The sequence below is a fragment of the Xenopus laevis genome, chromosome 9_10S, assembly GCF_017654675.1.
Source record: "Xenopus laevis strain J_2021 chromosome 9_10S, Xenopus_laevis_v10.1, whole genome shotgun sequence".
NCBI lineage: Eukaryota > Metazoa > Chordata > Amphibia > Anura > Pipidae > Xenopus > Xenopus laevis.
This window is the reverse complement of record NC_054388.1, coordinates 106,263,934-106,336,022: the sequence shown is the minus strand read 5'-3', so window position 1 is coordinate 106,336,022 and position 72,089 is coordinate 106,263,934.

Sequence of the window (72,089 nt, the reverse complement as noted above, 5' to 3'; positions counted from 1 at the left end):
ATGATGTCACTTTGGGTTTACAATGACAGCACTTCCTGATTCTTGATGTCAGCAGGTCCGGGTTGCGGATAAGGTACTTGCGGGTCAGGTAGCAGATCCAAGCGGGTAAGAATGCGGGTTGTGGGTCCGGGTTGCGGATTGCGGGTACGGGTCGGGTATGGGTTCCAAAAAATGGACCTGCGCAGGTATAGGGGGCACCGTGAGATCCTAATCAATGAGCGATGTCAACATATATTAGTAAAACAGGACAACTTCTGGATATTTTGGGGACCCTAACATGAATTTGGAGCCCAGTAACATCTAGTTACCCCACTGTTGCTGTTCATAATTGTGGATTATTTCCTGATGATGTTATGCCTTGAATCAGACAGGGTACGGTTTACATAGAAAAGCATTTTTCTCTATGTGCCCCATTATATTAAATGGGCAGGTGCCATCGGTAAAATTAAATAAGACATAAGTCTTCCAGGAAACTCTTTGCATTCTATCTGCAATTACAGATGCAAGAGAATTCTCCCTCTTCTCTCTAATTGTTTCTATTTAAAGGGAAACTAAAGTCTAAAATAGAATAATGCTATAAAAATGCTGTATTTTGAATACTAAATATAAACATGAACTTACTGCACCAGAAGCCTAATAAAACAAATGAGTTATGCTCTCAAAGTTGGCCCCAGGGGGCCACCATCTTGTAACTTTGTTTACAATCTTTGCAAGACCATGACCATGCACATGCCCAGTGTGATATGGTCTTCAATTGGGAGGTTAAGCTGCCTTAGGGAGTGTCATAAATGATCAAAACAGCACAATTAAATAATTTCTGCCTTAGTAGCTGATACAGCAAGACTGATTAATAATGAGAAGATACAGACTGCACTGGATCTGCGGATACATATCTCTACACAGTCTCCGACTGCTTTATAGGGAAACAAACAAAGCTGCTCGAGTTCTGGGAAGTAAGTTAGGGACTGTCTGAAGTTTTCTATCTGCAGCAGTCAGAGCAAGTAAACAAAGGGGGGATGTCACTGCATACACTCAGGTATTGGAGATAGATTTATTTTTCATTAAAGTGGACCTGTCACCAACACATAAAAAGCGGCATACTGAAAGTCCATGGCAAATTAAAGATGAAACTATTTTTTTTTCATTCAAACATCCATACCTGTTATAATGGTGTTTAAATATCTGAGCTGTCAATCAAATATCTGTCCCGCCTCTATGCTTAAGCTTCCATTGTATCTCAAGCCGGCCACAAGCTCCTGTTGTGTTATGACAAAAGGAAGCCGGCAGAAGGTGGGACTTAGCTGAAGAAGGGAGTGGTCTGCCCAGCCAAAAATACATCAGGCATAGAAGCCTTAGGAACAACACCCCAAATTTAAACAAGTATGGAAAGCTGTTGTAAAAGTATGCCAACGCTGGTATTTCTATAATTCAGCAGGAAAAGCTAAAGATATAATACACATTGCATGAATGGTTTGTTGGGGACCATATACACAGCAATTTTGGGCCACATCAGTCTATGTATAGGCAGCTTCATACTGAGCAGTTAATTACAGGGGAGATTTACTGGGAAGGTGAGTCTTACTAAATCTGCCGGATGTGGGTGGACATCACATACATAGAGCCCCATAACCTAATGTGCAGACAGACTGTAGAAACAGATGGGCCCATGTACCAAGAGGGCATTTCTTGCTTCTGCATGGTGCACCTATGGAAAAAGCCTGTGATGTAGCTAAATCTTTTATAATTATACTTGCACTGATCCTATTGATCATTTTCTTATGAGAGATGGCAATTTCCAAGTGCTGAGGTTCAGTGTTCTCTAACCCTCTGCCGTGGGGGGTAATTAGACTGGGTGCACAACCTTCTTTTTTCATTACCTACCAGCGGCAGGGGGTCAGCTGTCACTAAAGAGCCAATTAGCCGCCTGCTCATCCGCATGCACCTAACGCACCCCGCGCGGCCACATCTCATCAGTCATCGTAATTTATAGGAAAAACCTGCAGAGAGAACAGATTTAAATGAGCTCATTATCCACCTGTACAAATTAATTCGCTGTTTATGTTCTCATTGTTTATGGCAGTGTTGTCGCCATCATTAATCTTTTGCAGCTTATTACTTCCCCCCCCCCCGGTACTTGTTTAGGGGGATGTTTAGCAAGTGCTGAGTATCTGCATTGCAGCTAAGCCTGATATATTCTTAAAGGAGAAACAAACCCATTACCAAAAAAATCCCTACCCCCCACGTAGACCCCCCTCCCTCCTCCCCCCAGCCTAGCTGCCCCCTGGGGAAATGCCACTAACTTTTTACATAGCCCTCGGTGCAGATTCAGGCATCGGAGTTCATGGCAGCCATCTTCTGGATCTTCTTGTCTTCTTCCAGCGCTTCGGCAATTTCCGTCCAATTCAGCGCATGCGCAGTCAGGCCAGAACTAGGGGTAGGCAGAAGAGGCAGCTGCCTAGGGCGCAATGATTGGGGGGCAGCTACCTCTTCTGCCTACTCCCAAACCTGGCACTAGAATTGCCCCTGAGTATGGCCCTTCTGTATATGTGAAAGTTGTTGCCACTGACATGAGCGATGATGCTGCGCATGCAAGCGATGAAGCCGACCCGCGCATGTGCAAATGAGCGCTGATGCCTTGTATGTGCGCACAAGCACTGGTAACTCGCATGCGCCAATGTCGTGCTTGCATGTGTGTGGGGCTGCGATGGGGGCGAGCTGATTGGCTGGACTGCCTTGGGCGCCCGATCAGCCAGGCCCGCCTCTGTGCGCAGTTGTCGCAATCCAGTAAATTGCAGTAAAATCCAATTGCACATGCACTGCTTCGCCGGACTCCGTCTCAGTTTACCGATGACCCGGAAGATGACTGCGGTGAACTGCGATCCCTGAATCTGTGCTGAGGGGTAAGTAAAAAGTTAGGGGCAAGTAAAAAGTTAGGGGCATTTCCGCTGGGGGGGAGGAGGGAGGGGGGTCTACGTGGGGTGGGGGTAGGGTTTTTTTGGTAAAGGTTTTGTTTCTCCTGTAAATAGGGTTGCCACCCGGCCGGTATTTTACCGGCCTAGCCGGTAAAATACCTGCCAAGGCCGGGGGCGGTATTACAAATTTACCGGCAATGTAGCTGCCGGTAAATTTGTAATACAATCAAAAGGAGCCCTCGGCCTGCCCCCAATCCCCTGCAACTTACCTTTTTTTTGCCTCTTCTAGCGTCCGCGGGTCTCCATCGTGTGGCCCGCCCCCTTTGATGTCACTCCCCGCCCATTTGAGGCCCCGCCCCCCAGCAGCCGGTACATTTTTTTATAAAAGGTGGCAACCCTACCTGTAAAGGAGACATTTTGTGTAAAAAAACAGGAATGTTCCAGTGCATTAAACTTTTACATATAGAAGGAAAGTGCTTAAAAAAAGTAGTGTTTACTTTATTAAAAATATCTGTAAAAACCCTGCTAGTCCCGTCCTTCTATTCCACTTGCTACAGCCTCCTTTCCCAGGCTGTACAGGGGAGCCGGCGGCGGCTCTCAGCTCACTGCACTGTAGGACAGGAACCAATCAGCAACTAGCAGGACCTGATAGGGAACTGAAGCCTGTCTGTGCTTGTGTGACTGCAGGGCTGTGATTGGCTGTCCCCCTCCTACTGTGCTTCTGGCAGGGACGGTTAGGACACGCCCACAACTCATTTGAAACACAGACAGGGACCAGTGAACATCTATAGGGAGCTCCAATAAAGGGTACAGGTAATATTAATTTGTGAGACCAAAACCATATATTACTTATAATTGCCTACAAAATTAGGCTTTTCCCGTTTAGCCTATATGTCTCCTTTAACTTTATGTAGAGCGCCAGCATATTCTCCAGCTTTGTACTGACATTATGCATCATTCTTATCAGTCCCTGCTGCAGTGGAGCTTACAGTCTAAGGCCCCAAAACACACACACACAGACACACACACGTCAGTTTTATCCAGAGACATTACTTGCCTAAATGTTGTAGGAAACTGGAGTACCCAGTAATCACAGTTGCTGCAGCAGGGAAAAAAGTGTAGTAGTTGCACAAATTAATTTGAGTAAAATTTGCACTTGGTATAGTTGTGCTTGGCGCCGATATGTCCATCTTGCATCTTCTTACAAATTGCATGCATGTGCGCTCATTGCAACAATGAGGTGAGTTGAAAAACATCGTAGAGCAGGGTACTGGGGTAGTAAAAACAGCCGCTCCCGGTACCTTTAACGGAGAACTAAACCCTAAAAAATGAATGTGGCTAAAAATGCCTTATTTTATATAGTGAACTTATTGCACGAGGCTAAAGTTTGAGCTTGTCAATAGCAGCAATGATCCAGGACTTCACACTTGTCACAGGGGGTCACCATCTTGGAAAGTGTCTGTGACACTCACATGCTCAGTGGGCTCTGATTGGCTGTTGAGAAGCTAAGCTTAGGGCTCGTCACTAATTATCCAGCAGAAAATGAGCTTCCCTGGCTGTAATATAAGCTGATGCTACAGGTTTGCTGATTATTAAATTCTGATGCTAATTGCACTGGTTTCTGTGCTGCCATGTAGTAATTATCTGTATTAATTACTAATCAGCCTTATATTGTGACATTTCTATTCTATGTGTACTGTATATTGTGAGTGGCTCCCTAAGCTCAGTAAGTGACAGCAGCACAGAGCATGTGCAGTGAATCAGCAGAAAAGAAGATGGGGAGCTACTGGGGCATCTTTGGAGATACAGATCTTTACTGCTAAAGGGCTGTGGTTGCCTTGGGCTGGTACAGAAGCCCAATGCACAATGTACATAATTTCTAGCCTACTTCTTTAGTTAGGCTTTAGTTATCCTTTAAGAGTCAAATTTCTGGTTTGTAAACCAGAAATTTGGCTTTTCTAGGGCAAGAGAAGTCAATTGCACTCTCTGCACTAGCGATGCGCTTCTCCCGGATCCCTTGCAAGAAAGGTAAGTGCTGCCTGATCTGCCTCAGACGGCTCCTAACGAAGAATCGGCAATGCATGGAGGCTGCTGGGAGAAAAGGTAAGGACCCCAGTCATGCCCCTGAATGCCCCTATCCTGCCACCTGACCACCATGGGGGATTTGGTCCACCAGACTTACAGAAGGACCCAAACTAGTGGGAGACAGGCAGAAGAGGATATGACTAGTTCCCCCTTTGGTTGTGCCCAAGGCACACGAATCTTCTGACTTCCCCTAGTTCCATCCCGGGCTACTATCACTATGAACATGGAGGTATCTCCAGGGTAACCACAGTGGGCAGCTTCAATGGGAACAGCAGACTTGCACCTAAAGAATCTGTCATTAGGGATGGGCATAATTTGCCGCAGAAATGACGCCCATAGACTTGTATGCTGTTGTGTGTCAAAAAAATGATGCCTGACAAAAAGAAAAAATTTGTCACTCTTCAAAAATATTTGACACCCATAGACTTTAATGGGCGTCGGCGACATTTCACCGGCGGCTAATTTTTGGCGAAACTAAACAGGTCACATCCGCCCAAGCCTATCTGTCATTTTCACGCTGCATCAGCTACATCTCCCCCTCATGGCCCCAATTATGCTGGAATTATGGTGGGGTGAAAGGCCGGATTGTGGCTAAAAACCTTGGCAAATGGCATTGTACTTTGCACTCTTGCGTTGGTAAAAGACCCTTGAGGAAAACATAGAAATGTACAAAACTTACAATATGGATTAGAAGAGACCCAATAATAATGCAGTATTAAATAATTATAATAGTAGAAAAGTCTTTATTAGGACATTTGTTGCCTAACGCGTTTCTTGCCAAATGGGCACTTACTCATAGGCTGTTTTGAAAACATACAAACCCCTTGCACTTACTAACAACTGTAGGTGTTCAACGTGCAGCTAACAGCGGCTGCATACAGCAGATAAAGAGAAATGAGGCAAAGATGTAATTACTGCAATTTAGCAGCCAATCAGTTCAATGAAAGGCAAGTCGGTCCTGAAAGAAGGAGCCATGGCTAGTGGCTGTCTGAAAGGTGAGCAACCAGAAAATTGTTTCTTATTGGAAAAATGCATTTGATATAAAGGCACGTTTTTATTGGGTAATCATGCGTGGCTTCTTCCCGTTACCCAGTGGCCCTGACCTGTATGAGACGCAAGCTCTCCGTGTTGCAATGTGTGACACCTGCGTGTTATCTGTGTTCCCTCTCGGTCTCAGGGTCACAGAATGGGTACACAGGCGGCACTCTCTCTCTCTCTCTCTCTCTGGGCTCATATCTAGTGTTGAGTCACTTTGCTGTTGCGCTGTAGGCTGGAGACCAGGACCCTTATCTACAGGAGCAGAGCCTTCTTCAGGGGCCCGGCAGAGCACATTGTGTGTGGGAAAAGCTTGGCTGTTCACTGTTTGTTTATGGAGGGGGAATCTAAACAGAGGCCCAGTCTCTGGTCCAAAGTCAGAACTTTAAGTCTGTGCAGCCTTCAGCAGCCATGTTGTTGTAAGACTACAATTGACAATAAAAAGAAATGAAAGGTGATCCAGAATAACAATGTCAATATAATGTAAATATCTGTAGAGCAAACAACTGGCTGCTCCATAGTGCTGGATGGACAGAGACTGTACAGGCTTCTTGCATAGACTCGTTCAACCAACATTTGATTATATTCCTCATCTGTACTCTTTTAGTTGTTGGGCGATATTTCACTGTATTCAAAAGATCATGGCAACCAACCACAAACAGCGTGGAACCATCATGGGTTCATTCCTTAGTTGAACAATCTTTGCATCAAGAGAACCCTGAACCTCAGAGCTTACAGGCAGGGGCAGTCTGGGGCCCTGTGGTTGCAGAACCCATACTCCCCAAGTGCTGATTGGCAACTGGAGGCGGCCATTGGAGGCCCTGTGTCTAGGGCAGCACCGACCCATTGGCAACCTTTTCTGTGGCTGTTTGCTGCCCCTGCATGGCTACCAAGGAACTAATGAATGGTAGTCCTCTCCGTGTACTTATGGCAAAAGCATTTCTTTTAACTGGAAGGAAAGCAGCTCTGCTATGACTGCTTTTCTACTTCATACGTTAGCTCTGATGTCATAATCATGTCACATTTGTACATTCCATTATAATTTGTTATAGGTGAAATCGTAGTCAGTGCTGATCTCATATCTATATCAAATTCTCTACTGGAGAACATGCCCAAATATCCTGACATATAAATAAGCATAAGAACATCCACTTATAGTAGAATAACTCACCAAAGTAGAATAGTGGCCCAGGTGCTCCTGCCCCAGGCCCTCAGCTCAGGGGAGAGGACAATCCGTATACAATGTGAGAAAGGTTTAGGATAGAGTCAGCGGGTCGGGTACCTGCGGGTTACCCGTAAAAAAAGTGGGCACCCTGCGGAATGAAGGGAGGATTTTCAGGTGCGGGTATAGCCACGGGTCTGCGGGTCGCGGGTCTGGTTGTGAGTCTCATCTAAATTTCTTATCCTATGTAATATTGTCTATATTTTACTCCTTTTAAAGTTTTACAAAACTTGTTTCTGTCCCCGCCCCCTTTTGATGACGTCACTTCTGGTTTGTGGCACCATAATTTCTTGTTTGATGGTGGTCGGCAGGTTTCAGTTCGAGTTGCGGATAAGGCAGTTGCGGGTCTGGAAGCGGATCAAAGTGGATAAACATGCGGGTTGCGGGCAGCAGGTCAGGACTGGGTCTTAGAAATTGGTTCCGTGCAGGTGGGACATTCACTAAGATTTGTAGTTGCGATTCGCTGCACTTTGCCGCACTTCGCCAGGCGTATTTTCGCCAACACTCCGCAAATTCACTAAAATCCAAAGTTGCGCTCAGGGGTAGTGTAAGGTTGTGAAGTTGCGCTAGCGTTAATTCGCCAAGCAAAGCGATGTTACGCTAGCGATGGTTAATTTGCATACGGCGCCAAATTCAAGTTACAATGGAGGTATATGTAGCAGCACTACACAAGCCTGGGAAACCTTCAAAACAGCAAATAAAATTGTTATTTTGCCCTACACATGTGCCCACTGTATAGTTAAGTTGCCATGAGTCAGGAAATGTAGGGGGGAGCCCCAAAGATTTTTTCGATCTTTTTCAGCCTATCACCCATAATAAAGAAAAAAATGCAAGCGTTTTTTGGGACTTAGAAAAGATTTTAACTTTTTTTGAAGCAATCCCTATCTACTCTATTGTGCTTCGCCTGGTCTGAGGTGGCGAAGGAAGTCTGGCGTAAAAGGTAGCGTTCAGAACAATGCGAGCGTTAGTGAATTAGCGTAGTTACGTCCGTTGCTCAAATTCGCCAGGCATAAGGGTGCGAAGTAACACTAGCGAAGTTACGCCAGCATCCGTTAGTGAATCGGCGAAGTAACGAAAATGCCCAACGCTGGCGATTCACGCTAGCGTTAGGCGCTTCGGCGCTTAGTGAATTTGCCCCCAGGACTCTAGTTTAGGGCACTCTAGGAAGCCACATATATAGACCAAAAACTTTGGTTTAAAAAAGTAGAAAAAAATCTTTAAACAATCATCTCGAGCCTTATGTGTTTCGTGTCCCTAAGACACTTAATCATAGGCTTGGATTAAGTGTTTTAAAGACACGAAACACGTAAAGCTCGAGATAATTGTTTAAATAAAGATTTTTTTCTACTTTTTAAACCAACGTTTTTCAGGCTGATCTATATGTGGCTTCCTAGAGTGCACTGAACCTTTCTCACATTGTATCCACCTGTCCTGACAGCCTACAAAAAATGGGAATCTTCAGAAGTTATTGGGTGAAAACCAAGGATTATTGGTAAAAAAAATGTGCTTTATATTTTAATACATATTTCTTGAGCAAATAACTCCGGCTGTGGTTGGAAGTGGCAAATAGTGGCCCCCGCCGTCGGCACTGAGGGGCAGTTCAAAGGCAGGAGATGAGCAGTCGCCACTGAGATCATTTGGCATGGGAATGTTATTGAGCAAGGGGGGTCGGCAAGGCAGGGTCTCTGATTTATAATTCACACATTGCCTGCACACCGGCATTGAAGTCATTCCTGGAAATTAAGCCTCACAACACGGTGGGAAAAGAAGAGTTCAGTCTTAAGAAATATCATTTTTTTTCAGCAACACATCCTTAAAGGGGAAGCGTACTATCTCTTGCAATTGCATCCCTATTAGTAAGATTGAGTTTGTACTGTTCTACTCATCTCTTATGCCAAGCAGTATATCAGCTCCCATTCATTATGAAAGAGAGGGGAAACACTACTCATATACTGTATGTATACATATATATATATTGATCTGAATTGCTACTCAGATCATCGTCTAGTTATGCCGCTGGTTAGTGGTCCTTTAATGCAGAATTATTGCAAGAATGTGCTGTGTTTTATACGCAATGTTCTATCATATAAAGCGATTAAGCACATCCATTAATATAAGCATTCATTTTCTGCGCTTTGACAGAATGTAAGACACCTGACATTTCTTGTACAGCTTTAATTGGCTGAGTGGGTTCAATGTTCTCCTCGCTATTAAACCTACTTGATGCCCTGCTGTGACTGGCAGCCTTATAATATGAAGGGGCTATGGGTATCACAGCCGGGGCCTCTGCAATGCAAATGATAAAGAAAACCACACAAAAAACCCAGGAAAAAGTACTTTTATAAAGCAACTGAATAGATTTTAAGTTATGTGAAATAATGGAATTTTTATCTGTTCTGTAGAACCTTCTTGATTGCGAGAAAATAATGTTCCATCAACTAGTAGATTAGTGATGGGAAAATTAGCTGCCTGGTAGATCTAAGAACAACACTCAATAGTAACCCATGTCTCACTGAGACACATTCAGTTACATTGAGAACAGGGGCACATGACCAGGGGCAGCTGGGAAATTGACAAAATGTCTAGCCCCATGTTAGATTTCAAAATTGAATATAAAAAAAATTGTTTGTTCTTTTGAGAAATGGATTTCAGTGCAGAATTCTGCTGGAGCAGCACTATTAACTGATGCGTTTTGAAAAAAAACATGTTTTCCGATGACAGGATCCCTTTAAAATCAGGACCTCGCTGTATCGGTGCGTCCGAAACCGAAATGTTCACTGATTACATTCTACCCTGTGGAATTGTACCCCTGTCTGAAACCACGGAAGCGGATACACAAATGGGGAATTGCTAAGAAAGGGGTCTCACTGCTAGGAATAAGGGTTTTAAAACACACTTTATTTATTCAAACCTTAAAATACACACACGCTTGTTTAACATTTTAACATAACAGCCATGAATAAGGTGAGCGAGCATTTGTTTGCCTGAAAGTGGGTTGGATCAATGTCCCATCTATTAGAGTATTGAAATGGGAGTCAGAATTATTCAAACAGGCAATTAATATCATTCAATCAAAACCCACCATGTTTGCATAAGTTTATCATTCGGCATAATGAAATAAATCATTGAATAAAGTTAGCTGCCTACTAAAGTAACCACTAGGCACAACACAATCCATGGTTCCTCTCCTTATTATCACTAGACAAGTCTACCCCTAGATCCCACCTTGCCCAGATAACCACAGGGAAACAAGCAGTTGCAGGCAAATTATATCCTGCAAAAACGACACTTTTATCTCTAGAATTTAACTCGAGAAAGGTACAAACAGGGTTAATTCAGCCTTCTGTTTAATCACTGACTAGACTTTTATGCAAAAGCTAATTCAAGCCTGAATTCATTGCAACACAGCCCATTGCATGTAACAGTATAATCCAAGAGATAGCGGCAGCGCAAAACACACACTCATTTACAGAATGTGTTTTGCAATAAAAGACAACACACTGTACTTACACATGTTGCTGCTCCCAAATTATCACCAGCCTTGTGTTTGCTCTTTCCTTTAATTTTTAATTGCATTTAAATTCAAATCGTTGAATCGAGATAAAGCCCTTTGAAGGTGCCTGGCATATTGTATGGGAGCAGGCTGTGCAATCTGTATGCTAGGTCCATGCTCAGTCAAGCGGAGACCTTATTATTAGGTTGGTGTTGTTTATACGGCAATGTTGGCACAGTTTTGTCAGGTTCTTTATTCCATTATCTCACCACATATTGGGTTTTGTGTTCTGTGACTTTTGCCGTGGGACGGAGAACCTGTTCTGAGGGAGCGAGATTAGCTGCTGTACGGTAATGAATGTAGAGGACTGCCTTAATGTCACAGCTCGAAGGCCTGCAGGATTAAATAGGTCCATATTGTGTTTGAGTTATATTTCCAGAAAAGATGAATCCATTAGGCACCCTTATTTTCTCTAATTGCTTCCTAAAAGTTAACAAACGCTGCCCATAAAGATCCGCCCAATTGGCGAAGTTGCCAAACAGATCTTTCCAAGTCCACCCAGAGAGGACCAAATCAACGATCCTCACCCAGCCATCCCAATGGGATTTTCAAACCTGCCTGAAAATTGGACACATATATGACACAAATATGACACATCGGATGGCAAACTGTGATAAAAAGGATGGAATGTACAGATCGTGACTGAGGAATACAGTAAAAACAATCCATGTTGTCATATTGATATAGATTGATATAGCAGAATTCCATACAGTAACATTCAGAGGAACTTGGAGCAATCGCAAGAGACAATAAAGAAAGGGGAAACCATAAATTACTTCTAATCATTGACTATGATCAAGATTAGTACAAAGTACAGTAAATTATATTAGGGTATAACATAACTGCAGCTGTAAAATATTAGTCCCCGAAGAGTTCCATAGTTATTCTGAGTGCTGTTACACAGTCATGGAACTCCAAAGGGAATTCTAATATCCTCATATACTCAGAGTTCCCTGTATAACTCAGCCTGCAGCTTTGTGCCTTTATATGATCACAGAACAACCCCTCAGTAACTTCTAATATCCTTATAATTTACAGTAGGGGGTACATTATCCCTTATAATACATGAGTGATACTCAGAGTTCCCTGTATAACTCAGCCTGCAGCCTTGTGCCTTTATATGGTCACAGAACAACCCCTCAGTGACTTCTAATATCCTTATAATTTACAGTAGGGGGTACATTATCCCTTATAATACATGAGTGATACTCAAAGTTCCTTGTATAACTCAACCTGCAGCCTTGTGCCTTTATATGGTCACAGAACCCCTCAGTGACTTCTAATATCCTTATCATTTACAGTAGGGGGTACATTATCCCTTATAATACATGAGTGATACTCAGAGTTCCCTGTATAACTCAGCCTGCAGCCTTGTGCCATTATATGGTCACAGAACCCCTCAGTGACTTCTAATATCCTTATCATTTACAGTAGGGGGTACATTATCCCTTATAATACATGAGTGATACTCAGAGTTCCCTGCATAACTCAGCCTGCACCCTTGTGCCTTTATATGATCACAGAACCCCTCAGTAACTTCTAATATCCTTATCATTTACAGTAGGGGGTACATTATCCCTTATAATACATGAGTGATACTCAGAGTTTCCTGTATAACTCAGCCTGCAGCCTTGTGCCTTTATATGGTCACAGAACCCCTCAGTGACTTCTAATATCCTTATCATTTACAGTAGGGGGTACATTATCCCTTATAATACATGAATAATACTCAGAGTTCCCTGTATAACTCAGCCTGCAGCCTTGTGCCTTTATATGGTCACAGAACCCCTCAGTGACTTCTAATATCCTTATCATTTACAGTAGGGGTACATTATCCCTTATAATACATGAGTGATACCCAGAGTTCCCTGTATAACTCAGCCTGCAGCCTTGTGCCTTTATATGGTCACAGAACCCCTCGGTGACTTCTAATATCCTTATCATTTACAGTAGGGGGTACATTATCCCTTATAATACATGAATGATACTCAGAGTTCCCTGTATAACTCAGCCTGCAGCCTTGTGCCTTTATATGGTCACAGAACCCCTCGGTGACTTCTAATATCCTTATCATTTACAGTAGGGGGTACATTATCCCTTATAATACATGAATGATACTCAGAGTTCCCTGTATAACTCAGCCTGCAGCCTTGTGCCTTTATATGGTCACAGAACAACCCCTCAGTGACTTGTAATATCCTTATCATTTACAGTAGGGGGTACATTATCCCTTATAATACATGAGTGATACTCAGAGTTCCCTGTATAACTCAGCCTGCAGCCTTGTGCCTTTATATGGTCACAGAACCCCTCAGTGACTTCTAACATCCTTATCATTTACAGCTTTGCTTTTCCTGTTGTTGGCCCAGTCTACAATGTCCCACCATATCTTTCCTTGACTTGCAAACTGGTCTTTGGATCTCTTGTTACTTAGTATAATTGTAACATCTCTGGAGGTTGCAAGATGGGAGTACCAGGCTCACACTATCACTAGGCTGTTCGGGTCTCCGTACAATGGGTGTAGTCATTATTTTCTTGGTCATCCTACAGAGTCACTGGTAAGTAAGCAGAGTCCATATTAATGAGATATATAACCTGGAAAAATATTGACAGATATCTGACATAGAACAATGAACTTTTTATAGTAATTAATTAGTACCTTAATCTCTCAATATTACCCATGTTAAGCACAAAGTGAATACATAGTGGTGTATCCTTAGAGAACAAGCCTGGAGCCTGTAAGGGCTGACCGCTTGGGAACAGTTGACCATGATCAGCGTCAGTGACATCAAGGGACAGTGATGTTAGAATCTGTTCTCCAGTGCATGTATAGTCTCTAATAGATCAAACATTGCAAAGGTACAACAACCCAGAGTTGGAGTTCTTATTCTATGTAGTTTGCCATCGTTGATACTAAAGGTCAGAGTGAGTATCTTAGTGCTTGATGATGGTGTCCTTCATAATTAGAACTAGGGGTCATACTATCGGTTGCTAGACCTAAAGCAAAGTTTGCACTATTATATACATTACCCTCCTAGATCTTAACCTCTGCAATTTCTTTTTAGATGTGCATTTGTTGTCCTCCCTTTACACTTGCCCTGGAAGCAAAATAGTACTTTGCAGCAGAAGAGTAATTCGCTCACCATTGATGTCCCAGAAGGCAGCATTTGGTAAGGGGTCTTGCAATGGACCTAGCAACAGCTTTCCAGTGGTTCCTGCTAATATCAGACCCAATGCCCTTCTAATGCCCCAACTTCTACTGCTTTATCATTTGAACAAGAGAGAGTACAGTTGAAGACATGTCCAAGGGTGCTTATTAGTTCCTATCACAAGCAAATGTGCAGCAGCTTGTGATCTCCAAGCCATCAACATTTTGTAAGGGGTCTTTTATTGGCCAAGCAAGAGAGTTTCAGTAGTCTCTGCTAAGGCTAGGACCCTTAAATGTTTAGCATACCCTACTGCTGACTCCCATGTAGAAGAGAAGGTGCAACTGTAGGTATGTCCCATGAGGCTTATTTTCTGGAGCCATGTACAGCAGCTTGTGATCTCCCACGAATAAACATTTGATAAAGGGTCTTGCAATGGACAGTGTAATAGTATTTTGATGGTCTCAACTAAAACTTGTCCCACAGCTTTTGTGTATCGTGTGTACAAGAGGTGGTGCAGTTGTAGGCAAATCTACTGGAGTTTACCTTTTAGATCTGTATGTAGCGCCTTCCTTCCCCATAGATTAATGAAGGAATGGAGGAGGAAGGGAGGTGAAGGGAATGGTGAAGGGAGGAGAAGATTTGTGCCAAGTTCCTTAGTGAAGAAGCTCAAGTTACTTCTGATTTATGAATACTTTCTTCATGGAGCATCACCCTCCTTAATCACTTGTGATACACCATAAACTTGTATGGGTGATTGTTTTCACCCAAGCAGGCCAGTTACATAAGGACAGTACAGCCTTTGATATCAATGTGACCTCGCTGTTCTTAAATGCTTGAAAATGTTAAGGAATTTTTCTATATAATAAAACTGCAGATCTTTCAGAAATTCATGAATCCACTGAACTTCTCTGATCCTTCCCTGGCGGCATCTCATTATGTCATTAAAATTGTAATAACTTCATAGATAAAAATATTTAAAATTAAACACAGTGTTCAGACGCTTGAGGTGTCAGGGGTCAGGCGCAAGTACAGGAGTTATAAGGGCCATGAACATTATATAAACAGGGCATCTCGGAAACAGCTGTTCCATCTCTTTCTATGGGTTATACTGACATATGTCCAGAGGGATTGGGCCCCTGTTTGTGAAAGTAGGTAATTAGGTGAAATGTGAATTTAATTACAGTCAGGATAGAAACCTGTGCGTCGCTGTGCAGATGCTGTTTGCTTTCTCCTGATGCTGACATGTGTCACGCCTGTCCTGTGTTTACATTCCGACCCACACGGAAGTAGATTCTAGCACCTTGTGCCAGGCTTCCATTGAGACTTGGAGGTTTTCTGCCAAGGAGCTGATAAGGAACCAGCCTGGGGCAGTGAGCTAATAATTAGGGCTGTCCACTCATCCCCATCATAACTAGATGGCTATCTAGGCTGCACCAGTCCTAAATTAAAAAAATAGTATTTAAAGCTACCAAAAGCAGTTTATTGCCAATAGATTAGCCACAATAGTTCAAGCTATAAGACTATATTTATTCTGCAGAATGCTTCACCATACCTGAGTAAACCGCTTTAGAAGCTCTCTCTGTTTGTTTAGGATATCAGCTGCCATATTAGCTTGGTGTGACATCACTTCCTTCCCGAGTCTCTCCCTGCTCACTCATAGCTCTGGGCTCAGATTACAGGAGGGAGGGAGGGAAGGAGGGGGAGAGGAGCAAACTGAGCATGCTCAAGCCCTAGCCCTGGAGGTTTAAGCTGAAAACAGTAAGTCTGATACAGAAGCCCATGAGTACACAATAGAAGGAAAGAAATCCTGTGTTTATTTTGACAGAGGACTCAGAGACGCACTACTTTGAGGATTTACTGGTGTATTTATATAGACCTTTCTGATAAAGCTTACTTAATTTTAGCTTTTTTTCTCCTTTAATCCCAGGGTCAATCAGTGGCATGTACCCACCAAATGTACGCAGTCATACGTAGACTTATACCATATCTCACCAAAAAATTAGGCAGTATTTTAGGTAGGTCAGGAAATGTTTTAAATGTAAAAGGTTGGGAAGTAAACTATAAACATGGGGTCTTATTTTTTTTTTTTTTAAGATTAGGCAAAAATGCCCGTGAACAGTAGCCCATAGCAACCAATCAGTTTATAAATGAGCCCCGTAGACTCTTCCACATCCACAATGACTGTGGGCTTTGAGAGTGGGTCTGTCTCACCTATTGATGTAGATATTGCTAGGCCAAGATTTTTGGAAAGGCCACCAAGGCTCATGCCTAAGTCGGCAGGATTTTAGGGGGCGGCATGCTGCCCAACCACACCCACATTGGTTCAGAAACACTGGGGATGCGCAGGAAATACGATTGTTTTTTAAATTTCCAGTGCGACAATCCCCATTGATTCGATCCCGATGATGAACGTTTGCGCTTATAAAAGGGATGCTACAGGGCGGCAAACAGCAGCGGGCCTATGGGGAGTCCGTTATGTAAATCCGCCTCTGGATATTGCTGCTAGAGAAGGCACAAAATCCAAATGCTAAGGATGACACCGGTAGAGATGGGCCAACACTCATCAGTATAAAAGGTACCAAGTAGAACATGATGACATCACTAAATGTAACTTTATAGGGATTACATCTTATTCATGGCTTTTGTGTATTATAAAGATATCAGAGAAAACTCCTACGAAGACTTTTATTTATTGGGATGTTGGTTCAGCTTTTAGTATGTCCCTTATATTGTTATTATTTGTAGTGGGTCGGGTGATGGTCCCATGTGTGCCGAGGCCGTTCTCAGTAAACAGTGCAATAATTCTATGCTGTTAGCATCCTTTTTACTTGGAAATGGTGTACACACGCCTGCTTCCATTTCCCAGGACTCGTACCAGAGATGGTATCAATTTAGTGTGCCTTAATAATAACAGGGGATAATTGACCTCTGAGAGCCTACTTCCATTCTGGTTTCTCTTACATGGAAAATATGTCATATATACTGGCAAGGACTATTTGTATTTTTAGGAATAAGAGGGTTGAGAACATGCAGCTGCAGGATATTCGTACATGCACTATAAATCTGATATAGATACGGCAATCTGCGCTGCTCAATGTTTTTTTTGTAGGATGCAATGTCTAGAGCATGAGTTCCCAACCTTTTTTACCCATGAGCCACATTCAAATGTAAAAAGAGTTGGGGAGCAACGCAAGCATGAAAAAGTCCCTTGGGGTGCCAAATAAGGGCTGTGATTGGCTACTTGTTTGCCCCTAAATCACCTAGCAGCCTACAAGAGGCTCTAATTGGCACTATACTTCGTTTTTATGCAACCAAAACATGCTTCCAAGTCTGGCATTCAAAAATGACCACCTGCTTTGAGGACACAGAGAGCAACATCCAAGGGGTTGGAGAGCAAAATGTTACTCACACACAAGCTACTGGTTGGGGATCACTGGTCTAGAGCATGGGTTCCCATCTTATTGGACTGGCTCCCTAGCAGAGCCCAAAGCAGAGGAAAGGGGACCCCACCTGAAATTCAAACTGGGTCAGTTTATGGCTCTTTGCTTATTTAATGTTTTAATTATCCATGGACCTATAGGAGAGTGACAGTTACTGGCCATACTGTATATTTATACACTTGGCACGACTTAAGTGGGTCCCAACCAAATGCGGAACTGTAAAAAAGAGGCCTATATCTTAAAAGCCTAAAGACCTCTGATTTAGAAGTCTACAGAGGCCACGCTGCTTGTCTCAGTGGAGGTGTTTTGTATACAATACAGGTACAGGTATGGGATCCCGTGATCCGCAAACTCGTTATCCAAAAAGCTCCAAATTGTGAGAAGGTTGTCTCCCATACACTTCCTTTTATCTAAATAATCCAATTTTTTTTAAAGGATTTCCTTTTTCTCTGTAATAATAAAACAGTAACTTTTTCTCTGAAAAAAACTCAAATATCCGGAAGGCAAATAATATCTTCAAATTCGTCACTGGACCTCTCCCATTGACTTATACATGAACTCGACTAGTTTAAGGTGGCGAATAGTCAAATTCATATTATTCCCAGGGTATACATTTTATAAATCTTGAAATTAAAATTCGAATTGAGTTTGGATAATTCATAATTCGAATTTGAGAGTTTTGACCAAAAGAAATATGAAAATACGAATTTACTATTCGACCCTCAATGAATCTGCCCCATCATGCTTGACAAAGGGGCGTGACCCCGAAACGTTGCACTACTACATAATAAAATTGCAAGGGATTGCCCTGCTACTGCAACTCCTGTGTGCCGGTGAAATTCTTCTTACCCTTGTTGTGAGGCGGCCGATTCCTCTATCACTGGGCACCAGGATAAGAACCTTTGGGAGTGTGTGGTGTGCGGCTTCTCCAAAGTTTACTTGCCCTGCTTTAACCAAGCAAGAAAGAAAGGGCGCCTGGATAAAATCTTAGACTTGTCATCCAAAATGAGGTAGCTTTATTATTGGGTGAAATACTTAGTTAAAGGTGACATTTTGTGGTGTAAAAAATAAGAATGTACCAGTGCATTATACTCATTTAGATATAGAAGAATTCTGCTTAAAAAGTAGTGTTTTTCGGTCTGATTTATTGAATATTTCTGCAAAAACCCTAATAATCCCTCCCTTCTCTTCCACTTCCTGCTCCCTGAATTCCCAGGCTGTGCAGGGGAGCCGGCGGTCTCAGCTCACTGCACTGTAGGACAGGAACCAATCAGCAGCTAGCAGGACCTGATAGGGAACTGAAGCCTGTCTGTGCTTGTGTGACTGCAGGGCTGTGATTGGCTGTCCCCCTCTTACTAAGCTTCTGGTTAGGACAATTCCACCCCTCATTTGAAACACAGACAAGGACCAGAGAACATCTATAGGGAGCTCTAATAAAAGGGCTATTTTTAAAGATAATAATTTTTAGCACCATGTAAAAGTAACACCTTATATTACTTATAATTGCCTACAAAATTAGGGTTTTTTCATTTATCCTATATGTCTCCTTTAATAATCCATACAAGCAACGTAAACAGTTGTTAATATGTTTTTCGGTTGCTTTGTCGCCCCTCGTCCCATGCCGGATTAATAAATACATTCTCTGTAAGAGTGAAATTGTTACACTCGCCCTCCTTTTGCGGGAAGTTTTATATATAAGAGTTTATGTGGAGCCTGAGGCTTGCTAGGATGCCAGGAACACGCCATAGAAAGGGTCCCAAAAAAAAGCAAAGGGGGTGGAGCAGTAGAAGCATATATGCCTCGGTTATGTAAGTGGACATCAGTTTTGCCTTCTTCCAGATGTTTGTTGGCAAGTCTGTGGACCTTTATTTAGAGCCTAACTGCTCCCCAACATAATATAGTGAATAAAGTACCCCCTAGTATAAAATATAAGGATATTATAAGTCACGGAGGAGTTTCATCACCATACAGGTAATGGAACTCTGAGGTTTCTTCTAATATCCTTATATTTTACAACAAGGGGTACTTTATTTATTATAATAGACACGTTTTAGTGAGTCATGTGACAAAAATGACATCACTCCTCACCGTTCATAACTGATGACATCACTAGTCACCGTTTATAAGGATATCATTTACAAGATATTCATGGCTCTTGTGTATTATAAGCTGTTATGACCTTGTATGTGAATTGAATATGATAGGGACCGTAGATTTGTGCGTTCATTTGTGGTGCTAGACTGACTTTTCCGTGCCGACAGATTTAATAACACGGGTGCTAAACTGCATCAGTGCAGTTACCAACAGCAGCCAATCAGATCTCTGCTTTTGCAGTAGCCTGATCAAAAGTAATTGTTGATTGGGTACTATTCTCTTTTATGCCAACTTGGTGTATTGCTTGCTCCGAATCAAAGATAAACAGTTTTCTGTATTTTTCTGTTGCTCTGCTTATATCTCTATTTTTTCCCTTTATTGTGTTCTGTTTGCCTTCCCATCTAATAATCACGGTGTCTCTCAATGGAAATAGAGGCCAGTGTATGTGTTTATTCTCTGCCTCACTGATGATCAGGTATAACCGTAGCTATAAAGTACCTTGGCTTTGGAGGACATGGAGCAGATGGGTGGTGTGCTGGGTTAAGGAGAAGCAATACCTGCATATGCAAAGTGCCTTCAAGCAAAAGAACAAACACTGCAGCCTGTGACAAAGTGCAGCCCCAGAGCAGATAAAAGGCTGCCGAGGTGTGTTGTGTCTGCAGAATCCAGCGGGAGGTTCTGCACCCTCCTCTGCTTCAATGTTTTATGTCTGGCAGCCCTAGGGTAGGTGACAGAGGCCTTTCTTAAGGCCGCCATACACTGGGACGACGTGGCCAGGAGAGAGGATCGCTCCCCGATATGCCCACCTTCAGGAAGGCGATATCGGGCTGATCCGATTGTGGGCCCTAGGTCCCAACTATCTGATTACAACAAGATGTATACGGGTGGTCAGAACGAGGACCACATCAAAGAACAGATATTGATCAGGGAGGCCCATAGGAGGTTCCCTAAAACTGCCCAATAAGCTGCCGACTTAATCTCTCTGCAATTTATATCAGCCCGTGTATGGCCACATTTAGTCAGAATGAGTTGCTAAATTGTACAATTTTACATGTATCATGAGTGGCTAATATAAGGCTTTTCAGATATTACTACAGATCCCAGAATCCTTGGGGAGACATTGCTCATTTTCGTTTAGAGGGACTGGAGATCCAGGAGATACACCAGGTTACAATCATAATGAGCCCATGGCAGCCCACTGTTGTAGAGTCCTGCATGAAGGTACAGTATATGGCCTAATTACCATTGCTCTGCTATGAAGAGTCATGAAATTGCTGCCCTTGTATAGAGCACTAGCATCTCAGGCAATGATCTGTGTAGACTGCTCTCTGCACCTTGGCACAAGATTAGCACTGTCGGTAATTACACAGATTTAAGATGCCAATTTGACCCCTTTAGACCAGGTTTGCAGCTTATCTGGCCATGTATTGGGTCCAAAAATGGGCCTATGTAACCAATATCTACCAAAAATCAGGCAGATATTGATCGGGCAGGTTGTAAAAACACCATTGGGGCAAGGACTGCATTAGCTCATTAATGAGGTCCTCGCTCGTCAGCCTATATCCCCAGGTGTTTGGCCCTCAGATAGAACAATCTGATCAACCCAGTATCGGGAAAATATCAACTTGTTTAGTGAGGTCTTTCAATGTATGTCCACCTTAAGATATCCATATGCCCCCTTCCTTTTGCCCCACTGGCAAGCAAGGAATCGTTCCCTTGTATTGTCCAATTAGTGCAACACAGTGAACATAGACCATGCTTCATGTATAGTGAGCCACAACTCACTGCACCTTAAGGTGCAACCTCCGGAGTCAAGTTCAAAAACTTTGCACCTTGCTCAGGGCTTCTTAAAGCTTCTTAATGTTTCTATCTTGCAGTGACTGAGGATGCTGGGATACCCCCCAAAAGGAGGGGAGTGCACAACCTTGCATGGTGCATTTTCCATAATAAAAATGATAATAATAATAATAATATTTATTTGAAGGAGGAATGTTGATGTTGTGGTCCCTCTGATGTGGGTCTGTAGAGTTTTCAGCACAGGCCTGCATGGTGCATTTCCAATAAGTGTACTTATATAAAGTGAAATGTTCAGAACAGCCCTGCATGGTGTTTAGGTTTAAGTGTTCCTACAGAAAGAGGGGTTGCTGGTGGGAAGACCCTAAATGCACTAAACACAGGCTTTTACAGTACATTTTCCACAAGAAACTGAGTATATTGTATGAATTCCCGTGCAGGAGAAGAAGCAGGACTTCAGCACTATATTATATTGTGCCTTTGGTGTGAATGTAAAGGTCACGCTTTTCATCTTTGCCCCCTGGCATCATTTCCTTAGACTCTGGAATTTTGGCTTTTGCAATTCCTTTCCAGTAACAAACGTCAGTGTGTCCTTCTCATGTGTCCACAGTGACACCAACATCCGTCCTACCTGCTCCCTCCCCATTGCTCAAAAGCTGCTGGAAATCCTGACTTCTCAGCCAACCTGAATGGCCACCTGGAGACTTTCCAGAGCTGGGATTTTATAGGAATACAGGGGTGTGTATAAACATTACATGAACTTTACAACGGCAAAGCATTGCTCAAAACGAGCTGGAAAGATACACAAATATCCACCATGGCACAGACCTAAACAAAAACACCAGTGTACCCTTTCCGTTTCACTTTCCACTTGTTTGACAGCAGAAAAAGTGAATTTTTTATAGGGAGCTTGAGGAAGAAAATACACACTCACACCATAGACCCATTAATGCTTCATTTTGCAGACACCTTCCCATTCCCAGACTTTCCTACGTCAAGAACCAACTTGTGTTTGATCCTGGAGACAAACATTGGATAAATGCAAACACTGTTAGATTCTGTGCTTGGTCTGGCTTAGCTGACATCTCCCAAGTGAGCTGTGGTAGCTCAAGCTTCTCCTGTTGACATGGATAAAGAGTAGAGGGTTGTTCTCAGTGGGAATCATGCCACCATGTTTTCTTCCTGTCCAATGTTGGCAGGTGGGGAAGCGACTAGTGTGCAGAGAGAAGATATAGTGTATATGTTCATGGCTTAAGAATGTCATTGCTTCCGTTCCGTTTTCACTCACGGCATGACTTGTTTTCTTTGTTTATCTCAAAGTAACAAACCAGTTGCAGAATTCCACTCTCCAAAATGGCCCTTCTGTCAACATGATTCTAGGCACCTTTCTAATATACTTTTTGTATCCACAAGTGTCAGGGCCCCTGCCTGTCCAATATTTCATTCCCAAACCAAGGGGATTATTATGAAGTTGATGCTATAACAGCCCCTAACCTTTTGAGAAGGCTTTCACTGAATGGTGGTTTTCCGCCATTTTTGATTTGCTTCTATTTATACATAAGAACTTGGACACTGATGTGGGGGACCAGGCCTGTCTCCCAGTCATGATTCCAATTCATCCTATATTTGTTCATATGGGTTGATGTCAGGCCTCCAGGTTCTGTCACTGCAATCTTATCCAAAACCATTCTGTATGGACCTGGCTTTGTGCATGGGGACATCATTGGGCTGAAACCCCAAACTGTTGCCACAAAATAGGAAGCAATGCACGAACATGGAGAGTTTAACCCAATCCCAAGAAAACACTTGTTGCAATTGTGTCCAAACGGTGATTTATTTGAAGCCCAAACTATACATCACAAAGGGGCAACGTTTTGGACCCCTCCGGGTCCTTTATCAAGCCTATTGTGTCACATTCAGAAACCAAAATAGGGGTGAAAGGGGGTGGTGATTGTGGGCCCCTCCCCCTACAATTTAGGAAGCAAGGAATTATCAAGAATGTCTTTGTACAATGTTGTGTTTAGCTTCCCTTTCAGTGGAATCAAAGACCCCGGTCCAGCAGCTCTAGATCATTATTCCTCTTCCACCAGTCCTTACCACTGGCATTATACCTTTAGGCAAGTAGTGTTCTTCCAAACCCAATATTTTCCAGCAGACTTCAAGACGGTGAATTATCATTCCACCACAGTGAACTGCAGTCCAATGGTGGTGCCCTTCACACAACTCCAGCTGCCCTGGACATTGTACCTATTGGTGTTAGGTTTTTCAGATATTAAAGGAATTTTCCCACTTTGTACCATGTCCTTTTCCCACCCAGAATTAAGGAGAAGTATTATTCATAATAATTTATTCTGGCCATCCTTTTGCTTTGCTTTGGCTCTCCTCCAATTTTCAGCATTTGGCCCAGAGTACTGGGGATCAGGGGCGCTTCGCCAACGCCAATGAGGCGAGTTAAGGCTGTCGCATCAGATGGCAGTGCCTCATTGGGTACCAGGGGCTGCAATAATGCCGCTCCTGGTACTTTAAGAGCAGAAATTCGGCTCTTCTAGTGCAGAGAGCGCAGTTAGACTCTCTGCGCTAGCGTACTGGCCCTCTCTGCTGCCCTTATAGACCCCCCTGGACCCCTCCGGCGCAAAAAAGTAAGCGCACGGGTGGGGGGGCGGCAGCAATTGCTGCTGCCTCAGGTGGCGGAGGGGCCAGGATCACCCCTGCTGGGGATTGGTGCACAGGAAATTTTAAAAACTATTGTTGGTGGCCTGGTTTTACCTTGTGCACCCAACTGATGCATAGATTAACTGCTGGGCCCTATATTAAAGCATAATAACTATCAAAACCAGATGTCCACTCTTATTATTGTCTTTTGATTGGTTGACACTGGGGTATTTTATGTTGGCAAATAAAATAGTTTGTTTTTACTTTTCTTTTTCCCGTGGGGGTGGGATGGGGGGTCATTTTTTCTTAGATATTGTATTCCTGGTGGGTGCAGCCTGTTGCTCTCTGTAGACAATCAGCCAGCCAAGTACATTGCCTGCATATATAACATAGAGTTTTGGCTTTTGTATTTTGATTTGTTACTAGGACTGCATTAGACCAGTAAATGGCAACTGCTGGGCGGTTGCCCTGGTTACAGGGAACACATATTTATTTAAAAGAACAAGACTGAATAATACAGAATCTGATCAAACCAAGGAAGAGGGAGAAAGAGAAAACACAGTATTGCACGCAGGTCCAGTGCTACCATACTTTACTACTACTTGTAGTCATAATTTCCCATTGTGATCTACAGCCATAAAACCTTTGTTAGCATTCTGCTCCATGGAAAATATTACTTAAATATTGATTTATACCTTTGATATAAATGATTTATGTCTGATTTATGTCTGAGAAAAAGGAATGTTTAACAAACAACTATTTCTTATTTAACCTTAACATATATGCCTGAATGATATAATATCAGAATGAAAAGAATGAAATATGAGGGTGATTTAGACAAGCTGTTTGTTGACAGTGTCTTTAGATCTACTAAAGGTCTACTGGTAGATCCCGATGTAACTTTTGGGCACCCCTGCTTTAACCTCTTGAATTGCCAAGCACACTAATTTCTCAAGTATGTTGAATAGAAAAGAATTTTGTTTAAAGTAAACGCAGTTTAGGTGGAACCTTGTACAGCTGAGAGATGATTCACTTCTGTTGGTGCTGTGGGTCAGGGAGATGTGGTCTGAAGAACCCAGATTAGAGACCCTTTTGTTGGCCAATTCACCTGATCTTCATACCAAAGAAATAGACCTTCCTATAAGGACAAGATTAAATAGCTTTCTCCTGTGAGTACACGCTAATTCTGGATGACACGCAAGCTAGGAGGCTTCCAAGCGGAGACTCATGTTTCGCCTCCTGCCCAACAGCCTCATGAATACAGTGTTGCTGAAGGCAGGTAACACTGTATTCATGTATTCTCTGCAAGTCTCTGATACTGGGCAGGGTGCAAAGTACAAAACATGTTGCACTCTGTGCCCTGTGCGACCCCATGTAGATGAGCCCTCAGATCTTACAAAACCCTGGTTCTACTGCACTGTGTGACATTCTTCTTACAGCCTGTCTTTAGTTACAGTCCCTCATCCTCAAGCACTTCTTTATTGCTAGGCCCTAAAATTCAGTGTATGTGCTATGCAAGGAGAGGCAACTTTAATTCTTATCAGCAAGGTGCTATTTAGGGTAATGGAGAGTCTGTCGTCATAAGTGGCAACTATAACTCAGCCTGCGATGCAAATCGATGGCTTGCTTTCCATCTAATCGACCGGAAGAGAAACGCCAATCTCATTGAATAGTTATTTTCTATCAGTGCTCCATAATATCTTATTTAACCGTGAGTCACTGATCTGACTGCTGAACGTGAGGTGGCTGCTTTTGGCCACTCTGGCCTAGATTCACAGCTGCTTTTTAGGCCTCGTGCTGCAGAAGGCTATCTATGTCATGGCCAGATTTTAAGCTTTTTTCCTCTCCTCTTCCTCTTCCCATCTCACATTCCCCATATTGTTGTCATAATACTAACGTCTTGGTGTATTTGGTGGCACAGATACATGAGCAGGCGGCACCATGAGGCTTAAGGCTCACAGATATTATTTTGTTTATAACTTTGCTGACCTGCAGAGTATTATTAACTGTTGTGCTGTCCATGTATTGCCCTTTGCTGGACAAGAATGGTTTAATGTTCTCTTCTTGCTTATTAACTACTGCCATTCTCGCCATTAGTATTATTCTCTTATTGTCAAGAGAAGAGTAACAAAGGCTTGAAACATACATTGAAAGTGCTGTAACAAGCACGAGATTCAATTTTCACACATTCATGTGGTTTATAGATTCTATACTTGCATTTGTTTGGCCTCAGCAAACCGCCTTATCCCTTTCACTCTCATTGCTAAATTAGCCACAGGAATTCCAAGCAGCAGAATTTTGGATAAGCTTTTTTTGCATTGTCTTACATCTTAAATCCCTGCTATAAAGCAAATACGAATGTTCAAGGAATGGATTCCTTAATACAGGTAAAAAATGTGCCAATAACCATTGTGAAACTTTTTTTTTAAGACGTTCCCCGTTTTACACAATATGACATTGCTTTGGGGTTATAGGGAAGTCCGATAGCCGTATGCCTTTAAGTGCTTAAAGGAGAAGTCAAACCACTAGGGAGGTGCCAATATATTGTGCACCTCCCATTAAGTTAAATCGCTAAATTGGCCCTCTTGGTTAGTATGTGCCTTACCTAACAAAAGGCATGGGCCTGGGATACTTGCTAGAAGAGTTTCATGATTGGAAGCAAGATGGCGGCATTGCACTTTTCAAGAAAGTATTGCCCCCCCAGTGGTTCAACCTCTAACATATACAGTTTAAAAGAGAGAAGATACATGGAAGAATAGTGGCAGAGAATAATGTAGTCAATAGTCCCTGGAACCAGTGTTGGTAATTAGTGTAGTCATTATGTTTACACGTCACAAGAATTCAGTCTAATCGCTACAGTGGAACATATTATGAAGACTAGAGATCTTTTCAGATCTGCCGGCTTCGGTGGGGTTGGTCAGATCTGGTATATAACGGCCACTGCTAAGGTGCCTGTCTGTATAGCTCATTAATACGGTTGTTCCAGTTTCCACCAGGGCTTTCCAGCTCTGTGCTACCATTTAACCATGTTTAACGAGCTTGTTCTATGCTTCAATTATCCTTAAATGCTTCAGTGAAACCCCGAGGCACCATGTAAGCTTGTGTTTTGGTCAAGTGACAGTTCAGTTCACGGTATCCATTATTTGTGTTCCTGTTACAGAACTAAAGGCATATGCCAGCCAATCTCTGTCTTAATGTTCCTGTTAGTCAGCATACTGTGTTTGTGGTTGTTATGGAATATGGATTTATGCTAGTATGTCTTCTTGTATAGTAGAACATATCCTCCAGCTCACCAGGTCCTTTGGCCCACTTTATACAAGGGGATCATCCAATCAGAATCCTGATTGATCTGTGAGCTTCTTTCTTTGTTCTTGCAAACACCTAAACATGATTGATTCCTACCTCAGAATGTCTGGTTCCCATGTTAGTTGAGGGCAAGATAACTTTTCTGGTAGGGATGAACCTCGCTGGAGACTTCTTATTTATTTGTAATTAAGCCTTTAATAAGCTTGAATTTAAAAGTGCCTCAACTGACCATATTAAATGGACACCTAGTTAGCACCCAATGGCAGTTCTCTGGTTTTGTGCCTCCTACTATAACAGTTATTTTTCAAGTTGTTATGGATATTTTAAGAAAACTGCTAACGTGAAGACATTAGCTTTAAAAAGAGGCAGATTGAAAGACCTTAGTGATAGGAGCTAAATTAAGGAAATTGATCTACCATCACTTTTCTGATGTCCTCAGTCTCTGTAAACTTTGCTGTAGTCACCTGGATCCCAACAATTGTGCTGACGTTGCCCAGTGAGGGAGGGGAAACACCCAACCTACTTTTAGGTTTCTTTTGATAGGCTTGTTGTCCCAAAAAACGCTGGATCCATGGGGTTGGGCCAGCATACATATTGCCTAAAGGGGCCAGTCATAGGTCAAACTTCTAACTAGGCCCTCTCCCTGCTTATGAATTCCTTGTAATTCCCTACACTCTCTAGGAGTTCATCCAATCAACATGGGTGGTGAGTTGAGCTCAGGTTCTCATATTCCTTCTTAACCTTGGGCCCGGTTGAGAAAGGGTAGGTTGGGAAGTTCCTGCATCACAAGTTCCTACTACATCTAGGAGCTTTAATGTTTTAAGGGAGATTAAGTTTATTGCTTCCCTGCTACCTAAAACACTTGACAGACATTTTGACCCCTGTGCAACCAGAGAGGAAACAGTTAAGTTCTACTTCCAGATGTCCCTCTTATTATTACGTTTGGGTGGAAAGGTGCCATTTTAATGTGCTTTCTTTTCCTACATACATGAGTAATTTTATTAAAGGGTAACTCCAGCAACAGGGACACTTGTAGGTTGTGTATGTGTTTATATGTTGGGCGGCTGTACCATTTCTCACAAACATCAGCCTAGTCTGAGATCTCCATGCAATACTCAAAGCCCCCACGCTATTTCTAAATCCCAATTACGGGCCTGCAAAGCTCTAATACATGAATGAAACTGTAAACCTTTGGAATGAATACAGAATCATTATGAGCCGTTCAAAGCTTGCTCGTCCCTGACCTAAGCAATACCATCAAAAGTTGAGAAATAAAAAAAGATAATAATGCTGCTTCATCCCAGAAAAAACGGTAAATATTGCAGCTGAGAACAGTGAGTCATGGGCAGAATTTAGGTTTCTGTGTCAATGTCTGTTTCCAATTGTCGCCTATGTGAGAATAAAAAGTGCCATTGTCTGGGTAACATGTAACATGCCGTTGTCTCTCCTTCTAGGTCAGAGCTGAATGGAATGGTAGGGCTGTATATAACAAAGCCCGGGGGTGGCGATAGTTTGGGATCAGGCAAAAGATAGTTATTTCGGGCAGTGGCACATATATCGGAGCTGGCATGGGTAACCAGAGCAGGGCATTGTGTAGGCTGCTCTTATGGAGCGCTTGTTAGTGGAGCATTTGCATGAAACTGTGACCTTGCCTTTCTGTTAAGTACCAGTTTTACATAGATACGCCTTAGAATTAATATATGCTAAAACTCTGAAAGATATTAAACTATATATAATGTTTATATGAAGCCTGTAGCCAAGCGGGTATTGCACCATTACTGTGTACATAGACAATATATTGGACAAGAGTCCTGCATCCAGTCAGGTACCAGTGGAATACCCTGAAAGTGGTTGTTTTTTGATTGGGTACTAATCCCAGAGTGAGTGGAGAAAGCTTATGTGAAATCAGGTCAGTTCCCTCAAACCATTTTATTGGAGGACATTGTGTCCACCATGTTTAACTATGGGCAGCAGGTAGCAGACCAGATTGTGTGTAAAAAGGGCAGGTGATTAGGCTCATGCAGGTCTCTGTATTGAGAAACCAATGAAGCAGTTAGTATCCCATCTTGCAAATAAGTGTAACGCAGGCTAATTGGTCCAGTAGTTTGGCTACCATGGCTGGGTTAAGAGATTGTTGTGACTATGAGAATGTGTCACGGTGATGAAGATGTATTAATTGAGGTGATGCCTCACAAGAAGTTTCAACCATAAAATATTTAGTCAGCATGAGCATCAAGTGATAGCAGTTTGGAAGATGCTTGTAGATGTTCTCCTTGGGTTATCTCCTTGAGCAGGACCAGTTGCTAATGGCAAACCATTGGCAGCACTTGGGCTATTGTTTATAGTTGTTTGCCACTCCTCACTTGCTTTAATGCAGTTATCTCTTGCATACAGCCAAAACATTGCACTGGGATGGGGAGGAGGTAACAATAGAAGAAACACAACTGCCAGGTCATGTTTCCAGAACCCTAGGAACCCTCAAGAAATTATGAAGTGAGACGAAGTTTTAGAATTGCCTATAATAGCTGTTCATTTTAAGAAATTACATTTTGTACACTATGTAGACAGTGTCTGTCTAACATCTCATTCCTGAACTAAGTGTGTTAATATGAAATAGGCCCTGCTTTGCCCCTGTAAGAACCTCAACTCTTCTAGAAAGACTTTCCACTGGCCAAAAGGGATTCCCAATCCAAGTGGTTTAATATGAAATTGAGCCTGTCTTACACAATAGCATCTACTCTTCTAGAAAGACTTTCCTCTGGCCAAAAGTATGTGGACTCCTGCCTGTCCAACATCTCATTCCCAAAGTAAGTGGATTCATTTGAATTTGGTCCTGCCAGCCTTGACCCTATAACAACTTCTACTCTTCTAGAAAAACTTTTCTATCTGTCAACATCTTATTCTTGATCTAAGTGTATTAATATAAAGTCAGCCTTGCCTTGCCCCTGTAGCAACCTGTACTTTACTGGGTAGATGTTGCACTAGATATTTATAGGATTTGCTCCACGACAACATTAGTGAGGTCTGGCTCAGAGTCAGGGTTATAATTCTTCCTACAAGTGTTCGGTTTGGTTGAGGTAAGGGGCCTACTGAAGCAAGTCTTCCACTCTCAACTCAGCAAACCCATTCTGTATGGACTTGGCTTTGTGCATTAAGGCGTTATTGCGTTGAAACAGGAAAGATCCTTCCCAAATCTTTGCCACAGAGTGGGAAGCACAGAATTTTCATGAATGTCATTGTGTGGTGTAGTTGCACCTGTCGGCAATAATGGGTGTGTTTTGCATAGACTTTTTCAATAATTAGAAGGTATGTCTGGACTATTTTGGCTGTGAAACATGGCTGCCTTGTGTTCTATGGCTCAGCCATAACAAAGAGGAAGCAGCAGAGTTAATAGACTATGTGCCTTTCCACTTGTTGAACTTACACAATAAAACTTCCAACACAAAAACACACCGGGGACAATAAAATTCATAAAGCCTCCTAATTAGCCCTACGCTTGCAGTGTCTCGGCTGCAGAACAAGGTTACTTTGTCAGTTGATTATCAGCCCAGCAGTGCTGGATTTGTCTCTTCGCTTTGGAGGAGTCATCCTTCTCATTGTTCCATAAAGGTTTTTTTTTTACCCTCTTTTCTGCCTCTTTCTCATACACACAATAAACATCCCCCTCGCTGCGCCAGCTGAATACTCATCAAGCACTTTGGGTCTGTTGCTTTTCTTAATGTTTCGACCTGTCTCTCACAAGCGTCCTTAATCTGTTTTTCTGCCCTACTTTCTGACGTGGCTGTACCTCCACATATGTACATTATGGGCACGGCCAGTGGTACAGCAGCTGCCTCTGTCCATATAAATGTGGAATGCAAGAAACATGATTTTGTGAAGTTTCTCCACTTCAAAACTTGCCTGATTGACGCACAGAGTGTAATTGTAAATATTAGCAATATCATATTGCAGACCAGGGTTGTACCAAATCCCTGTTAAATAACAATGAATTCTAATTAAGTGTTATTAAACCTATTGGGTCCTCCACAATGCTACAGATTTGCTAGAAATATACCTAATAATAAGTATTTTTGAAACAACTGCCTATTCTGTAGTGCTGCATTATGTATTAATTTAAATAAAGAGGGAAGTGCTTGTTATGCTCTTGGTTATTACAGGTATGGGACCTGTTATCCAGAATGCTTGAGACCTGGGGGGTTTCAGATAATGGATCTTTCCGTAATTTGGATCTTCATGCCCTAACCTAAGTCAATGATCCCTAACCAGTAGCTCATGAGCAACATGTTGCTTCCCAACCCCTTGGATGTTGCTCCCAGTGGCCTCAAAGCAGGTGCTTATTTTTTAATTTCTGGCTTGGAGGCAAGTTTTTGTTGCATAAAAAACTGGTGTAGTGTCAACAGAGTCTCCAGTAGGCTGCCAGTCTACAGAGGGGCTACCAAATGGCCAATCACAGCCCTCATTTGGCACCCCAGGAACATTTTTCATGCTTGTGTTGCTCCCCAACTTTTTATACATCTGAATGTTGCTCACGGGCGAATTAGGTTGGGGACCTCTGCGCTAAGTCTACTAGAAAATCATATAAACATTAAATAAACCCAATAGGCTGGTTTTGCTTCCAATAAGGATTAATTATATCTTAGTTGGGATCAAGTTACTGTTTTGTTATTACAGAGAAAATGTATTTTTTGGATAAAATGGAGTCTAAGGGAGACAACCTTTCTGTAATTCGGAGCTTCCTAGAAAATGGGTTTCCGAATAATGGATCCTATACCTGTATTAAGGATGATCTTTACCCTTGTAACTGAGCCCACCCCATACCTTCATTATATTGTCATTGTCTCTGGTATCTGCACCCTAGTCTCTCCTGAACACACCCAGGCACACCCTTAATCCACCCTATTTCCCACCCACTCCAGTCCTATTCAGTACCACCAACTAATATGTAGATAGGGACAACTGAGCAATATGCTATACCTACTGGGTTGTTCATCACAATGGAGTATATCGTTCACTTAATATACAGTACAGCTTCAGTTGGAGTCATGATCCTTGAGCTACATCTCACTAATCAATCTCACTGTGGTTTTTTCCATAGGAGCAGATGGCTTGGTGTGTAATACAAGGTCATCTTGGGCCGGTTCATACAAATGTGTGTACATTGTACATTGCAAACAGTCAGGTAATGTGTCTTTCTGTGGATAAAAGCCTTAGATGGGTCCATGCTTCACTCACTGTCAAGCTAACATATAAGTAAATATATCCCTGAGCATGTAGGGCTGAACCATCCACTTAACAAAATAGGGTCATCCCTTATCCATATGACTCTAAACAAACATGGCTGGTTTCAGGTCACTATGAATGTGGTAGGGGTTTATATGGCAATGAAATGCTTGAGGATAGTACAATTACCTTAATCCTATCTTTACGGTGGTGAGTTTATAATTACTTTAAGGGTTTAACTGCCATGGATTACCCTACCACTCAGTTCAAGCAGCAACTTGGATGACTTATGAAACAGAGTGAAGATTACTTAGCAAGAGTGAATAAGACTTATCACTACTATGTGCAGTATATTGCTAAATATATATTGAATGCCTTCTTAGAGACTAAGGTCCAAATTCAATTCAGCAGAGGAACTCATGATTCACCTACATCCTGCAAAAAGTGCTTGGTTTGGAGCAAATCCAAAGCCAAATTCTGACTTAAAGTGTTGTTGACATGCAACTTCCAGCATCTTCTAATGGTATTTGGTAGATCAAAAGTGTATATATATATATATCGCCATCTTACTGCCGCACGCCATGTTGCCATCCCATATCTGCTTTCTCTCATTCATCGTAGCAACTGCTCTTCCATGGAACCCCACTATTTGTACCACCAGCAGCTTGGCTCCATTCAATTAAAAAATATTTATAATAATTTAGCTTGTATTCACCTAGTTTAGTAGAACAGTGGAAGCAGCCGTTGGCTTAATTGCTATAAACCTTACTAAATCAGGGCAAGCTTTGACCCTGTTGTTGCAATGCCACTTGATTTGGTGATGGAGGGGAATTAGGTGCAAAATAGGTCCCATAGGCTTTCCAACAGTCAGTTGCACCAAAAATCGCACATATTAAAATTACATGTATCAAGGGACGCTCTTCCGTCCCTGGGCTGTAGCAAGCAGTACCAGTCAGGAAGGGCAAGAAAGGCTTTGTTCGGTATTAGGGGATAAATTCGGGGGAGGAAAGGACTAGTAAAGACCTATGTAAAATATGTATTGCTTAAAAAATCCAGTGTACATTAAATATCTTCAAGAAGGACACGTGTGCTTCTATTCAGTTTATAATAAAGGAGGTTCTATCTTAAGATGTGGAATGGGGTTACAGTCTCCTCCTGAGGTGGTTGTACTGGCAGATACATTAGATACCTTTAAAGGAGAAACAAACCCTTAATAATAAAAACCCTACACCCCTACCCTACATAGACCCCACTCCCTTCTTAGGTGTTACCCCGGGCAAATGCCCCTAACTCTTTACTTACGCCTTCATGCAAATTCTGTCCAGCGGAGTTCACATGTGGCATCTTCTTCTCTTCTGTAATCTTTGGAATGAGGCCGGCGAAGGGGCGCATGTGTAGTTGGAGCAATTTTCTGTTTCATGACAACTGCGCATGCGCCGAAACTCACGAAAATCCCGAGGCGTCGCTCTAATTCTGAAGATTAGCGAAGCAACTGAACATGGAGCCCGTGAACTCCGTTGGACAGAATCTGCATGTAGGGGTAAGTAAAGATTTAGAGGCATTTGGGCCATTTGGGGCAACTAGGCTGGGGGGAGGAGGGAGGGTGGTCTATGTAGGGTAGGGAGGTAGGGTTTTTTTTTATTAAAGAGATACTGACACCTGAAATTAAACTTTTTTTTACATCTATTATAATATTGGCTTTGCAAGCTACTTCTAAATTTGCCATAAAGTATTTGCATGATGCTTTTACATTACCTGTCTGATCCCCCATGTTCCTGTATGAGGGGGCTGCCATAGTTGTGCAGCAGGAGTCCGTTAGCATTAGAAACTGTAACTAACAGGCTGAGATGGGACAGTCAGGTTGGCAAAGTCAGAGTGTCAGAGAGTCAGGCTTAGGAACTTCAACTAACAATTATATACAAAACCTCTCAGCAGAAAATGATCAACATGACTTATAGGTAACATTTAATGTACATTCATATGCTAAAATTCATTTTTTAGTGTCAGTATCACTTTAAGGGTTTGTTTCTCCTTTAAGAATGTCTTCAAGAAAACACAGGGTTACACTGTCAAAAACACTGGAGGGGGGACAATTTGTTACTGGCAATAAACACATTCAGCCATTTTGTACAGACGTGTTAGATCTGTGATATTTCCATAGACATCTCCATTATCATGCAAGACACAGTGGGGCTCATTTATAAACTTTGCACAGGGCAGATTGGTTTGCACAGTGAATATATTTGCCCTGCACATGGTTATATTTATAAAGCTGAATAAGAGTGTGCAAAAAGAACTGCAATTTTTTTTCCCGCTATGCGAATGTCTATAAGAGCTTCTTGAATATGTCAAAAATCGCAAATGGTGTTTGAATTAAACAAAAATATTCGCAAAACAGCAAATTGCGAATTTAAGTTACTGTAAATGCTATTTTCGCGCAAAACAACTTTGCACATTGGGCGCAAACAACCGTCTCACTTACGAGCCATTTGCGAAAATGTATTCACAATACATTGCAGAGCAGTGTAATATATTAGCGTTCAGGAAAAAGCACATGCAGTACAACCATTTGTATGCGTTACGCTAATTTTATCAATGACCCCCAGTAAGTGTTGAAGGATGACACCAGCATCAAAGTCAGGATTCCATTCTGATTCCTGACACTAGAACACCAAAGAACATTATAGGAGAGAGTGTCAGGCCCAAGGTCACTCCACTCTGCAAGCTGGATCTGAACCAGTTCAGTCCACTGTCCAACCAATTGCGCAGCTCTTGTTGTAAATAAATAACATTTTAACAACAGCTGAACTACTGAGTGACCTTTCCTCTCCTTTCCCGTCCTTTCATCCTTGTTGTGAATTACACGCTCTGTTTGTTGACTTTTTATTGTGCCCACATATAGTTGTTGGCGACGTATAAAAAATATATACATGCCGGGGAGGCGTCTATAAATAGTGCAACGCTTTATATTTGTTTTTCATGTGCAAAGGAACATTTTTCACTAACAGCCCTTATGTGGGTTGCTTGGTGTGTCACGCTCTCTTGGCACTAAGGGGTAGACTCTTCGTCAATGCATAGGCAAAAATACAACTCTGAGCATCCTCAGCTAAGCGATAGACTTGTCTAGCAACAACTAGATTGCCATACGTAATAAGGTGTTGTCCAAATGCTTCCCAATGCTCCAACCTGTGGCCTTAATCAGACCATGTCAATGTTAGTAGACCCTGTGTGGAGCAGATCATTTTTCGGCTTTCTGCTTCCATGCCAGTGGTAACAGTGCCAAGTAAAAACATAACTCTATGAGAGTTCAAGAGTACAAGATGGGCTTCAAATTGCTACCATAGGTGTTCTTATGTCGTCTTTGATGCTTACGCATCCTAGACGTTAGTGAAGTCAACCTCTGTTGTGTTGGTCAAAGCCATATGGATATGGCCAGTCTTCTATAAGACTATGCTAAAGGCCAGTTTGGGTGAGATAGGTGGAGAATGCTTTCCTAGGTACTTGCCAGTTTGCCCAGGTCATGTAAAGACTTTAGTAAGACTTTGAGTAACACTGGTATGCTGTCTTAAATATTCTGGAAACTACGGTGCAATACAACAGTGTTTTCAAAGACCTGTAACCTTGTTTTCCGCTAAAGTGGCCATGACAAAATTCTATACTGTGAGATTATGCAGAAGGACAATATGAGTAGAGAGAGCTTTCCCCTTTGCTTTGCTAAATACTTCTTGAAGCCTATTTTGAAGGTCATGTTGAGACTTAGGGCCACACTGTTTTTTTGCCCTTAATACTGTTTTCCTGAAACTATGACTGAAAGGTGGAGGCCACAGTGTTTTCAAAGATCAGTAACCTTGTTATCCGCTAAGGTAGTCGTGACAAAATTGTATGGTCAGGATACCATGAGACTATGCAGAAGGACAAATTGAGTAGAAAGATGGAGCTTTCCTCTTTGCTTTGCTAGATACTTCTTGAAGACTATTTTGAAGGTCATGTTGAGACTTACTGTAGGGTCACACTGCTTTGCTGCCCTTAATACTGTATTCCTGAAACTATGGCTGAAAGGTGGAGGCCACAGTGTTTCCAAAGATCAGTAACCTTGTTATCAGCTAAGGGAGCCATGACAAAATAATGATCCTTAAAGGGGAGCTTGAACCACAAAAGTTTCTGGTGTATGATCATAAGGAACACATAGGAGCCCTTTGACTGTCATACTTGTTCCAAACTTGCTTTTATGATGCTCTTACGTAGATTTCTTCTGCTACTGTGGATTCAGAGTACTATCTTAGCTTAATCGTCTTGTTCCCAGTACTTGGAACCATCACTATGCACATTATTTTCCCTACCATCATGCAAATAACAGCCGTAAGAGCCACCTTCTGTAGAGCAATGCAAATATATATATATGTGTGTGTGTGTATATACAGAAGAGATTTTGCTGGCGTCACCATGGTGAAAGGATTCCACGGGGAGAGAAGAATTTCGCACCTAAGAATTAAATACTGAGAGGTATAACAGAGACATGTCAGCCTTGGTATTGCACTTTAATAGCATTTATTTGAGATGCAGCGTAAATGGTGTATGAGAGAAGAGAACTGTGGCAGGTTAATAGAGGGACTATTATCTATGAGAAGATCTGACGCTCTCATTTACTCATTTACCAATTGCAAAGCTGTTCTGTTCTAGCTTCCTAAGATACATTAATGTTCTTCTGACAGTCGTTTGTGAACAAGTGAGACCTAACAGATATGCAGTACTATGGGAATGGGGTTGCTTTGTTCCAGTTACTATTGGAAACCATCGTCAGCCCGGGTCTGCTAGGGCCCTCCAGACACCCAGTTGCCCTGGGCCCACTCTCTAAAGCAATTAGATATAAAGGGTGCCAAATTATATAGGTTTCTCTATGGTCCCTCAGTTGAAATAAGGGTGTTCTGATGAGAATTGTCCTAGGTTTCATAACTTTCACTTAAATGCTAACTGCTGATTGGTTGTTGTGGGTTAGAGAACTAGAACAAGCTTTGGTGCATATTTAGAAAAGAATGCTAAAAAGCAATACTTAAGATTGTTATAAGGTAACAGAAAATCAGCCACAGTCTTGATGGGTCATTTTCAACTGCAAGTGTTTTCCATAATCATATCGTAATTGTGGGTGAGTTGGAAGCAATTGCGTCCATTGTATCTCAAGGGTTCCACCCTATCATTTGCTGGTCTATAGACTCTGGCATTTTAGGTACACGGAGACCCAAACAGCCTCCAATAAATGATGATTTTTTTGTGGTAACCTGTGGATTGTATATGGCACCATAAGTCTGTGGCACCCAGTCACTACAGAATGCCAGTTTGGGTCATATTTATCCGAACAGATTGGGATGGTGCTCAAGAACCAGCATTTGTGCAACAACTCATTTCCATTGTAGCCTGAGCACATTTGAGGTTGCAGTCCTAAATGCCCCCCCTTTTTTGTATCGGTGAACAAATGTGGTGGAGACTGATGCTTGTCAGCAATAGTGAACCCTGGGTCAAGTACAGGATATCATTGAGGTCTATCAGAGTAGTGTAAAAACAGCTCAGAGATTGCCCTAATCTAGTAACCAACAGCAACCAATAAAGACATTACTTTAAAACATCATCTGCTGACCGATTGCTAGGCAATGGCTTGGTGGAAAGTGCTGTTTTTTGTATAATAGATCCCATAGTGTACTGTTATATCACTGAGCTGTGATTCTCTTGAGACGAAGAATAAATAAGTTGGCACTGTCAGTTGGAGAACAAAGCATTCTGGTGCTTTTCATTCTTTCAGATCCGAGTTCTATAGTGCAGCTTTGCTCATAGGATTCCATCATTCCGTTACGCTCCCAGTCCATAAATATCCATGAAACTCCGGGAAATTGAAACATTTATCTAGTTACTAAAGCCGGTGTCATGGTTTGAGTAGCAAAGGGAGAGGGAGGGGGAATGAACCCGTTTTCAAATTTTATTACAAACACTGCCTGCTGGAACACTCATTAGCATTTCAACACAATAACGAGTATATTTAGGCAGTGACGATGTTACGGAATAAATATTAACAATCCAGAGAGGCTCGTAGGGTTGTCTATACTGGATTATATGGCTGGATGAGTTGTCGGAGAGGAAAGAAAATTAAACAAAACGTCTGATGATTGGGCCAACACCAACATTTGTTGCTTAGTCATACAGCCTAAGTCGTGAATTATTTTGGAAGGAGAATACATGCTCCATGGGTAGGGGGCGGTACTTTAAAAATGCAAGCATTTTAAACTACTCCTATCCATAAAACAATAAATATTGTCATTATTGTAAATAATGTTTGTATACACTGTAGAGAAAGGGTCTCCAAACTTTTTTACCCATGAACCACATTCAAATGAAAAAAAAAAAGTTGGTGAGCAACATAAGCATGCAAAAAGTTGCTAGGGGGTCCCAAATATGGGCTGTAATTCGCTATTGGTAGCCCCTATGGCGACTGGCAGCCTACAGGTGGCTCTGTATGGCAGTACATCTGGTTTAAATGCAACTAAAGCTTTCCTTCAAACCAGGAATTGGAAAAGAAGCACCTGCTTTCAGGCCACTGGGAGCAACATCCAAGGGGCTGGAGAGCAACATGTTGCTCACGAGCCACTGGTTGGGGATCACTGTTGTAGAGTATGACTAAGGGAAGTTATTTATAAAACACTTTTTCGCCTGTGGGACACAAAGCACTTTACAGAAGACAGGGCAGTCATTATGGGTGCACTAAGTATGTTGGGACACCAGGAGATACAGGTCACAAGGAGTTGCCACAGGGAATCGAACCAGGGTCTCTAGCATTAGAGCCAGTGTCAAAGGCTGACCACGTAATCTCAAGGCCGATTCAGTTCATATGGTTACTAAAATATAAGTGGGAGTTGGTACATTACTTGCTTTTATCAGTGTAAGTCACCATTTGACCACTAGAAAGAGCTGTTGAAGAGTTGGAGTGTGGTGCCTGCTGATGATGATCAACTGTCAGAAATGTTTCAACCTCAACCCAACCCTAACTCTATATTTTCCAACAAGCACCCAGTCGACGTAAAGTTTTCTTCTTCATTATGACTTTAGGGGGGCAATTGTTAGTGGGCTTTCCTACTTGAAGTCTAGTGACAGTCTCACAGAGTGAGGAGGCTGAGCATGCTTTGGGGTGAGGCTAGAGCTGAAGGTCAACCTTCTCCAAATGGATTCATTGGTTTCATATGTGTTCTCTTAATGTCAGTAGTACTGGTATGGGATCCGTTATCAGGAAACCCATTATCCAGAAAGTTCTGAATTACAAAAAGTTAATCTCCCATAGACTCCGTTTTATCCAAATTTTTAAAAATGATTTTCTCTTTCTCTGTAATAATAAAACAGTACCTTGTACGTAATCCAAACTAAGATGTAATTAATCCTTATTGGAAGCAAAACCAGCCTATTGGGTTTATTTAATATTTATATGATTTTCTAGTAGACTTAAGGTATGAAGATCCAAATTTCAGAAAAAAACGGGTCCTGAGCATTCTGGATAACAGGTCCCATACCTCTACTTACAATAAAAGCTGTACATTATAGCTCAAGGTAAAAGCAGTCTTGGCTTATTGTAATATTAATAATAGTATTCATTTAAGGGTAAGTTTAGGTAGTTTAGATGCTTCATTTATTAGACCTCTTTTAGAATCTATATTTTTGGTGGAGAATGCGATATTTTGGTTTTTTTTGTTCTTCAATTCTAGGAGACTATTTTGGGATTTTAAAGGAAAAGAATGTGACCAGCTTCCCATTTAACATCATGAGTATAGCAAAGGCGTATGGTGAAGTGACTCCACTTCTAATCAGAAGAAAGGAACAGTACTTTATTTGCTAGGATTTCCACCCAATCGAAACTCAAGCATAATAGTATCCCTAATATATTCTTTTATTTGAGTTTCAACTAATCAAGTAGACCCTGGCGATTTTGTCCATAGCTCAGTTTTCCTCTTCTTCTGCTAGAACTTCCCACGCACACATAGGGTCCAAATAAAAAATGCTTGAGCCTTCAGGTCCCAAAACCAGACAAGTGTTTCTAAACTCTCGTGTGGTTTTTACCTTCAAATATCACAGCTTCATGCCAAGAGGGTTGTTTTTTTCCTCAAGCAGGTTTTCCAAAAAATTAAAAGCTCTGCACCTAAAACCAGATGTGCTTACTTTTTGGTCACGGAAAAGAACCCTGCTTGGTAGTAAGCCAAGGTATTTGAAGGAAGAAACCATGCAAGAGCTTAGGAACACATAGTTGTTGGTTTGGGAAGCCTACTTGTATATGTAAAGAAACCCCTCTGCCTACTTAGGGGCACCCAAGTATACATGTATATGTAAACAAGCCCTTGTGCCTACTTAGGGCACCCAACCCTTTACCGGTCATGGGAATGGGTGTCCTATATTTTTCATTGTTCAGGTTGAGTCACAAAAACATTAAAGTACTTTACTTCAGTGGGAAAGGTTGCAGCAAAGGCCAAAAGTGAAAGTGACCAGTGGATTATCCTTTATTTAAGGTGCTTTAATAGTTCATGGTATTCTACATTTATCATTTTATTTAAAAAAAATGATTTTATAATAAATAGAATAGTACGTCTATGTTCAGAGATGTGCAGTCCTAGTCCATTGAGAGATCACCATGTCCTGATCTTAGGTAAATCAAGACTTTAGTATGTTGTTTTTTTACCTCTGAACTCCAGAGAATGACATTTTAATAGGCCAGCAGCTGTGTGAGCTCTATAATTGCACAAAGTACATTGACTAATTATTATACTCATTAGCTTATCATGGACTGATTTAATGTATATCTCCCATCTAGTTACAGTAGCAAAACAGCGGCTCTACCGGTGGAACATTAAGCCTATCGTGGATAGGCCTCTGTGCTATAAATTAGTTATTACTAAACAAACGCATCCCCCCCCAGCGTATGGAACGGTTATCCAATTAAAGTAATCAGCAGCCATGTAAATTTGTTCCCGCTTACATGAATAAATCAGGAGACCTGATTGGAAATATATTAAATGTACAATAACCGGGATTGGAGCTGATAAACAAAGGCCTGAGAGCGGTAACTGGTTTACTAGGTGAACACATTCTCTGGAGAAAATAAATGGTGCTTTCCAGGTTGAAACAATGCATAATCTGGCCCTGGCAGCTCAATTTGTGAGAATATTTCCTCCAGTCCATTTCAGGTTTTCAGTTATTCCCATAATCCCTCACTGCCTGCCCCAATAATTCCAATTACCACTCCATACAATGCCTGGCTTTTAAACTTGAGCCATTCAAGTTGGAGCACATGATTGATTTTTTAACCTATGGGTCAGGACCCAAACTGTTGTCCCCACTGTCTTTAAAAGGACATGAATGCAATGCAATAAATGCAGTACTGATATCAAGGTGGAATCAATTAATATGAGCCTAATTAAAATAAAATTGTTAAGAAACCCTGGCATAGGGTTTCTGTTCATATTTTAAGGTATTCCCAGAATTCCTCAACACACGCCCCTAGCCATATTGTGTCTGATGGACATCAGGGCTGCCATCAGAAATCACGGGGCCCCGTACAGCAAAAGTTTCTGGGCCCACCCCTGATCCCTCCCCCAAGCCCCACACCTGATCCCACCCACACCACAGTAAAATGTCCACACCAGCGCCGAAAACTGTAAACCCCTCACTCACAAGTTATAAAAAGCCATTGGTGGTCAGGGCCCCACCCTATAAATAAAAAATTGCGCCAGGGCCCCCCATAAATTTTTTTACAAAAACATTGGTGGTCAGTGCCCCCTGCAAGTTTAAAAAAACATTGGTGGCAGGGGCCTATAGAGTATTAAAATAACACATTGGTGGCCAGGGGTTTAAAAAAACAAAAAAAACACACATTGGTGTTTTTAGAACTGAACTTCAGGACTTCAACTTCAGCTATTTTCATGGTTTTGGGTCTTTTTGCTGCTTCGGGACTTCAACTTCAGCTATTTTCATGGTTTTCTGTCTTTTTGCCGCTTCAGGACTTCGGCTATTCGGCTTTTTCACGGTTCCGGACTTTGGAAGAGACCGCACAGCTTTAGCAATGTCAAGGGGGGCCCGGCTCTTTCAAAAAGTGCAGCACAGCCGGGCCCCCCTTAAGGCCCAGGCCCAGTACAGAAGTACCCCCTGTGCCCCTCTGATGGTGGCCCTGGTGGACATACATGGTTGAACAAGATATGGCACCCCAGAAGTTGCAGTAGAGCAACTACTAAAGAAAATATAGGCCTTGTATAATGTGAACAAGGGTTCAAGTAATTCCCCATATTGGCCAATAATGTAATAATAATAATGTGCCATGTAGTTGGAGAACATTCTTCTTCAGAGTCATTGGGAATTGATGGCACGTGCTTTGGTGACAGCAGCCATCTTGCCAAGCTTCATCACATGCCAATTCTCTTGTTTTCCAACCCTTTCACCTTGTATGATCCTGGTTGACTTTCTCACTGATCTAAATCGGGTCCATGGCATCCGCTTGGCTGCTGTCAATTCCAATCTGCTTCATCAGCAAGTTCAATAATGCAAGAGGTTATCTTACCACTGTTGTGTCTGAGCCAGTAAACAGACAGACCTATACCATCCATATTAACAAAGTTGGCTTTTGATGATATCTGTCCGGGTCGTCTGAGGACACTGAAGAGTCTCCAGCACCAAAAATACACTGGGTGATTTAGCATGGGTCAGAAATGTCATAATGTGGATTGTCATAACTGGTTGTTAAGGAGGACATACAATTATAATGTTTTGTTTTGCTACAGTCATTAAAATTTTAGTGTTTCATCATTTCACCCCACTTATGTCACTTATGTCTACGTGGTAGAGCTCTTCTGTGTCAGGGAGATCTACTCCTAGATACAATAGGACAGGGTATATGTTAACATTTGTGTAAGTATGAGCTTCAGGCTTGTAGATGTGGATCTACTCCCTCTCCCATCTTCATTAGCCTCTTTATTATTTGACGCTTTGATATGATCGGATTGCTGGACAAAGGAATGTTAGCAGTATTCTCAACATGGCATCAAGCTCACTTAATAAACCAGGGAATTCTATAGTTCCAGGTTCATTACAACGACTGTCAGTTTTGTTTAGGGCAGTGATCCCCAGGTATGGGACCTGTTATCCAGGTTTTCTGGATAAAGCATCTTTTCATAATGTTGATCTCCATACATTAAAGGAGAAGGAAACCCTTTTTAATAATATCCCTCTTACCCCCTACCCTACATAGACCCTCCTCCCTGCCCCCCCCAAACTCACAGGTGGCATCTTCTTCTCTTCGGTAATCTTCAGGTCTTCTTCTGGCACTTCAGCAATTTCCGTGGCTTTCAGCGCATGCGCATTTGTTCGGGAAGATTGTGGCAACTGCGCATGCACCGATACACCACCACCACTCTCTTCCTGAAGATTACAGAAGAGAAGAAGATGGCGCTGTGAACTCTGATGCCCTGAATCTGCAATGAGGGGTAAGGCATTGGAAGGAATTTACCCAGGGTAACACCTAGGCTGGGGGGGAGAAGGGAGGGGGGTCTATGTAGGGTAGGGGGGGGTAGGGGCTTTTAATAAAAAGGGTTTCCTTCTCCTTTAAATCTACTAAAATAACATTTACACATTAAATAAGCCCAATAGGCTGGTTTTGCCTCCAATAAGGATTAATTAAATCTTAGTGTGGATCAAGTACAAGCTACTGTTTTATTATTACACAGAAAAAAAAGTATTTGATTAAAATGGTGTCTATGGGAGGTGGCCTTCACGTAATTTTCTGGATAGCAGGTTTCAGGGTAATGGATCCTATACCTGTACTATTAAGGAAAAGTAATAAAGTAAAATTAAAAGAATCGTTATGTTTTGCCACAGTTCTGTTTTTGCTCAACTCCGAGTAGAAACTTTGTTTTTTTTTAATTTCCTCCAAATTATTTATTTTTCTGCAAAGTACAATAAAATCCCCATCAAACGGGACATTCACCAAACCCTCCAGCAGAGAAAGTGAGGAGAGACACGCTAGCAATTAGTCACACAGAGATTTAACATCTGCCGTAACCTGTCATTAGGAGCAGAGAACGTTCCCAAACTGTACCTTTCTGCACACAATTGTGCCCAATTTTCTCTGTTTGTTCGGTCAGAAAAAACATGTCCAATTCCAAGGTGCACAAACTGCTCTCGCTCAGGATCCCTCTGTTTGTGCAGCGAGTAATCTGTGTGTATAGAGAGGCACAGGCCATTCCCAAGGCAGATCATTTGCTAAATTGGATTTTAAAATAGTAGTAATTATCTTTTTTTAAATGCTGTTTATAGACACATTCTATGTTGCCCCAACTTTAAAGTGTCTTAAGCTAACATGAAGCCAATTAGTATATGAATCTGCTAGAATTTCAGTATAAAGAAGCCAGCTAAGGAGTTTATTAACAATCAGCAGCACAAGGGAACACTGTGTTTTCTGTGGCATATAAATTGTAAGTTATGCATTTTTATAATGGAGCAAAAAAAAAACCTAATCCACTTGTTCTTAGCATTTGGGACTCACTCACGGCAAAACCTTATGCAACATTTACATTGTTGACTTCAGGGGGATCAAAACAGGGGCAAGGGCCACGGGCTTCTTATATTGTGAAAAATATAGAACAAATTCACATCTTGGCTGTGCAGAAGTGTAGCATGGGGGATAGTAAACTATATGAAGGGACTGTGGCTGAGGGATAGCAGGTATAGTATTGAGAGATGGTGCCTATAGTAACAGTGAATAATAGTCTCTGGGAAGGGAGTGTGACTGTGGGATAGCAGGTATAGTAGGGAGAGATGGTGCCTATAGTAACAGTGGATAAAAGTCTCTGGGAAGGGAGTGTGACTGTGGGATAGCAGGTATAGTAGGGAGAGATGGTGTCTATAGTAACAGTGGGATAATAGTCTCTGGGAAGGGAGTGTGACTGTGGGATAGCAGGTATAGTAGAGAGAGATGGTGTCTATAGTAACAGTGGGATAATAGTCTCTGGGAAGGGAGTGTGACTGTGGGATAGCAGGTATAGTAGGGAGAGATGGTGTCTATAGTAACAGTGGGATAATAGTCTCTGGGAAGGGAGTGTGACTGTGGGATAGCAGGTATAGTAGGGAGAGATGGTGTCTATAGTAACAGTGGATAATAGTCTCTGGGAAGGGAGTGTGACTGTGGGATAGCAGGTATAGTAGGGAGAGATGGTGTCTATAGTAACAGTGGATAATAGTCTCTGGGAAGGGAGTGTGACTGTGGGATAGCAGGTATAGTAGGGAGAGATGGTGCCTATAGTAACAGTGGATAATAGTCTCTGGGAAGGGATGTGACTGTGGGATAGCAGGTATAGTATGGAGAGATGGTGTCTATAGTAACAGTGGATAATAGTCTCTGGGAAGGGAGTGTGACTGTGGGATAGCAGGTATAGTAGGGAGAGATGGTGCCTATAGTAACAGTGGGATAATAGTCTCTGGGAAGGGAGTGTGACTGTGAGATAGCAGGTATAGTAGGGAGAGATGGTTTCTATAATAGAAATGGGGTTATAGCATTGGGATGGTAGAGTAGGGTCAGATCTGGGATGGCATTTGTTGCAGTGAGATAATATCCCTAAGGGAATTTGTCTTTATTCCAGTGTTGTGTAACTTGCTATCTTTGCCTGCCAGCCATACCTACTTTATATCAATAATTTATACAAAATATGTCTTTGCTTTAAAACAAGAATGTAAAGAACAAAGACAGACTGAACTAAATTGAACCATGTAATTAAAAATTGGTCAGGACCCACTGAACAAGACTGAACTGTATAATTAAATAGGGGACCTGGAGGTCAAGAGCCACTAAACTTTTTTCACCCTTTCATGGTTCATTTTCTACCCAGTTATTAACTAAGGAAAGTAAGATATGTGTGTAATCGGTTCAGAGATATTCTGGTTAGAGTGCACCGAGAGAGACAAGAGAGAGCTTTACTGGCCCAATTCTCTGCATCTAGTTGCCAGGCTCAACAGCAGGGGACACAGGTTGGGATGCACTAAATCCACTATTTTGGGATTTCGCCAAATCCCTAAATGCTCTATGAAAGATCTGGCCCAATACTGAACAAATCGGAACCATTATTTGCAGTTGCAAATCAGGGGCAGAAGAGAAAAGAGATTTTTTTACTTTCATGGTTGTGTGACAAACAGTCACATCATTTAAAGGATTCAGATTTGTTTTGGCCAGGCATGAGGATTTGGCTGAATCCAATTCCTGCTGATAAAGTCTGAATCCTGACCAGGTACAGTCCCCTATCCTGGATTCAGTGCATCCCTACTAACAAGATCCAAGATGGGAAACTGCTGGGGACAACTTTGAAGGCACTGGACTATTACAGTCAATATAAAAAATACATAATTTTCGGCCTTATTCTTTTTACGGTTTACTTGCCCTTAAGATAAAATGTCAAACCTGTTATCTGTTATTGGTATAAAAACAGAATCCTGTGACCTGTGAGCAACAGCCGTGTGCCTGGAGCTCCTCGGGCATGCCATGAAAAGGGATGATATTTTCATAAATCAACCTGCAGGTAGCCTACAACAAAAGCCTCCTGTTCCCTTTAAACTTTTGTATAGTTGACCTTTCATTTTGGTTAGCATTGTCTTGTCAGGCTGATTGGTATAAGTTTATTCTACACAAAAGTGATCCTAGGGAGATGCCCTTCTAGTGCTTAGATCCCAGCGCAGCTTTCATGTGGTGTCATTACAAACCACACTGTTCCCCTCCTGATACGTCGGCTACTAATGATCTCAGGATAGAGCACAGAACCAACCTATAGTTGTCTCATTACGGGAGTCTAAATTACAGACTTGTTTCTTTCCCCTTCACTGTGAAATGCAAAGGATCCAAAAGCACAAGTCAGATGTCATCTTCTGCTGAGCTCCAGTTTGACCTGAGATGAGGCTGATGGAGGAGTTAGAAGAACAGGACATTTACCAATAAATAAATGCCTTAAGCCCTAAAAGTGTTCACCGTAGAAACATTACATTATGTGGTTTCTTCTACATTTTGTTGAAAGCCCAGGCAAGTGTTGCAGATGCCACAATGGGTTGGTAACTTATTGAACTGTGGTATTGGGTTGGATACTGGCTGTGGCATGTTCTGCATAGATAAAAGTCAGATTTAAACTCTGTGCAAAGTCCAGTTGTGTAGGTATATAGCGGCACCAATAAAATATTTATGGACCCATTATCCCTGTAGTTAATACACTATAGAGCAGCAGTCCTCAACCTTTTTTGGCCGGGGACCGGTGTAGAGCCAAGGTTTTTTTGCAAGGATGGGGGGGGGTTTGGGGTTGTCAGGAGGGGGTCGGGGGTTGGGAGATGTCAGTGTCCAATTCTAGTGGCACCATTAAAATATTTATGGACCCATTCTCCCTGTAAAAAGATTTAATACACTATAGAGCAGTGATCCCCAACCCTTTTTGGCCTAGGGACCGGTGTAGAACCAAGGATGGGGGGGGTTTTGGGATGGGGTCAGGAGGGGTCGGCGTCCAATTCTGGTGCGCCGGTGTCCAATTCAGCGTGCCACGTTAATTGGTCGATAGGCTCAGCGGCCCAGTTCAAGACTGTTTGCGGGCCCGGTTCTGGGCCATGGCCTGGCAGTTGGGGACCTCTGCTATAGAGCGTATCTTTTCTCTTAGGGACTGAGAAATTTTTCTCATCAGTTGACAGCACACTAAATCTGAATGTTTTTTTGCGCTGCCGTGATCTGTAGAGAACAACACAAACCGGGCCAACTGGACTTTCCACGAGGGGATGAGCAGCCAATCTAATTGAGGCACTTCTCTGTGTGCGGCTCAGTAAGATTGACAGTTCCGGTGATACCTCACTATATAAGCTCTTATTTGCAAGCACAAGGAACACCAGGCTAACAACAACACAGGGCAGTGAATTCAGCGATAGGCACAAAAACCATTATCCCTGTAAAAAGTTTTAATACACTATAGAGCGTATCTTTTCCCCTAGGGAATGCGAAATCTGAGTATCATGTTCTGCATAATATATATATATATATATGCTCTATACAGTATCTAGGTCATTGTGGCTTTCCAAGAGGTGCGTTGGTCTTAAAATATGCCACTACCAGGCCTGGACTGGGAGTCAAAATAGGCCCTGCCATTCCATACACAGAGGCCCAAACAGCCCCCTACCAGCCCACTATATGGTAACTTTCTATGGAACCATACAGCAGCCCCTCTGGCATTTTTCAGAAACCATAGATTGCCAGTCCGGGCCTGGCCACTACACTATCTGGACACCTACCTGTTCAACATCTCATTCTTAAATCAAGGAGATTATTATGAATATATCCCTCCCTTTGCTGCTTTTACAGCCTCTACTTGTCTGGTGGAAGATTGTTGGTGGGATTTGCTTGTATTCAGCCACAAGAGCATTAGTGAGAGTTGGGCACTGATGTTGAGGAACAGGCTTGACTTGCAGTAGGGATTCTAATTCATCCCATAGCAGAGTGATCCTTAACCAGTGGCTCATGAGCAACATGTTGCTCACCAACCCCATGACCTCAAAGCAAGTGCTTATTTTTGAGTTCCAGGCTTGGAGGCAAATTTTGGTTTCATAAAAACCAGGTGTATTCTCAAACAGAGACTCCTGTAGGCTGCCAGTCCACATAGTGGCTACCAAATAGCCAATCACAACCCTTATTTGGTACTCCAGGAGCTTTATTCATGCTTGTGTTGCTCCCCAACTCTTTTTACATTTAAATGTGGCTCCTGGTTACAAAACGTTGGGGACCCATGCCATAGCAGTTTAGTTGGGTTCAGGTTTGGTATCTGTGCAGGCCAGTCAAGTTGTCGTCTCAGCAAACCCAATCTGTTTGGACCTGGCTTTGTGCATGAGGACATTATTGTGTCTTGTAGCATTCCCCAAACTGTTTCTAGCACAGAATTGTCCAAAATGTAATTCTACCCTAAAGCCTTAAGGTTTGCTTTCCGATGATCCAGATGAGCCTTAACTATAATGAACAGCTCAAGACCATTATTCCTCTTCCACAAGTGTTCTCCTGGCACTGGCCAAACCGAGCCATTTGAGCTGGCAGATGGTGAAATGCCATTTATCACTGTAGAGGACCATTTATATTTCCAATGTGTTGGACCTTTACACCACACCAGCCAATGCTTGTACTGTAATTAAACATGTTGATTCTAGTTCAGTTCATCATGAACAGCTCAAGACCATTATTCCTTTTCCACCAGTGTTATCCTGCCATTGCCATGCCATTTATCACTGTAGAGGACCGTTTACACTTCCAATGTGTCGGACCTTTACACCACAACAGCCAAAACTTGGAATTAAACTTGTTGATTCTAGTTCTGATCATCTAGATACCTTTGGCCAAACAGTGTAGATTAATTGACTTCTGATAAAACGGACCCTTGTTTTTGGTTGTTTTTGACTTGACTGACCATTGATCAGTGGGTGAGCCCCATAGACAGACCATTGTACAGTTGCATCATATCAAATTTCTTACCTGCCATCAATGCTTATGGGAGGTTTTTTCTAGACATTCAGGGTCAATCCTCGCTCCTTCGCTCACTTTCTATAAATAAGCATTAGGCGGTTTTCAATTATAAATCGACTGTGTTAGAAAAAAAACAGGGTGTCATGCTTTAAGGCAAAGTAAAGTAGCCCCATATACATTTAGTTGGACTCCCTATTTATGCCCACTGCAAAGTCCTACTGTACCCGCTTGTACCAAATGTGATACAGGAGTGAGTAATGCGGCCCGTGTTTGGTTTCCCAGAAAGTATTATCCCCCGCGGCACTTGGAAAACAAATGCAAAAGTTGTTTTTATTTTGAGTCATAATGTTATTGTGTTTTAGGCAATATTACCGATAGTGGGTGAAATGGTCTCTGCTCTGCTTATAGAGCTAAAAATATGCCTCATATGCAGCATTGCCGGATTCCCTTACAAGGCACATCTAACAATATAATTGGCTTCAGGGCATGGATGGCTTTCATTTCGGATACAGAGACTCCAGGATGATAAATAATCTCATTAGTTTGTTCTTAGACTTTCTAGCGTCGTGAGCCCAAAATGTTAGTTCAGTTCGGATTTTGGAATTTATTTTTAGCCGAATGGCAAACCATTGTAAATCACCAGCTATCTATCATATACATATATATGTACTGTCAGGACTGCAAACTATTTTGGACAGCGCCACTCATCAGGGTCATAAGATCTCAGAAGCTTACAACCCTGCCTGTTATTGGCAGCTGCAGCCTCACTTTTACATATTATTAAAGGACCACTGTATACACTGTATGGACAAAAGTATGCGGACACCCCTTCTAATTAATGGAATTTATGCTATTTAAGGGTAATGGGACATGGTAAGATTTATTGTCTGCAGTTAAATCTGCACTACCATGGGCAAAAAATATCCCAAAAAAATGTATTAAAAAAATTCAAATTCAGATGAATACGATCGATCTGCAAACTCAAATCGAATTCGCATCTAATTCGATTTGAGTTTTTTCACAAAAAGAAACAAAACAAAACAAAAAACTTTTTCTTTTTCAAAAGTCCACCAAACGACTCCAAATTGATTGCTGGAGGTCCCCCATAAGCTAAAACACCAATTCGCCAGGTTTTAGATGGTCGAATAGTCGAATTTGAATTCTTAGAGGACATGATACTTTCTTAAAGTACATGATAAATTTCGAAATTCGAGTTTGATTGTTTTTTTAAACTCAAATCGAATTTGGACTATTCCCTAGTCGAATTAAACTAAAATAAACTCGAAATTCAAAAATTTGAATTTTCAATTCGATCCTTTATAAACCTGGCCCTTAATGTTATACTATGGAAAGCCTTTTTTGGGAGATTTGTCACCCGAGGTAGCACAGATTTAATTGTGGGCGACAAACCTACTGTCACCCTAAGCCACAGCCATCCTTGCCATTACAACATGTAATGCTTTCTTAAGACTTATGTGTTTCCTAATCTGGACAAGGCTCTTTCCTATTTTAGCACAATAAACCCCCCATACACAAAGCACGTGCATTACAGAATGGGTTTGCTGGGATGGGAAGAACTTGACTTGCCTGCAAGAAGCTTGACCATAACCCAACTGAATAACCGTTAGATGAATTGGAACCCCCAAATGTGAGCCAGACCTGATCCCCCTACATCAGTGACCAACCTCACTAATGCTATTGTGGCTGAATGAAAGCAAATCCCACCAACAATGTTCCATACCCTTGGTTTTGGAATGAGATGTTGGACAGGCAGGTCTCCATACTTTTGGTCATATGGTGTACCCGTATCTTTTAAGAGGAACCAGTACATGTGCCTGGTCTGCATAAACACTCTGACCTCAACCAAACTGAAGAAGTATTGGATTCTTTGGACACCAAGGTCTGCACAACATCTGAATGGAAGCAAATCCCACCAACAGTGTTCCACCATCTAGTGGTCTTCTCTCCCAGAAAAATTGAAGCTGTTAAGCAGCATCATTTTCAAATACATAGTCAGGCATGCTATTAGATGCAAGTCATTGTGACCATTAGAACATGTAGGATCTCACACCCTCAGAGCTGTCAGTCTATACAAAGTTCCTGTGCGGTTGCGGCAAACTGTCCGCCTTTGATCTTTGTTCTTCCTCATCAATAATAAGGCATTATATTGACTATACATTATAAAACTGGTACCATATTTATAAACTTTCCCTGCTCATTCCATCCTGGAAGACAATAATTTGCAGAAACCAATTTCCAATATATTTTATGGTTCTCCAGCCTATGACTAAAGTGTCAGTATCCCTTTAAGACAGCACATTGCTAACAGGCTATTTTAATCTTAAACACAATAGCACTGTAATATCTATATATTCTTGGAACTGTGTGTGTCTCTGTGATATGGAATGTGTTTAAGGCTGAAGGTTTAAGTAATTAGAGGCAAAGGGTGGAATGTGGTACCATGGTGCCACTGGCTGGCGCATCACTGCACTATGCAATATTTTTAGCCAATACAAAGTTTAGGAAACATTTCTCCCTGGTGGGGCTTAGTATAAATGAAGTACTGGATCCAAAAGCTAATAAATAAACTACATAGTTTGGCTTTGCCTGCTTATTTCTAGATACAAATCAATGCCCTAAGGAATTGCCAACAGGCTTAACTGCCCTGGGTCCCTCACATTAGATCCTTTAATGAAGTTGTAGGAAGGAAAAGTCGGAGACGGATGGTTTCACCAAGGTACAGTAGATAGTGACACCAATGTCAATGTTTTCTAAGCTCTGTTCAAGAATTATAGTTCAGTATGTCATATCTCACACCATAGGGCTGCACAAGTCTGTTTGGCCCCGGGCCCTACCATAAATAAAGATGAACCCTGATGACATGATGGACTTGGGTGGCTCTGTGTTTATAGCATTCACAGTAGGAACCTCACAACTGAAACAAACAAAGTGGCGTCCCATTTTGACCGTTCACCCCCATATCAGTCACTCACTGCTATGCAGGCCATAGTGCTCAAGAGTATGGTGCACAGAGCTCAAATGTTGTCATGCAACATGTATAACCTCTACTGACATTCATTAGGAATGTCAGATATGTGGCCCTTCAGCTCTCTTACCCAGTAGATCCATGCCTGTGTGTTTGACACTTCCATATAGACATCTTACTTTGGTGTGATGCCAGTTTGCATCCCTTCCCAGCAAATAATCACTCGCCCTAAATCTCCCCCTAACTGGCCTTCAGACTGGGCCCCTTAGCTCATAACAAGGTTACAGATATATAGAAACATTGAGGTTACAGTCACCCTGCTATAGTTCCAGGGGTACCCAGGGTGCAAATAAGCACTCACCCCAAATCTCCCCCTAACTGACCTTCAGGCTGGGCCCCCTTAGCTCATAACAAGGTTACAGATATATAGAAACATTGGGGTAACAGTCACCCTGCTATAGTTCCAGGGGTACCCAGGGCACAAATAATCACTCCCCCCATATCTCACCCTAACTGACCTTCAGACTGGGCCCGCTTAGTTCATAACAAGGTTACAGATATATAGAAACATTGGGGTAACAGTCACCCTGCTATAGTTCCAGGGGTACCCAGGGCACAAATAAGCACTTACCCCAAATCTCCCCCTAACTGAACTTCAGACTGGGCCCGCTTAGTTCATAACAAGGTTACAGATATATTGAAACATTGGGGTAACAGTCACCCTGCTATAGTTCCAGGGGTACCCAGGGCACAAATAAGCACTCGACCCAAATCTCCCCCTAACTGACCTTCAGACTGGGCCGCTTAGCTCATAACAAGGTTACAGATATATAGAAACATTGGGGTAACAGTCAACCTGCTATAGTTCCAGGGGTACCCAGGGTACAAATAAGCACTCACCCCAAATCTCCCCCTAACTGACCTTCAGGCTGGGCCCCCTTAGCTCATAACAAGGTTACAGATATATAGAAACATTGGGGTGTCACCCTGCTATAGTTCAGGGGTACCCAGGACACAAATAAGCACTCACCCCAAATCTCACCCTAACTGACCTTCAGACTGGGCCGCTTAGCTCATAACAAGGTTACAGATATACAGTATAGGAACATTGGGGTAACAGACACCCTTCTCTGCACCCAGCTTTTGGCCTATTTTCATGTGTTTCCGGCACTATTTGATGTGTATCTTACCCACTCAAGCTGAATGTATTCCATGGCGGATAACAGTGACAGTTGCAAGCAAGCAGGTTCTTTTTGTGAGTCTGTGTATGTGTAATGGCTTTGTGTTTGCAGTTAGCACGTCGTAGTGAGATTTCACACCATGATATGACTGGCACAGCCAACTCAAATCTAGAGGTAAACACAATGGTGGCAGGGGGGTAAAACCATTGCGCAGGACCTTATGTGCGTAATTAGTCTGCTCATTGCTCGCCTGCACGCAGTTGTGCCGATGAACAAAGCAAGTACAATAATATCACTGGTACACTCTCCATATGGTCTTCCTTCCCGCTCTCATTCTGCGGCATTGAAAGTAAAGGTGTTTTCTGTAAGCTACATGCCAGTCAGCTGAGGCTTCTGGGAGCTGTAGGGATGCTGAGCCTTCCAGCATGAAGCCTATATGACAATATTACTTCCTCATATTGAGGCCACTATATGAATATAAAATTCTATAATATAATTATACAGTTGTGTTCAGAACAGTCCTAACCTGATCAATCCCTGTTTTTGGTAGAAATTATATTTCTACGTGGCAAATAATTTACTAGTAGGTGTAGTAGAGTCATAGAAACCAACAGACCCAACTGTCATGACATTCTGTGTCATTGAATCATTCATTGTGGCTTGTTCCAAATAATAATATCAGTGGGGAGTTCAAATAGCGAGCTCATTCATTCAGTGAAATAACAGGTGTCAATTCCACCCCTTATTTAGATTTTAAAAAAAATTTGTTTGTACATAACGAAAGAAAACCACCAAGACACACTTAACTTTAAAGTCTTTATTAAGAAATAACTTACCGATACTCCGCTAGTTATTATAAGGACTCTGAGCTTTATTCACTTTTTAAACACACTGCTATTATTTTGAACACAACTGTATTTCTGCTGGGTACCTAATATTTCTGATGTGTTCCTGGGATAGCCTTGCCTAAATAATAATCTCACAGGCTGGTTGACCACAATCTCCTTATTACTGCCCATAGTCCTATGTGTTATAATCCTGTCTTTTCAAGGGACAGATTTTTTTCAGCATACAGTAGGTATTCCCCTGTGTTAAAATTGTGCAGAATAATTGGAGGGTAAATCTCCTCACGAACCTGTCAGAGTAGGCGGAAGCACAAGGAACAACTTGGGCAGCTCTGACAGAGTAATAGATGTTGATCAAAATGCAAAATTGGATTTACTTTCAGTAAGGTATTCCTTGCTAGGCTGGAGTCGTAACAGGGGTGCAGTTGTTAGCATTGCTGCCTCACAGTTCTGGGGGATTGATTTGGGACAAAGGAGTTTGTGGATTTCTAGGTTTTTTTTTTTCTCCCAAAAACCCCCTGAGCCATATATTTAAACCGGCAAGATCATCTGGACTCTTTGGTATCCGTCTGATTGGATACTGTACACGGAAGAACATATATGGTGTAGAGCAGAGTCCTGCAACGGATTGGATACCCACGGGTTATCCGCAAAAAAGCGGGTATGAGGGAAGGCTTTTCAGGTGCGGGTATATATGCGGGTCTGAGGGGTCGCGGGTCTGTAGGACGTGGGTCGGGTTGCGGGTCTCTTCTTGCTGCAGCTCTCTCCCTAAAGCTTTCCCTCCACTCCTCTCCCCCTCCCATCTGAATTCCGGCACAGCTCTCTTACATCACATGGCGCACTTCTGTCAATCTCAACTATCGGCCACGTTTGATAAGGCCACTTCCGGGTTTGCAGCAACATCACTTGTGATTTGATGGTGGCCGCTGGGTTGTGGGTTGGGTTGCGAATAATGCAGTTGCGGGTCCAGTTCCGGTAGTGGCTCAAAGTCGGTAAATATGCGGGTCGCGGTTTGGGTTGCGGGTTTGGGTCTTAGAAATTGGTTCCGCGCAGGACTCTAGTTTAGAGTCTTTTGTCTGGTTACTACCAGCAAAGTGGCCAGGATGTGGGAGTAAAAATTCTGATGTCATGACCATGTGGGTGGCCGTGGGTACTAATGATGCGCACCTAACCCTAACCCGCCCTCCCTCAACCCACACCCGACTTTTATTCCTTTTATAGACCTGCGCCGGCCCGCCAATGAAGTTACAAAAGGACCGGGACGAGCAGACGTGCGTCTATAAAATCGTAAGCCGGAAGTTTAAGACGGCCCTAACCCGCCCGACCCACGGGTCCCGCGGGTATAGGGTCGGCCTGCATATCACTAGTTGGTACCCCCCAGAGGGAGCGGGGTAGGTGACAAGCAACTCAATTTCATGGTATTGAAGAAAAACAGTGGGCCCGGCAAGCCAACCTATTGGCAACTTCACTTGCTGTTTCATGGACCCAGCAGTGATGTTATTTAAGGTTCTCTATATCCGCCCACCGCTTCAAGTCTCTACAGACAGGAAGTGACATCAAGTCTGGGGGGTAGTTCAGATACAGAGAACCATAAATGGTGTCACTACAGTGCCCATTGCCACTGTCAATACGGGGTTACATTTGTTTCATTGTGTTGGCATTGTGGGTTAAAAAAACATGGCTCCCTGCACCTTATTTCCTTGTGTTCAGAGGCGTTTTAGTACAGCCCTGTTTCCAAAAAAGTTGGATAAAGTAGCTGAGAAGAGAATGGGATGATCTGCAAATTACTTAAAGGGGTGGTTGACCTTGAAGTTACGGTACTTTTTTACAATTTTATAGAATGGCCAATGCTAAGAAACTTTTCAATTGGCTTTATTTTTTTCTCCTCTGGTTCTGGATTTGATGCCAGCAAAAAAAAGTTGGGGTGGGATTTGGGGTGACACCACTCTGTGATACATGGTGCCGGGGATCAGATTTGGTTGCAGAATCTGGAGACATCTTTGTACTCAAGGAACAAGGTCAAAAGCCAGTATTGGATGGGCCATGAACTTTGGATCCTCAGGCCGACAGTCAGTCAAACAGACAGTTTGTTGCTGAACTCACAATCGCAAGTTACAACTCTACCATGCAATGTAGAACCCATATATAAACCTGATCCGCAAGCACCTCTCGTGGCCGTCTCTTGTGCCCAAACTCATTTAAGATGAACATTCCCCTTAAGCCACCATTTGTGTTGCCGGCGTCCAATTCAATATGAGCTGTTTCCCTGTAACCAATAACTTTACTCACTTTCAGTCTCTGATATGTTGTCTTTGTACTATTTGCAATTAAGTATGAAGTTGAAATTATTTGCAGATCGTCCCATTCTATTTTTATTTACACTTTACACAGTAGCCCAACTATTATTTTCTTGGCAGTGGGGGTTGTACTGAAAGCCTTTAGGCTCTACACCACACAAGATGGCGGCACCAACACGGAGCCATGTGACATGTGCTTATTTATGGAGGCTTGGCTGTACTTAGCACTGTGCATATCAGGATATAATCAAAGTTCTGTTTTTAGTTGCACGAATCATTTGCATGTGTCCGGGGGGGGGTGTTTCTGTTGGTATCAGGGATTCTCATTGCTCAGGTTGCAGCAGTCTATAAAGAGACGGCGCGACTTCACTCACATGCCCCTCCGCTCCCCACAAAGACTCCATTCCCAGCTTGTTATAATGCTCTCAGGAGCTCTTTCTGCTCTTCCATTAGAAGGGAGACTAAATTACTCCTCTTTCTCCTTCTCTCTCTCTCTCTCTCTCTCTGAAGGTGCCACAGTTCTATCCGAGTTGAAAATGGCTTTACAAATGGCCAATACTCTGTAATGTCCCATCTGCAGTTTCTGTATTGTGTTCTATGTGTAATCACAGCCTCCACCTGAGAGTAATGACTGGTCTATTCTCATCCTCTCTTTCTCTTGCTTCTGTCACACACAGGAACCCCAGTCCCGCCGGCCTCATCCTCTCAGCTGTGGCGGCTCTGTGTTACAAGGTGGCCATTTTGTATGAGGAGTAAGTCATACTTTTCATACAAAATGTGTTAGGACATTTGATTTTAACCTATGGAATAAAGATCGAAATTTTTATCCAACCTGGTGTGTCGCAGGAGTGCGTGTCTATTCTTCCTTTTCCATACTTTGCCTTGAACTCATTCATTATATGATTGTATTTCTTCCCTGTATATATATATATATATATATAATATATATATATATATATATATATATATATATATATTTATATATAATGCAATAGGGTTATGACATGTCCTGTCCTTGACATTGCAGCCCTTAAACATCACCACCTCAATGTCACAGAGCCCCCCTCAACATCACTGCCCCACTTGTCTGTTTTTTTTTTGTTTTGCCAGCAACATAGGTGGCAGCCCTAACTGTAGGTAACTCCAGCGTTGGACTGGGCAACCCAGGATCCCCCGGGCCTGCAGCCTCAGGGCCCCACACCAAACCCCGAGCCCCCCAGCCACAAAGTCCTCAGTCTCTGCACTCCCCCCATGCGTGTACCTCTTTCCAGTGCGCGTCATGGAGAGAGGTAAGGAGAGGGAGTTACAGGGAGTGGATCTGGGCTTGAAGGCCCAAAAGAGCAGGGGCCCACTGGGTTTTTTTCCTGGTGTCCCATTGGCCCAGTCCAACCCTGGGTAAAGCTTTTGCACTGGTGGTTGGCCAATACCAGAACATAGTCATAGACATGTTAACAGACATGGGAAGGCTGCAGAGCTTATAGCAGCAGGATTCCTGGGGCAACATCTGGATTGGGACTGGGAGGGAGATTCAAATTCTCCTGGGAAGGGGAATGGTGGGGGGAAAGACCCTAGTCTCCAGTAGCTCAGGAGCAACATGTTACTCACCAACCCCTTGGATGTTGCTCTCAGTGGCCTCAAATCAGGTGCTGTTTTTTAATTCCTAACTTGGAGGCAAGTTTTAATTGCATAAAAACTAGGTTTACTGCCAAGTAGAGTCTCTTGTGGACCCCAGTCCATATAGAGGCTACCAAATCACAAATCACAGCCAGAGGCGGGCCAGGTGCCAGCTCGCCCCCTCCCTTCCCCCCGTCACACGCGCATGCGCAGTAACGGCGCTGGTGCGCATGCGCAGTAATGACGCTCGCACATGCGCAGTAACGCTGCTCCTGTGCATGCGCAGTATCGTTTGGGGCGCATTGCATACGATAAGTTCCAGGTGAGTCCGGTCTAAGGGTAGGCAGAAGAGGTAGCTGCCCAGCGGCCCCTAATCGTTGCGCCCTAGGCAGCTGCTTCTTCTGCCTACCCCTAGTTCCGGCCCTGATCACAGCCCTTATTTGGCACCACCAGAGACTTTTTTCATGCTTATGTTGCTCCCCAACTCTTTTTACATTTGAATGTGGCTCACTGGTAAAAAAAAATGTACGGGACCCCTGCTCTAATCCTATTCTGTTCTTCTCTGTGTGGCATGAGGGGTTAAACCAGACCAAACAATATCGGAACATCCAGGAGTGCATGTGAAATTGGCGACTTTAAGACGTTCCACCTCACGTGCGACTAAGTGCAGCTCTGGTGCCGACGGACACAAGAAATGGCCTCGCCGTTTGCACAAAATGAAGTCAGCAATTTCCATTAGGCAGTTAGAAAATTCTGAGGCCAAAGTGTGTTCCAGAATGGCACGTCAAGTTCAGTACTGGGCATGTGGCACAGACGCTGGACTACGAGGTGACAGGGTAATGAGACTAATAGGCGCTGCACCTGCACCCCAAAAAGAGTCTGGAGCTGAACCTCTCCTTATTTGCCCCCTGCTTGTTGTTCCCTTTACATCCAGGCCGGCACATCAATAATGTGTGTTTGTAAATAGTGCCAGGGAGGGCAGCGACATATTGGCAGTAATTGCTCAGCATTTCAGTCACCTCAGTTCCTCTCAGCTCTTACCGATCAGGCCATTTAGCCTTGAGAGAACCTCTTTATACGTGACTTCATCCATTTATTTAAGTTAGAGACTAACTATGAGAACTGTAGCAACACAGTGGGGAAGTGCAGTGAGACGTACATATGAAATGATGTGGAGATATATAGGGACCTGCTGTCATTCTGATGCGTTTAACCACTTCACAGCACAAATGGTTGCAGAAGTGTTAATTCCGCTTTCTCATTAGACATCAAGGGGGTTAAAGGAAAACGAAACCCTAAAAATGAATATGACTAGAAATGGCATATTTTATATAGTGAACTTATTGCACGAGGCTAAAGTGTCAGCTTGTCAATAGCAGCAATGATCCAGGACTTCAAACTTGTCACAGGGGGTCACCATCTTGGAAAGTGTCTGTGACACTCACATGCTCAGTGGGCTCTGATTGGCTGTTGAGAAGCTAAGCTTAGGGCTCGTCACTAATTATCCAGCAGAAAATGAGCTTCCCTGGCTGTAATATAAGCTGATGCTACAGGTTTGCTGATTATTCAATTCTGATGCTAATTGCACTGGTTTCTGTGCTGCCATGTAGTAATTATCTGTATTAATTACTAATCAGCCTTATATTGTGACATTTCTATTCTATGTGTACTGTATATTGTGAGTGGCTCCCTAAGCTCAGTAAGTGACAGCAGCACAGAGCATGTGCAGTGAATCAGCAGAAAAGAAGATGGGGAGCTACTGGGGCATCTTTGGAGACACAGATCATTACTGCTAAAGGGCTGTGGTTGCCTTGGGCTCATACAGAAGCACAAAACATAATGTACAGCATTTCTAGCTACTAGTTCTCCTTTAAATGTCAGTTGAATGCAGTGTGTCTGTAGTAAGGACCTGGATACAAACTGGAAGCCTGTGTCTATCAGCCAAGCTCAGGCTGTTCTGCCTTTCATTTCTCATGGAGACTTTCCGGGCTAATTAAGCTAATGTTCCCCGAGCAGCACATTGTGTCAGCTAATTACACGGCACGCTCTTCTAATGAGCAGCGGAACAGCGGCAGTGTCTAATTATCCAGGGCACCTTGGCTGTTCTGAGGCAGCGCCTAATGCTTCTTTCTTTTATTGCTCGGCCATCAGAACATGGAAATTGCAAGGTTCTATCCTCCCATAGAGCTCCAGCCGAATATACCGGCACAATTGCACAATGTTCTTATGTTGGAATGAGATTTGAGGTTTTGTAAAACTTCCTCTATATGGTGGTCATCACTGTCCAATCCTCTAGTCTATCCAAATGACAGATAGCATAGAATTGCCCATTCATACATGGATTGCCCCATCCTGACATACACGTGATGGCCAAAATCACCCTGACTGTCCAACTAAATACAATTATTCTTTACTCCACTGTTGTGAATTACCAGCTTCTCCAATAGAATCCAGAAGAAGACAAATAAATGCCCGCCACTGGGGCACCCACCAATTTAGCCACATAGGGACAACGTACATTTCTTGTGTATCCCCTGACACAGCTGGGGAGGTGGAAGGTGTGCTGGAGGTTAGAAACCCTTGGGTGGGGGACAGGTTTGTTCCTTGAATAATAAAAGGACGGTGATATTAATACAAGGATATTGACATTTGAAATTCTGGAGGAAAATAGTTTTCCCTTCTGGGTTATTTGGGAGACCCATACTGAGAAACTGTGTTCTTCTTCCTCTGAATTATGTGAAGTTAAAGGTGAATGTGATAGACGTGCCTTGCTATGATACTATGTTCCATTCTTCTGTCTCTACCACTTTGTCAAAACCCGTTATTTGTATTTCCATCAGATGCATGTAATACCTACTTTTAGACTGTAAGATCTTTTGGGCCAGGCCCTCTTTAGCTTTTGTGTTGGTTACTGGCGTTTGTTGGGTGTTTTCCCTTATGCATGTTACAGGGCTGGAAAAAGGGATAAGCATTAGGCACGTGCCTAGGAAACAATGGAGGGGGGTGCGCCATGCACAAACCTTTTCCTTCGCCTACTCCCAGGGGTGGTATTCCGCCGAGAGCGTCCAGAGGCCAGTGTCCTCTGGCGCCCCCTCCCTCCTTTAGGATTGCGCGCATGTGCATCCATTTTCTACAGGAGCGCTAAGTGCCAAACGCTTAGCACTCCAGAATCAGGCAAAATCATCGGTGCGGCTGGACGGCATGTCACCCCTTAATTTATGCCACCCTAGACCCAGGCCTTTGTGGCCTCTCCCCAAATCCGGGCCTGTTTACTCCTTCTCTGAGCCCTCAACCCCTCACTGCCGCTTATCGGATATCACTGACCCCCACCATGTCAGTACTCCGCATGTGCATATACGTGAACGCTCAAAGGGGTGCCTGACCGGCTAGCCCCTGCACTGGTATATCGTATTAGGGATGTACAAAATCCCGAATTCGGTTCAGGATTTGCCCAAACCTGATCCCTTTTTAGCTAGATTTGCCGGAATCGAAGTGTGCGGCCAAATTCTAACCCTATATGCCTCAATTTTGGTGCACGTTTCGCATGCATATCTCCTTTTTCTGTCTGTGGGACTAAAATTTCTGACGCCGAAAAGGTTTGGGATTGGGTTCAGTATTCGGGTGATTCTGTTCCCTAGGATTCGGGGGTTCGGACAAACTAGATCTACCATCATATAAAAAGCATCACAGACATCAACGCGTTTTGATCTTCTGGAGTCATCAGAATGAGATGCACAGATATATGCTGTGGATTTAACCTCTTTGTATTTTTTGATTAGCACCCAGTGCCTTGATATTTGGGTGTTGGTATCCGTTCCCTTATATAATGTGTGTGTATATATATATATATACTGTATATATATACAGTATCAGTAATGTACCCGATATGCATTTACTGTATCCTTTACAGCTGATTTCCCTGTATTGCCCCAGAACACCCCATCCCAGAATGTGCGTCGCTGTCCTATAAATTCCAGCAAGTGGGTTGTGCGGGCAGCCTGGGGTTGTCACTGATCGCTGCTGCCTGCAGGTGAGGCTTGTCGCTGTTTGTGTTTATCACGATGCATTCCCATAAAAATTGCCTTGTTTTGAATGTGTACCTGGAACTGTTTACTGTAAGCAATGGGACTGGATGCAAGTGGGGAGAAAAGGCAAGAGCTGAGCACGATATATTAAAGAAAGACTGCCTTGTTCTCCCAGGATTGGGAAAGGCAAGAACTCGTGCAGACACAACTACACCTCAATAGCAATCCAGCTCAGGGCATAATAGAGCTGCTACATAACCTGGTGTTATACAGTATTACACTGCCGTACAACATGCATTTCTTTAACCTGCATCTCAAAATGTGCCTTGATTGGGTCGGTACTAACAATCAGTAGGAGCCTTACAGTTAGTTCTTGTGTATTAGGTCGGTAGTTACTCGCCTAACATAAAAGGTCAAATGTAGTTAGAAGAGTGAAAGTGAGCTGGACATGCCCCATGGGAAACAGTGAAGCCTATCCATGGCAGCAGCAAGAAAGCAGCCAACAAATCATTAAATATAACATTTTTATCTGCGGTTACAGGTGCAAAGAACATTGATAACAGTGATAAGGAAGTCATTCGGGAAGAGTGAGAAATTGAGACTGAGAGAATAAAGGCATTGGGAAACGGGTCAATGGAATAAAGACAATCCTCAAGTTATGGCAGATATGTGGACCTTGGACCGGAGATAACATAAGAGGTACTGTTTTCGGGAAGTGAGGATGAGGAATTATGTAACGTAGAAAGCATTGTTTTTTGTGTGATGCTTCCTGGTTTGTGGGTATGTGTTCTTAGCTGTGATGATGAAATTCATTCCCCTTCCCAGAAACATTGCAATGTATCTACAAAAATCGCTGCTTCTGTGTTGCTCAGCAGATAAAAAGGGCATCTATCCCCCAAAAATTGTTCCCTTACCAGAGTAGCTGACGCATTCTACAATCCAATCTTCTTGTAGTTATTGGGGTGTTGGACCCATGGCCTCTCAGAAAGAAATACTGTAGCTAATCTTTGCAAGGTTCATACTCACCTCATCATGAGTCAACCCAGAGGTGATGAACTGTACTTCCTTCTCACTTCCCATCCAACCAATTTCTTAGGTCCTTTTACTAAAGAGCAGTGTAACCATTCCAAATCCCTCTACAAGTTAATTGAAAGGCAACAAGACCCCCAGCAGCTCATCTGCCAAATTAACTTCACAAGGCAAAAAAAACAAATCACCTTTGTGACCCCTTAAAGACTACATTTGGATTCATAGAGGACCTCCAACCTGTCCTGTCTTATAAATAAAAACTTTTCCTGTGCTGGTTGGGAAATTCATTTCTTAAGCTCGGCATACACGTAAACGTCTGCTTGTTTGATGAAGTCACCAAAGACAGGGTCGTTCTTCAGTTTGTCTAGCCATGGTGGGTCAAACCATGCTTATTCAGTCTTTGGCTCATAAGCCTATGATTCAGTCTTTGACTCATAAGCCTATGATGAGATCCAAATGGGGGCTATACAGACCCTCCATATGAGGACCACATCACTGGGCCAATGCTGATGATGCCCAATGGGTTTTTCTAATATGCCCAAAAGATATCTGACCAATATCTGTCCTGATATCGGTCAGAAAGGCCATCTGTTTGGGACCATTCATGGGTCATTAAGCTACCAGCTCAGTTTCAAGATGTTTTCCTACAGTAAGAAGACTGTGCTAATTAAAATGTAAAGACCTATAGAATATCAAATGAATCATGTGCATTTTAATTGAGTGTGCTTAGAGTGTGTTCAATTAATCAAGTTTTGTTTGAATGCATTACACACAGAGAAAGGAAGGCACCAAAAAATATCTACTTCCAGTGTAGGTTAAACAACCCAAAACCTGCAAAAACTGCACTCAGCCAGTGTGGTTTCCATTTAGATTGTGTCTTCAGTCAGGTACTGGCCTCAGCCCCCCATACACAAACACTGGCATCCAATCCATAAAATCAGCAAGAATGCATAAGGTTCAAAGGAAGACAAAACATGACAGTGTCTTGCTATTGACCCCTGGTTATTGAAGCAGGAGTCAGTTTGTATAGAGCAGCATCAATATGTGATATCTTCTAAATCACTTCAAAAGACAAACCAAAGGGACCCAGAAGACCTGGAATGTACCATGTTGGTGCAAATTTCTTAGAGCCTGAATGAGGTCAGAGCATGGAGAGAACATGCAGGACAAGGGTAATGAAGTAGCATTCATCCATACAAGAAGAATGACAGAATTCCTTTGCAAATTCCAAAACAGGAGCAATGGAGTCATTTGTGGAACGGCTGTAACCATAAATATATATATATACAACTATACAACATAACTGGGCATGTAACTTAACACTGCCTTTGATTGACCTACATGCTTTGGAGTCACCCAGATATTTCAATTTAATGTTAAAAACCGGGGTTGTCAGAGGAACCAAATAACTCCTGTTGGGTTTTATACAGTATATAGTGTCACCTAGGCCATCCTTAAAGGTGGGTCTACCAAAAACATTTTTAGAGTCTTCAAAAAAAAGTCCAGGATAATAAGCAGGAACAGTGATTAACCTACGTTTTATAGGCAAGACCAAAAATATGCTATAAGTAGAGAAGACATTTTAAAGAAATTGGTTATGTTGGAAATATTAGATGCTTGGTTTTAAGATGAGGGGTCCTTGACCAGTGGTTCCAGGACTTTGGGACAGGTCCCCCTGGTCAGTCCTGTACTAGAGGCAATGAGGCCTCAGCCATAAAGCCAGATAAGGTGAGATCTGAGTATCATGCCTATAATCCTTGGTGTTCTAGGTACACCAGAAATCGTGGTCGGGCAACATTTAGGTTGTGACTTGAGGTCTGTCTTGGATATTTTCAGGACCATTACGCAAATGTTTTTTCTGCATCCAAGATTGTAGGTTACTGGCATATCACTCCAGATTCAATTCAGTCAGAAAAGGGTTTATCACCCAGGTCAAAAGTCATGGACAAGATTCGATTAGAGGTTCAAATTAATTCAGAAAAACTTATCACATGTGAAAACTCTATTGCCGTCTATGGGATAAAAACCTCTTTTCTTCTCCCCCTCCATGACTTTTGACGTGATAAACCATGAAATAACATTTTCTCACGGTACTGAATCTGGCCCTAAAAATCCTGTACAAAAGCTGTTGGACAGCCACATTGGGGTGGGTAAAAGACTGATGAAGTTTGATGGGACCTCTTATTTGATTCAAGATTGGTTAGCCCACCAGGTCACCAGAAAAGAGAAGCAGAACTTATGTGGACAAGAAGGGAGCAGAGATGAGAAGTTACCAGAGAATAGGAGAGCAAAGAGTGGGGAGGAGGGGTACTATTTTGTGATAGAACCTATGGGATAAGCATTTCTTGTGTACTGCTGCGCCCCCAAGTCTTGGGTGTGAGTTGAAACCAAAGCTTTGAACTTGCTAAACTGCGAGGCTCCATCAAGCATGATGGTGTCAGGAGTCAGGCGCCTCTGCTGATGGTATGAACCAGGGAAGGGGATTCATTAATCATCTGAGGACCAAGCTAATGGGCAGGTATTGCATCATCAACAATGATGATTATTCCTTAATCGTACACGTTGGGCAATGATTGGGTGAGTGCTAGGAAGCCATCTGCCATGAATGGCGCATGTTTTGATCACAAGGTAATGCGACAACAATGAAAATGGCCCCTCCCCCGTGTGCAGTGGGCCGAACACAACATACATATAGTGGTATAGAGTAGAGTAAATGAGATAAGAAAGCTAAGCAATGGCAAGTTAAACAAACCTGTGATTGTATGAAAGTGGATATATTTACATTTTCATTTATATCTTTAGTAAAAGAAATCTGCCCAAAAGGCTTTGAACCCATTACACTGCGGTGAATCCATGCAGACATAAGTGCAGACATTGGAGTCAGCAGAGAATTGTCCCTAATGGCCCCATGTGCTTCTGTTATGGGGGGCAGGCTATGGAAACTCATGTTTGCAAACTGCAACCAGGCAACTGAATTATTTCAACCCTTCCACCTGGAAATGCACCTCTTGGAACATGACATGTGATCATTAATGGGCAAACTGGTTTTAGTTTCTATCAGTTGTACCTGCTTGTTGCCTCTATGGGCCCAGGTCCAACACCGATGCACAGACTTCCTGCAATACCTGATGTATGAGTTTCATGTTCCACTGTAACAGAATCCATGAGTCACTGTCATGAGCTTAGAGTAACTTTGTCTGAAAAAGGGAATTTGTTTCAAGCACCAACTTCTACTTTTATCAATCAATCAGCAGGAGAGCACTGATACTATAAGCACTGACCCTCCCTCTATACCTGCTATCCCACACTCCCTTCCCAGAGACTATTATCCCACTGTTACTATAGGCACCATCTCTCCCTACTATACCTGCTATCCCACAGTCACACTCCCTTCCCAGAGACTATTATCCACTGTTACTATAGACACCATCTCTCCCTACTATACCTGCTATCCCACAGTCACACTCCCTTCCCAGAGACTATTATCCACTGTTACTATAGACACCATCTCTCCCTACTATACCTGCTATCCCACCGTCACACTCCCTTCCCAGAGACTATTATCCCACTGTTACTATAGGCACCATCTCTCCCTACTATACCTGCTATCCCACAGTCACACTCCCTTCCCAGAGACTATTATCCACTGTTACTATAGACACCATCTCTCCCTACTATACCTGCTATCCCACAGTCACACTCCCTTCCCAGAGACTATTATCCACTGTTACTATAGACACCATCTCTCCCTACTATACCTGCTATCCCACCGTCACACTCCCTTCCCAGAGACTATTATCCCACTGTTACTATAGGCACCATCTCTCCCTACTATACCTGCTATCCCACAGTCACACTCCCTTCCCAGAGACTATTATCCACTGTTACTATAGACACCATCTCTCCCTACTATACCTGCTATCCCACAGTCACACTCCCTTCCCAGAGACTATTATCCCACTGTTACTATAGACACCATCTCTCCCTACTATACAGTCACACTCCCTTCCCAGAGACTATTATCCCACTGTTACTATAGACACCATCTCTCCCTACTATACCTGCTAGTAGGTATAGTATACCTGCTATCCCACAATCCCACTGTTACTATAGACACCATCTCTCCCTACTATACCTGCTATCCCACAGTCACACTCCCTTCCCAGAGACTATTATCCCACTGTTACTATAGACACCATCTCTCCCTACTATACCTGCTATCCCACAGTCACACTCCCTTCCCAGAGACTATTATCCCACTGTTACTATAGACACCATCTCTCCCTACTATACCTGCTATCCCACAGTCACACTCCCTTCCCAGAGACTATTATCCCACTGTTACTATAGGCACCATCTCTCCCTACTATACCTGCTATCCCACAGTCACTCTCCCTTCCCAGAGACTATTATCCACTGTTACTATAGGCACCATCTCTCCCTACTATACCTGCTATCCCACAATCACTCTCCCTTCCCCGAGACTATTATCAACTGTTACTATAGGCACCATCTCTCCCTACTATACCTGCTATCCCACAGTCACACTCCCTTCCCAGAGACTATTATCCACTGTTACTATAGACACGATCTCTCCCTACTATACCTGCTATCCCACAGTCACACTCCCTTCCCAGAGACTATTATCCCACTGTTACTATAGGCACCATCTCTCCCTTCTATACCTGCTATCCCACAGTCACACTCCCTTCCCAGAGACTATTATCCACTGTTACTATAGGCACCATCTCTCCCTACTATACCTGCTATCCCACAGTCACAGTCTCTTCCCAGAGACTATTATCCACTGTTACTATAGGCACCATCTCTCCCTACTATACCTGCTATCCCACAGTCACACTCCCTTCCCAGAGACTATTATCCCACTGTTACTATAGGCACCATCTCTCCCTACTATACCTGCTATCCCACAGTCACACTCCCTTCCCAGAGACTATTATCCCACTGTTACTATAGGCACCATCTCTCCCTACTATACCTGCTATCCCACAGTCACACTCCCTTCCCAGAGACTATTATCCCACTGTTACTATAGGCACCATCTCTCCCTACTATACCTGTTATCCCACAGTCACACTCCCTTCCCAGAGACTATTATCCACTGTTACTATAGACACCATCTCTCCCTACTATACCTGCTATCCCTCAGTCACACTCCCTTCCCAGAGACTATTATCCCACTGTTACTATAGGCACCATCTCTCCCTACTATACCTGCTATCCACAGTCACACTCCCTTCCCAGAGACTATTATCCCACTGTTACTATAGGCACCATCTCTCCCTACTATACCTGCTATCCCACAGTCACACTCCCTTCCCAGAGACTATTATCCACTGTTACTATAGGCACCATCTCTCCCTACTATACCTGCTATCCCACAGTCACAGTCTCTTCCCAGAGACTATTATCCACTGTTACTATAGACACCATCTCTCCCTACTATACCTGCTATCCCACAGTCACACTCCCTTCCCAGAGACTATTATCCCACTGTTACTATAGGCACCATCTCTCCCTACTATACCTGCTATCCCACAGTCACACTCCCTTCCCAGAGACTATTATCCCACTGTTACTATAGGCACCATCTCTCCCTACTATACCTGCTATCCCACAGTCACACTCCCTTCCCAGAGACTATTATCCACTGTTACTATAGGCACCATCTCTCCCTACTATACCTGCTATCCCACAGTCACAGTCTCTTCCCAGAGACTATTATCCACTGTTACTATAGACACCATCTCTCCCTACTATACCTGCTATCCCACAGTCACACTCCCTTCCCAGAGACTATTATCCCTCTGTTACTATAGACACCATCTCTCCCTACTATACCTGCTATCCCACAGTCACACTCCCTTCCCAGAGACTATTATTCACTGCTACTATAGACACCATCTCTCCCTACTATACCTGCTATCCCACAGTCACACTCCCTTCCCAGAGACTATTATCCCACTGTTACTAAAGGCATCATCTCTCCCTACTATACCTGCTATCCCACAGTCACAGTCTCTTCCCATAGTTTATAAGCAAAGTTCCCATTGAGATTTATTTTTGAAACATAACTCCTAGCAAAAAGATAGTGACTTCAGGCTACTGACTGTAAAAATTTAGATTGAAAAAAATGAAGGCCAAAAAAGGAGACCAAAAGAATATGATGGAACATGAAGCTCATATACTGAAGGAGTGAATTTACTATTGAGATTAGCTGTGAGTTTAAAGAACAAGCAGAACAGATGCAGTAAAGGTAAGTGAGTCAATGACAAATAACTGGTAGAACAGGAGCCCATAAGACCTATTCCTGATAATGGGACTGTAGGAAGCAAAGTGACAAATGACAAGATGTGGATCAATCACGGTTGTGTCAATTTCTCTTCCTCTCGGAGGCTCTTGTGTTGGAAATTTTATGTGTCACATAATCAGTGTTTTCTTCCGATGCAAAACAGAGACAATAATGGCATTAAAAGCCATAATTCCTCTCACGATTCACAGACAGACAGAAGGTAAAATGCGCTCTGAATGGCAGAACCTGCGACGGCTGAATATAAAGTGAATCTATTTGTACAGATAGAAAGGAAAGTATATCAGTTCTGGCCATTGTTAAACTGATATTGGCGTGTTAATAAATGTTGGATTTGAGAAGTAGATCTGAGTATCTCTGTGTTCATTATTCTTTTGTCTTCTGCTCACATATATACTGTATATACTGTACACTTACTGTATCTCAAAAAGCCGCAGGGATTAGGTCATGTTTTTTATGATGTCGATTTTATTTCTAAATGACACTGTTTACACTGCAAATAATTCACTCTACAATATAAAATTTCATTCCTGAACCAACAAGTGTATTTGTTAGTTGTAATATTGGTGTGTAGGTGCATCTCAGGTCATTTTGCCTGGTCATGTGATTTCAGAAAGAGCCAGCACTTTAGGATGGAACTGCTTTCTGGCAGGCTGTTGTTTCTCCTACTCAATGTAACTGAATGTGTCTCAGTGGGACCTGGATTTTACTATTGAGTGCTGTTCTTAGATCTACCAGGCAGCTGTTATCTTGTGTTAGGGAGCTGCTATCTGGTTACCTTCCCATTGTTCTCACTACAACTTGCAGTACAGTAGTAAAGAGTGACTGAAGTTTATCAGAGCACAAGTCACATGACTGTGGGCCCCTGGGAAACTGACGATTTGTCTAGCCCCATGTCAGATTTCAAAATTAAATATAAAAAAATCAGTTTGCTCTTTTGAGAAATGGATTTCAGTGCAGAATTCTGCTCTATTAGCACTATTAACTGATGCATTTTGAAAAAAACTGTTTTCCCATGACAGTAACCCATGGGCAAATGTGAAAAAAATTAAAATGTGCACTATAGTCCCCCTTTGACACTCCCTCTACCTAAAATGAGCATTTCATAAACCTTGCACGCCAGTAAGATCACTGCAGAAAATTAATTCCGAGCATTGCATACACCCCACACACATTGATATTGAGCATTGCATTAACCCCAGACATGCCAGTAAGATCACTGCATAAAATGGATTCAGGGCACTGCAATAACAGCACAGGGATTAGTTGAACCCCAAAGACTGAACTACAAAGTTCAGTTTGAAAATCGGGCTAATATTAAAAATATTGTTCCACTGTGCACAATGCAATCAGTTGTATTATGTATAATGCTGCTAATTGTATTATGTGCAATGTATGTTGGATTTATGCTTTTGATTTTGTATTATTTTTGCCTTTTACTATATTTTTTTTTTGTTTTGTAACCTCATTTTTTTTTTTAATGAAAGAAATTAAATAAAGTACAATATTGGAAAATACAGCCCACGTGCCAGTAAGATCACTGCCGAAAACGAATCCAGAGCTTTCCATTCACCCCAGGCATGCCAGAAAATCACTGCAGAAAATGGATTAGAGCATACAATTAACCCTAGACATGCCTGAAAGGCCACTGCAGAAAATGGATTAGAGCATACAATTAACCCTAGACATGCCTGTAAGGCCACTGCAGAAAATGGATTAGAGCATACAATTAACCCTAGACATGCCTGTAAGGCCACTGCAGAAAATGGATTAGAGCATACAATTAACC